Source organism: Lithobates pipiens, unplaced genomic scaffold, assembly GCF_037356315.1.
Source record: "Lithobates pipiens isolate NorthernLeopardFrog02 unplaced genomic scaffold, aLitPip1_a1.2 Scaffold_41, whole genome shotgun sequence".
Taxonomy (NCBI): Eukaryota; Metazoa; Chordata; class Amphibia; order Anura; family Ranidae; genus Lithobates; species Lithobates pipiens.
In genome coordinates this window covers 2,280,421-2,352,509 of record NW_027507861.1, presented here as the reverse complement: position 1 = coordinate 2,352,509, position 72,089 = coordinate 2,280,421, and the positions used below count along the sequence as shown (strand labels likewise).

Below are 72,089 nucleotides of genomic sequence, written 5' to 3'. Positions count from 1 at the left end.
GGGGCATACAATCTCGTGCGCATTAAGAAGGGTGATGAGTGGAAAACAGCGTTTAATACCAGAACAGGCCATTATGAATTCCTGGTAATGCCTTTTGGCCTTTGTAACGCCCCGGCAGTTTTCCTGGAATTTATTAACGATATCCTCCCAGATTTGTTGCAGTTGTGTGTGGTGGTTTATCTCGATGATATTCTCATATTTTCCAAGACCCTGGAGAGCCACCACACAGATGTCTGTCGTGTACTTCAGAAACTAAGAGAGAAAAATCTCTATTATAAACTGGAGAAGTGCGAATTCCATCGTGAACAGGTTACATTCCTGGGCTATGTCATTTCCACTGGTGGTTTTTTCGATGGACCCAGAGAAACTTTCGGCAGTCCTACGTTGGCCTCAACCTGTGGGTATACATCCTCTGCAGCGTTTCCTGGGTTTTGCCAACTACTATCGGAAGTTTATTTGTAACGTCTCATCTCTGGTCAAGCCTCTGACTGATATGACCAGAAAGAACGGTAACACACAGAGTTGGTCTCCGGAGTCCATTAAGGCCTTTGAGACTCTCAAGGCTGCCTTTGTTTCTGCTCCTGTGTTGGCACATCCTGATCCTACGTTGCCTTTTATCCTAGAAGTTGATGCTTCTGAGACTGGAGTTGGCGCTCTTCTGTCTCAACGTCCTAACTCTGAGAGCGCTATGCATCCGTGTGGCTACTTTTCCAAGAAATTGTCACCTGCTGAGTGCAATTATGAGATTGGTGACAGAGAGCTGTTGGCGATCATTTTAGCCCTGAAAGAATGGAGACATCTCTTTGAAGGTATCACTGTGCCTGTTCTTATTCTTACTGACCATAAGAATCTTACATTCTTGTCTGAGGTTTAGCGACTCTCTCCCAGAAGGTCACGATGGGCTCTTTTCTTGTCAAGCTTTAATTACATTGTCTCATTCTTACCCGATACTAAGAATGTAAGGGCTGATGCCTTGTCACGACAATTTTCCTCCACTTCCAAGTCGGAGTTGGTTCCGGTTCCTATGATTCCTCCTGATCGTATCTTGGCTAAGGTTCGCACCAGACTTACTTCTCCTTTGGGTGACAAAATTGTTGCTGCTCTGGTCCATGCTCCTCCTGATAAACCTTGTGACCGCTGCTTTGTCCCAGAGAGTCTCCGTACTGCTGTGCTCCAGACTTACCATTCTCCCAAGGCAGCTGGTCATCCTGGGAAGAATCAACTCATTTGGGCCATTTCACAACAGTTCTGATGGCCTAGTCTATGGGCTGATGTTACTGCCTTCGTAGCTGCCTGTCCCGTGTGTGCTCAGAGTAAGACTCCACAACACCTTCCAGTGGGCCTCCTACAACCCATACCCAATGGAGAGAGGCCCTGGACACACCTGTCTATGGATTTCATTGTGGAATTGCCCAACTCACAAGGCAACACTGTTATCCTTATGGTGGTTGCCGGTTCTCAAAGATGTGTCATTGTATTCCACTTAAGAAGTTGCCCACCTCTAAGGAACTGGCTTCCATTTTTGCTCGGGAGATCTTTTGCTTACATGGGCAACCCAAGGTGATTGTCTCGGATAGGGGCAGTCAGTTTGTCTCCCGGTTCTGGCGAGCCTTTTGTGCAGAGTTGGGAATCCAGCTTGCGTTCTCTTCTGCGTATCACCAGCAGTCTAATGGGGCTGCAGAATGAGCCAATAAGTCCTTGGAGCAATTCCTACGTTGCTATATTTCTGACCATCATAACAACTGGTCAGACCTATTACCTTGGGCAGAGTTTGCTCACAACAGTGCCTTGAATTCTGGTTCCCGATTGTCTCCATTTATGGCGAATTATGGTTTCCAACCTTCCATGTTGCCTGACTCGTTTGTTCCGCAGAGTATTCCTTGGGTACAAGTCCAGGAGGCTTTGCGTCATGCTAATGATAGGTACAGACTCCTTGCTGACCGCAGACGCCTGCCTGTGCCTTCTACCAGGTTGGGGATGGGGTCTGGCTGTCATCTCGCAACCGCCGGCTTCATGGTCCCTCACTGAAGTTTGCTGCTCGGTTTATTGGGCCTTTCCGTATCCTTCGCAGGATTAACCCAGTGGCTTACGCGTTGGACCTTCCTCCTAGTATGTGCATCTCAAATGTGTTTCATGTCTCCTTATTGAAAACGTTGGTCTGTAACCAATTTACCACCTTGGTGCCATGTCCTCATCCTATTAAGGTTGAGAACCATGAGGATTATGAGGTACAATCCATTGTTGACTCCCGCAGGTTCCATGGGAGCATACAGTACATAGTGCATTGGAAGGGGTACGGTCCGGAGGAACGCTCCTGGGTTTCATCCTCTGACGTACATGCCCCTGTCCTCCCCAGCCAGTTCCATAGACGGTTTCCCCTCAAGCCCGGTCGTCTTTTGAGGGAGAGGGGTCATTGAGGAGGGAGTACTGTCAGGGCTGGCTTAGCCCTTCCTTCTCTGGGCTGGCTGCTCAGCTGTCGGCTAATTGTCAGTTCTCTTCTCTCTCCACAGTTACCAGCTGTTCCTGATGATGCTCGTCTGACCTGCCTACTTAAAGCCTTCCAGCTTACTTCACCTCTGCCTTTGCCTTGGTCACATCACTAGAAACCATCTCCTGTGGTTTGTTTAAAGACTGGCTTGCTGACATCCCTTCTGGCTCCTTATCCTGCTTCCAGTTGCTCTACTTTAATCCCTAACTTCTGGCCTGGCTGACTACCTGATCTGTTTACTGGCTGTGCTTGACTACGCTTTTTCTATTTGCCTTTTTATTTTTATTAATAAACAAGTGTGATTTAATTGTACTTCTGTCTAAGTCTGATTCATGATTTCTGACAATGCCCCAGGATGCCTTGCTGCTCCTGCAGTCTTCCAGGAAATTGTCTCTCTTCTTCCTACCTAAAGGAAAACAGGGGGAGGGAGCAAGGCGGGTGTCAGTGTCAGTGAGAGTGAGGGGATGAAAACCCCTGCAGCAGCTTGACAGGCTTTCTCTCTCCCTGAGAGCCTGTCTGTGTGTATCTCAAGGGCAGGAGGTGCGGAGCCGTGGGAGGCTGAGCGGCACCAGTTGCACATATCAGTATGGATGTCACACCACTTCCTTAAACTCAATCTTTCTAAAACTGAGCTTGTAATATTTCCCCTTCCCGATCTTTTCTACGTGACTTTACCATTGATATCAACAGCACAACCATTGGTCCCTCTACACATGCCAGGGTCCTGGGTGTAATCCTAGGCTCCGACCCCTCCTTCGGCCTCAACATCCAATCACTGGCTAAATCTTGCCGTCTTAACCTCCACAACATTTCCAGAATTCAACCCTTCCTGACTAACGACACCACAAAACAACTTATTCACTCCTTGGTTATTTCCTCGACTTGACTACTGCAACTCCCTTCTCACTGACCAATCCTTACTTCAGTCTAATGCTGCTGCTAGACTAACATACCTTACTAACCAATCTGTGACTGCTGCCCCTCTCTGCCAATCACTTCACTGGCTTCCCCTACCCCACCGTATAATATTCAAAATACTAACCACAGCATACAAGGCCATCCACAACATCGCCCCCAGCTCCATCACCAACCTCATCTGCAGATATCGCCCAAATCATCCTCTCTGCTCCTTCCAAGACCTTCTACTCTCTAGCTCCCTTGTTACCTCCAGAACCTCTCCCATCCTCTGGAACTCCCAGCCCCAGTATGTCCAATCAGCCCCCACCCTGTCCACCTTTAGGAGATCCCTGAAAACCCACTTATTCAGGGAGGCCCACCCACCTCTACCTAAGAAGTGAACCCGAGTCACCTCTATCAGATCATAGCCACAGCTATCACCTCTTGTACCACCCCCCCCCCCCCCCCTTTAGATTGTAAGTTCCATGAGCAGGGCTCTCTTATTCTTTCTGTATTGAATTGTATAGTAATTGTACTGTCCCACTTTATATTGTAAAGCACTGCGCTAACTGTTGGCACTATATAAATCCTGTATAATTAATAAATCACATGTGTGAATTAATGGATTGTTTACAGTGCCTTTGAAAAAAGTATTCATACCCCTTGACATTTTCCACATTTCATGAGGTTACAACCAAAAATTGAAATGTTCCACACTCCGCTTGAATGCTTTCGTCATATACCGTTTCCTCCCAGTCTGAATATAGATATCAGATATTCCAGCCGCTCCCAACAACAAACAAGGCAATACTCGTATGGTTGCTGAACATGAACTGTTTATTAGAACAAGAATACAGCCTTATATACAGTTTAAGAGGAGGTTCCCCCCCGCTCATATTACTCTTAGCCCTTGTACACACGGTCGGACATTCCAATGGAAAATGTCCGTTTGGACCGTGTTGTCGGATAATCCAACTGTGTGTGGGCTATATCAGACTGTTTCCATCGGAATATCCGACGGACAAAGTTTTAGAGCTGGGCTATAAAACTTTCCGACAACATGATCCGATCGGACTTTGTCCGATTGTGTGTAGAGAAATCCGATCAGACACGCATGCTCAGATCAAATTCCTAGACCAAAGCTATTGGCTACTAGCCTTAAAGTGGGCCCGTCGTAACGAAATAATGTCATCACGTTACGTACGATCAGATTTTCTGACAACTTTGTCCGACCGTGTGTATGCAACAACAGTTTAGGACAAAATCCATCCGACAAAATCCGACGGATTTTGTTGTCGGAATGTCCGACCGTGTGTACAAGGGCTAACAATACTAACTAATCATTTTCAGACTAGGTGACTCCGAGATATGACCTTTCAGGTCCTAGCCTTGTTGTTTCCTAGCTCCCTACAATACACATTATCATAAATATCAACAAAGAACTCCTTCACACAATAGCAATATAGTTAATTAACACAAACAACAATGGGTGAAAGACTCTAAAAGCCGGTTCACACAGGGGCAACACGACTTCCAGACTTTGGGAGGCAACTTGGATACGACTTGAGTATGAATCACAGCGCAACTTGGGGCGACATCAACATGACTTGGGGGGACTTACAATGCGACTTTAAGTCACCCCCAGGCCAGGCGACTTTGGCCGTGGCTAATCACAGAATAATCAGCTCTTGAGGGGGAACTCCACGCCAAATTTTAAATAAAAAACCTGCATGGGTTCTCCTCCAAGAGCATGCCAGACCCTTAGGTCTGGTATGGATTTTAAGGTGAACCCCCTACGCCAAAAAAAGGGCGTGGGGGTCACCCCAAAATCCATACAGGACCCTTATCGGAGCACACAGCCTGGCCGGTCAGGAAAGGGGTAGGGGACGAGCGAGCGCCCCCCCCCCCCCCCTCCAGAACTGTACCAGGCTGCATGCCCTCAACATGGGGGTGGGTGCTTTGGGGAAGGGGGCGCCCTGCAGCCCTCCACTCCAAAGCACCTTGTCCCCATGTTGATGAGGACAAGGGCCTCTTTCTGACAACCCTGGCCATTGTCGGGGTCTGTGGGAGGGGGGCTTTAAAAAGGGGGCCCCCAGATCCCAGCCCCCCACCCTATGTGAATGAGTATGTGGGACATCGTACCCCTACCCTTTCACCTGGGGAAAAAGTGTCAATAAAAAACACACTAGACAGGTTTTTAAAGTAATTTATTAGGCAGCTCCATTGGTCTTCCGACTTTGGGGGTCTCTTCTGACTCCTCAGCTCTCTTCTCCCGGTCTCTGGTTCTTCTCCCGCTCTCAGGTTCTTCTGCTGGGCTTCTCCGCTATCTTCTTCCAGCTCTTTTACTTGCGGTGGCCGGATCTTCTCCGTCCTTCTTCCCTCTTCTCTCTTCTTCCAATGTTGACACAATGCTCTCTCCCGCTGTAATGCCATGTGCGACGTGTGCAATGACTTATATAAGCATGGGGCGTGGTCACCGGGTGATGTCACATGGTGACCCCACCCCTTATGACGTCAAGGCCCGGGGCATGCTGGGACTGTGACCAGTAAATATGCCATCAATTCAAAAGGGGGACCCGGGCACCTTCTCAGCAGGAGGGCTGGCTGTACTGACTTATTGCAGACACTGATCCTCTTCTCCAATATACACAATCGTTTATAGACAAGCAGGCCTTTATATGTGGCATTTTAAGGAAGAATAAAACATGATGTTAGGGTTAAAATGTGTTAATTTATTATTTTACCAATGTAGCACTGACCTCCGAAGGAGATGCTGGTTTTATTGGGCTTACCGTTACCTTCTTCGCCTCGTCTCCGTCTAGGGGTTCCCGTGGTAGATGACCCAAAGAAATGTAGAAACTGACATTTTATCTTCCTTTTTTGGGTTATTTATTCAAAAGATAAAACAGTCTCTCAACGTAGGGTAGAGGGTTAGGAGGAAAAGTTCAGGTATTTTGGACCTGCAAAATTAGAAAGTCTCTTATTGTAGGAATCCAGAATTAGCTGCTTCACAGCTGGATTCTTACCAGTCCTGGATAGATCTCCTCTCACTAGGCCTAGCAGCCGGTGAGGTGCTAGATAAATGAAAGTCTCTGCCACAGACTTGTATGTAACTGAGGGACTCAGAAAAATTTTAGGGAGATATCATACGGTACCAGTATCTTGCAGCCGATCCGGCGATACCATATGAGTGTAGATCCATTTAGTGTCCTTCACCTGAGCCTCCAGGCTCCTTCAGAGAAACCAGCCTTGTGCATGGCCCTCTCCCAAGAAGTCCTCCCCTGGATGCTTCTCCAGTTGCTGGGCCTCTCCTTAGATGAGATGGCACCGGACCACTTTTGGATGATTAGGCCCCGATATCCATTCAGGCCTGTCCCTGCAGTTGCTTTGCCTCAGGCTATCCAGCCCCAAGACTCGGAATTGCATGGATCCACACCCCAGGCCAGGAGGGCCATGAGGGCTGGTCAGGAGGACCAGGACCAAACAAACAGAAGGTATCTTCTGGACTGGACCGGAACCCCGAAACACGTGATCTCAGTACCTTAAATACCTTCTCCTAGAATGCACAGCAGGATAAACACTCCCACTGGGCTGGTTCCTAGAGAAAGAAGAGTATCCAATGCACCCAGCCAAACTGCATTCACACACTTGCCGGCGGTGACAGTGACACCTGCTGCCAAGGAGAACTCAGTGCAGTTCCAGCTAGACGGATACTGAGACCATAATTTCACATAATTAGCCCTAAAACCCAACTGTGGTTTCAGGAACATTAACTTTGAAAAACACATAGCGTGTGCTCATCAGGAGCCGGCGATACACTAATAAAAAGTAACAATACCTATCCAGATTGTTAATGGTGAATATACCGGCCTTGTCATCCGGCTTGTCAGCACGAATAGAGGAAAAGCGGATAACCGGCACTTCCTGGTTACGATGTGATTAGCTGTGATTGGACACGGCTGATCACATGGTAGAGAGCCTATGTCATAGGAAGTTTACCACGATTGTAAATCCAGTATGTCAGAGCGACACACGGCACCACCGGGTTAAGAACGACCCACAGACTCTGAGTTGTGAGAATATGAAAGTGTAAAATGGAGAGCCACGGGCTCGTTATGTGGAATATGACAATGTAATCTCCTATAGGTCATGATGCCACGGCAGAAATGGGTCATGTATTCCATGTGCAGCTGCCAGATACTTCTGTTTCTCTTGGATGGATGGGATTCTCCTGAGTCATTCTAATTTACATTTATAGAATGACCTCCAAGTAACTTGAATCCAGCTCTATCACTTTTTTGTATTTTTTTATGCAATCTTTCATTTCAGAACTCTTATATCTGTATAAAAAAAATGGAAGGTACGTACACCTAGTGCATCACCAATGACATTTAATAATAGAATTCATAAAAAAGTGGGTACTCACAAACAGCAACTGGATTGTGCCATAAAAACACACAGTAATAGACCATGTGCCATATACCATTACAGGGTAAAACGTGTTTCGGCGGTGCAGCTCTGAGGAAGGGGGTGCGCCCCCTGAAACAGCCCCAGTTGCTGTTTGTGAGTACCCACTTTTTATGAATTTTTTATTAAATGTCATTGGTAACGCACTAGGTGTGCGCGTATTCCATTTTTTTCTCTTTTTAGTGTGACGGAGTGAATTTGCGCAGGGGGCCCATGGCAACCCAGAATCCCTTTGGGTGGTTATGAAAACCTTGATTCAGCTCCCATGCACCTCCTATGTCTAAATCACCCTGTGTCTCTAATAGGGGCACAGGGTGACCGAGAAATCCAGTCTGATCTGCACTAATCGGACTCATTGTACAGCCACACTGGAATGTTGAGTATATATGTATATATATATATTGTATATCAGGGGTCTTCAAACTTTGGTCCTCCAGTTGTTCAGGAACTACAATTCCCATCATGCCTAGTCATGTCTGTGAATGTCAGAGTTTTACAATGCCTCATGGGATGTGGAGTTCCACAACAGCTGGAGGGCCGTAGTTTGAGGACCCTTGTTGTATATTGTCTCATTTTGTTGTGTGCTCTTTGCTGGGTCATTTGGGGTGTGGCAGTATTTCAATGTTCTATTGTGTCTGTCTGCTTGGATAATATGGGATGTGTATGTAGATTAGCTGTGAGATCGGTGGGGGCGAATTCCTCCAACAGCTCTCACTGCTGATTGGACAGTCTACCCCTGCCCGGAATGCAAAGGGGGGATTGTTCTAGAGTATTACCTATGTACATGTGTTTTTCAATAAAACAGTTCATGTTCAGCAACCAAACGAGTATTGCCTTGTTTTGTGGTTGTTGGTGGTTGGAATATCTGATATCTATATTCAGACTGGGAGGAAGCGGTATATGACAAAAGTACTCAAGCGGATTGCGGAACGTTTCGTTACATTTAGTATCTATTGGATCACCCCATCTGAGGAAGGCAACATCCTCCCAGTCCTGAGCTACTGATGTCCCTGTTGCCCTTCAATTTAGAAAACCCCTTAGGCCCCTTTCACACTGGGGCGGGAGCAGCGTCGGCGGTAAAACTGTGCTATTTTTAGCTCCGCTTTACCATCATTTTAGCAGCATTATTCAGCCGCTAGCAGGGCAGTTTTAACCCCCGCTAGAGGCCGAGAAAGGGTTAAAACCTCCTGCAAAGCGCCGCTGAAGCAGCACTTTGCCGGCGGTATAGCCGCGCTGCCCCATTGATTTCAATGGGCAGGAGTGGTGAAGGAGCGGTGTATACACCGCTCCTTCACCGCTCCAAAGATGCTGTTTGCAGGAGTATTTCTAACGTCCTGCAAGCGCACCGCTCCAGCAGCGGCTGTTTCAGGGAGCTTTGCAGGCGCTATTTTTATCGCTGTAGCGCCTGCAAAGCGCCACAGTGTGAAAGGGGCCTTAGCGTTGGAAGTGACTGTCTTTTTTTTTATTATCTTAAATCTGTATATACTGTGTATAACTGTGTCTTTATGTCTTCCATTGAAAGCTGCACAAATATGTGAGACATTTTTATTACCAGAACCCACACGGTGAGGATATCTACTTTAATGAGAGAAGAGAAGTTCCATCCGATCTTATTTTACACCATTGGTATGCTAGTAATGCTTCATTTTTTTGGTCTAGAATAATTTCCATTATAAAAGGCCCAGATTACGTCCCTGAAACATTTATCAATATGAGTGACCCCGTCTACTGGAAAGAAGGCAAAGTAAGGAATCACTGGATTGTTTTCTCTTCATATCATTTGCTGAGGATGTTCATATTTTGGATTCATAAGGAATTTCTTCTTCTTGTTTTAAGATATATTAGTCAATGGAACAGGTACATCAGGTACAACAGGTACATCAACATGAAACATAGACACACACACATATATAAATATATAATATACCGATATATAGATCCAGTGATAATTTTGTATTTAATATATTAATTGACACAACACAAGGTATACAAATTGAAAAAAATAAAGATTTATTTAAAAAATTACATGACAAAAAGAAAACACAGCAAAGATGTGAGAATCTTCTTGAACTTTACTTGACATTAGCACAGATGCACATAAAGTGGAGAGGAGTATTATGTGAAGTGAACAGCAAGTCTGTCATTGTCATCTAAGTACCTATGGGCCGGGCTGTAGCAGCCAGTAGCACACTGTCGGCTGCGGTCTTCTCGCTTCCTTCCAGCTAGCCAGGCGGGCGGCAGCAGCTCCTCACTCCTCTAGGTCACAGCTCCCTGCGCTCCTCAGTCCTCCCACATTGCCCCCTTGGCCGTGAGTGACGTCACGCCGCTGGCAGGGACTAGTCTACGAGACTCCTCCGTGGGGGAGTAACACAACACTTGAAGCCAGCAGAGGGAAGGGAGGATGCAGGAGCGGCGGAGTGCACTCGGCACGGCACACACAATCTGTCAGTGCCGCTGGGCACTGATTGACTGTCTGTAAGGGCGGCGGCCGTGGCAGAACTTTACCTACAGGCTGCGTCCCCTCTCCTATAACAAATGGTACCGCCCAGGGCATGTGTACCTTCTGCCCCTGCCTTGTACCAGCCCTGCTGGTGAGCCTCAAGAACACGGCACACAGCCTGGGAAATCTCTGCAAACCTCCATGTACAATCCGTGCAAAAAAATGGAGGAAGGCTGGTGCCATGGAAGTTGGCTAAAACATTGTTTTATTAATGCAGGTGAACAACAGTCAAAAATGCCAACGTGTTTCTGCCATCAGGATTTAATCAGGATTAAAGCCTGATGGCTGAAATGCATTGGCTTTTTAAACCTGCATGTCAACTTCCATGGCACCAGCCTTTCTCCCTTTTTTATACCGATACTAGCCAATGTACCTGTTCATGAATGGGGTCATTTTTGGAGACAAATACGTTTATGAACTTAGCAAACTATACTACCTTCTAAAATGGTGACCCCGAGTATCATCCTATGTAAGAAAGCAGAAACTTTTTTTTTATATAAGCAACTCTATTGATAACTATCGGGAAACCATAAATACATCCAGCTGAACAAAATCATTATTTTTATTGCAGTACATGGTATAGAAAAGTGTGACAAATTAATGAACACAATATACTGTATATCAAATAAAAGAATTGTATACACAAACAACCAATCACATGGCAGCAACTCAATGCATTTAGGCATCTAAACTTGGTGAAGACGACTTTCTGAAGTTTAAACCGAGCATCAGAATGGGGAAGAAAGGGGATTTAAGTGTCTTTCAATGTGGCATGGTTGTTCGCGCCAGATGGGCTGGCCTGGGTATATCAAAAACTGCTGATCTACTGGGATTTTCACGCACAACCATCTGTTGGGTTTACAGAGAATGGTCCGAAAAAGAGAAAATATCCAATGAATGGCAGTGAACGTGGCATGGTTGTTGGTGCCAGATGGGCTAGTCTGGGTATTTCTGGGATTTTCACACACAACCATCTCTCAGGTTTACATAGAATGGCGGGAAAAAGTGAAAATATCCAGTGAGCATCAGTTGTGTGGAGGAAAATGCCTTGTTGAAGTCAGAGGAGAATGGGCAGACTGGTTGCAGATGATAGAAAGACAACAGTAACTCAAATAACCACTCGCTACACCCAAGGTATGCAGAATACCATCTCCCAACACACAACACATCAATCCTTGAAGCAAGTGGGCTACAGCAGCAGAAGACCACACTGGGTGCCACTCACGTGTTTGAGGAGAGGAGTTTGTGAGGCCCGTGTGGTCTGTTCTGGTTCCAGGACTGGGGTAGCCATCCCACAACATGTTTCGATTAGAGGCCCCTGATAGACCTGCCTGGTCTGGGGTAGGGATCCGTCTGTTCCCGATTCTCGGACCCTGCTGGTGCGAGGCGCAGTAACTGAGGGAGGATTCAAGGTGTCTGGGTGTGCTCTCGGCTTGGAGAGGCACCACAGCTCGTGGAAGTGACCGGGGGAGGACTCTTTGGAGGAGGACCGGCAAGTGGCATCTTGAGAAGTGCCTGGTTATTGAGTTGGGAAGGACATTGACGAATCCACACTTTTCCAGTACCATTGAGGAGGCGGCAAACGTTCCAGGTACTGAGGAAAAAGGTTCCAGCTCACCTTTAGTTACAACTTGCATACGTTCATAGGATTGTTTCAAGTTTTGAGTCAACGTGCTGACTGCCATGATCTCTGGCTAGAGATCTGTTCAGCCTTGAAGTACCCAGCTGCGAGTGGCTACTCTTTGGGTGGAATTAGAGACTTTGCTAGACCTGCAGTTCAAGGTGCCTGAGTTCTTCACCCGTGCCCTCTGTTCCCATGAGAGACTGTGTTATTGGATGTTTCTACTACAAAATAAAACCTTTGTTAAAGGACTTTATCCATGTCAGTGTTCAAGTTTTTGGGTATCAACCTTGGGAACCCCTAGATGTCGAAGAGCAGGCCAAGAGAAGGTATCTGGTGAGCCCAACCAGTCAAGGCTGCCCAGCAAGGGTTGTGGCCGCTACATGTGGGGGCCCGTAGTCCGGGATTTACAGTTACCTCGCAGGGCCTTGGAACAGAGGGTGAAGAATGTTTTTTGAACTGTGCCACAAAAATCAGCGCCATTTTGGAGAGACTTTCACTGAGGTGCGTAAGCATGGGAGGAGCCTGTATCAAAAGCCCGCAAAAGTACACAGGAGCCAGTGCCCAGTGGGAGGAGTCTGAGCTGATCTTTCCCCGCACGAGGCACCGTGTGAGTGGGTGTTGTGGAAGGAAGGAGTGAGTCTCTTTTCCCGGAGCTCGGAGAGAAAAAAAAGGGATGCATCGGCTTCCGCACGTGCAGCCAGCACCAGGTCCCAGGATGTCGACAGCGAGGGGTCCAGCGAGTGTGCAGATGCCTGGCACAGTAATCACAGACAGGGGCATTTGGTTGCTGCCGCAGGGGCAGTTTTTTCTGTGCAACATCGGGGATGTTGAGGCCCTTGGAATGTTGTACGGAAGATGTGATGGGTTTGGTCACAAACCCTCAGCCGTTCCCCAGGTGTCGGAAGTGCGGTGAGTACGTATTCAAAGTTGAACAACTCATTGTGCAACCCCGGGCCTTCCAGTATGACTGGGCCACGGGTATCTCCATTGAGGAGTCCATCGGATATGCCCCGGCGTTGTCTTTCGGGGCTCAGAATGCCAGAAGGGATTCTGCCCCTTCTGAGGTTCCAGAGACTTGTACAGAAGTTGCGGACGTGACCCTGCAGGAGAAAGCAGCTGCTGCAGCACTAGTGCCTAAAGTGAAGGAGTGGCTCAGCAACCCCTGCCACCGCAGAGGCAGGCCTGCCTCCTGCACCCCTAGACTGGATATCTGGAGAAAGTGTTTAAATGACGACCACAGGAAGCTGTGGCTGCTGCTGCGGGAAGCTATTGGCCTGCCGGAGATTCCTCGCCTGGTTCACCAACTGAGACCAGCTCCGATGAGGGAGACGATTGGCATTTTGAACCTAGACTGCCGTGAGTAAAGGATTTAACTTTTTAAAAGCTTTTAGCTTTTGGTTCTAAATGTTGCCTGTGCATAGACACTGCCCGATAGGGATGAGCTTCGTGTTCGAGTCGAACATACGTTCGACCCGAACATCGGCTGTTCGCCCGTTCGGCAAATTCCGAACGTTATGGACCGTTCGCGCCAAATTCGTGTGGCGCTCACGGCCCACAATGCAGTGCGCCATCGCAGTGCATTGCTGGCTCATGATTGGCCAAGCATGCACTGTGACCCCGCATGCTTGGCCAATCACAGCACCGGCAGTGAGAAGAGCCACGATTGGCCACAGGCAGGATGCCTGTGGCCAATCATAGCTCAGGCTGTGTAGTACACGCCCCACACTATATAAGGCCGCAAGAGTAGCGGCCTTGTGTAGTGTGTTGGCGTCTGTAGGGGTTAGTGGGTGTTCTGTGTACCTTCAACACAGTATACACCGATCGTTATCGGCCGATTTTGCGTTCTTGCTCTTCTGTAGTGGTTGTTGTCTGCATGCCCTGAACCCAGTATACACCGCTATATCCACCTATATAGCTAGCTATATTTCTCTTTTTTAAAAAGAGCTTGCAGTCAGTGGTAGGAGATTGTGCGTGCTGTCTGCGTGCTCTGAACCCAGTATACACCGCCATATCCACCTATATTGCTAGCTATCTTGCTCGTTTTAAATAAAGCTTGCAGTCAGTTGTAGGAGATTGTGCGTACTGTCTGCATGCTCTGAACCCAGTATACACCGCTATATCCATCTATATAGCTAACTAGCTTGCTCGTTTTAAATAGAGCTTGCAGTCAGTTGTAGGAGATTGTGCATGCTGTCTGCGTACTCCGAACCCAGTATACACCGCTATATCCACCTATATAGCTAACTATCTTGCTCGTTTTAAATAGAGCTTGCAGTCAGTTGTAGGAGATTGTGCGTACTGTCTGCATGCTCTGAACCCAGTATACACCGCTATATCCATCTTTATAGCTAACTAGCTTGCTTGTTTTAAATAGAGCTTGCAGTCAGTTGTAGGAGATTGTGCATGCTGTCTGCGTGATCTGAACCCAGTATACACCGCTATATCCACCTATATAGCTAACTATCTTGCTCTTTTTAAATAGAGCTTGCAGTCAATTGTAGGAGATTGTGCGTGCTGCCTGCGTGCCCTGAACCCAGTATACACCGTTATATCCACCTACATAGCTCTTCTCTAATTGAGCCATCTGTTATCTGTAGGAGTTAGTGGGTGTTGTGTGCCTCCAGCACAATATACACTACCCAATTGCTGGTTTTCCCACCTCCCTTCAGGCCATTACCATGTCTGGAAGGCCAGCAAGGAGAGGCTGACAGGCGCGAGCCGATAAAAGAGGGCAAGCAGTCTCTGTGTCTAGAGACAACAGTGCTGGTCGTGGTCGCGGTGCATCGTCATCATCAGCACGTGGCCATGAGACACGCTTGTCCTTCTTTTCGGCAGCTGGACATGTTGAACGACTTGGTAGAGTGGATGACCAAGCCCTCTTCATCCTCCTCATCCTCTCTCACCCAGGCTCAGGGTACTAGCAAAGCAGCTGCCAACGCATCGTCTTCCCTCCTCTCAATGTCATCATCAGTGACTCCTTCCCTAGACCCACCACGTCCTCCTGAGGAGTCTCCTGAAATCTTTGAGCACAGTGTTAGGTACATGCTCCAGGAGGATGCCCAGTGTTTTGTAGGCTCTGATGATGATACTCAGCTAGAGGAAGGCAGTAGTGTGAGCGCAGAGAGAAGTGATGCTCAAGAAGGACAGCAATCTGGCAGTCATGTTCCACAAGCTGTTGCATACTGCCAGGTTTTCTCCAGCGATGAAGAGGGAGGGGATGATGAGGTCACTGACTCCACGTGGGTGCCTGGTAGGAGAGAGGAGGAGGAGGCACATGTCCAATGAGGCAGGATGCCCTCCAGGGGCCAGCTTAGGGGCAGCACACCGACTGAATCACTCCGCAGAGCTCCGCCTGTGCAGGGCGCTGCCTCTGCTCATTATTCTAAAAGTTCTTTGGTGTGGGCCTTTTTTGAGACGAGTGCATCAGATCGCACCGCTGCTATTTGCAACATATGTCTCAAGCGTATCTCGCGTGGCCAGAACATCAGCCGCTTGGGCACCACATGCTTGACCAGACATATATTGACCTGCCATGCAGCTCGTTGGCAAGCATACTTCAAAGACCTACACCAAAGAACAAAGAGGACCTCTCCTTGCTCCTCATCAGCTGGGATCGCCAACCCCACTAGACCTTCAGTTCTCTCTGAAACCTGCTCTGAGAGAATTGAAGGTGTAGAATTAGGTGTGTCACAGCCAAGTGCTTCTGGGCACTCTGCTAGCAGTACACCCACGTCCGATTACAGCAGGCAAATGTCCCTGCCCCAGCTGCTGGACCGGCAAAAGAAATTCACTCCCAGCCATCCACATGCCCAGCGGTTGAATGCTAGCTTGGCTAAATTGCTAGCACTTCAACTGCTGCCTTTCAGTTGGTAGACTCGGCCCCCTTCCGTGAGTTTGTACAATGTGCGGTTCCTCAGTGGCAGGTCCCCAAATGCCACTTTTTCTCATGGAAGGCGATTCCGGCTCTCTACCGGCATGTGGAAGGCATTGTCCTTGCCTCGCTGGACAGGGCGGTCAGCGGTAAGGTGCATATTACCGCTGACTCATGGTCCAGCAGGCATGGACAGGGACGTTACCTGTCTTTCACGGCCCATTGGGTCACTCTTCTGGCAGCTGGGAAGGATGCAGGTGCAGTAGTGTTGGAGGTTGTTCTGCCACCACGCCTCCAAAATGCTACTATTGGTTGTGACACACCTCTCTCCTCCACCCCCTCCTCTTCTTCTTCCTCCATGGCCTCTTCCAGTGCTCTGTCCTCAGAACCAGCGGTGCTCCGTAGGCGTTCCAGGGGCTACGCAAGTATGCAGGCAAAACAATGCCATGCCGTGCTTGCGCTGGTTTGTTTTGGGGACAGGAGCCACACTGGGGCGGATGTTTTGTCAGCTCTGCAGGGGCAGGCCGAGAGGTGGTTGACGCCACGCTAGCTTAAGCCAGGAATGGTGGTTTGCGACAATGGCACCAACCTCCTCTCCGCACTCCGACAGGGACAACTGACCCATGTGCCCTGTGTGGCTCACGTCCTTAACCTGGTGGTGCAGCGGTTCTTGGGAAGGTACCCGGGCTTAAAGGATGTCCTGAAGCAGGCCAGGAAAGTCTGTGTGCATTTCCGCCGATCATTTAATGCCTGTGCTCGGCTGGCTGAGCTCCAAAAGGAGTTGAACCTGCCCAAGAACCGCCTTATATGTGACATGCCCACCAGGTGGAACTCAATGTTGGCCATGCTGCAGCGGCTGCACATGCAGCAGAGGGCCATCAATGAGTACCTGTGCGACTACGGCACCAGGACAGGGTCAGGGGAGCTTGGTTTTTTCTCACCACGCCAGTGGGGCATTATCAGGGATGCATGCACTGTCCTGTCACCATTTGAGGAGGCCACAAGGAAGGTGAGCAGTGACAGTGCATGCATCAGTGACACTGTACCTCTTGTCCACCTCTTGGAGCATACGCTGTGTGGAATAATGGACAGGGCACTTGAGGCAAAACAGAGGCAGGAAGAGGAGGACTTCCTTGGCTCTCAAGGCCCCCTTTATCCACACAGTGTTCCTGCTGTCAAAGAAAAAATACCCTCGCGCCACAGTAATTATAGAAAAAAGGAAAGTGTACAAGGTAATTAAAGAAAAATAAAAAGAAATAGGGTTGCAGCAAAACAACGGCAGGGGTCCAAACCCTCCCCTGAGTGAGTAAAAACCAAATGTATAAAGTGATGTTGCGCTCCCTAATTGTATATATTAATAAATATGTAAAGTGCACAATATAGAAGACAGATAAAAAATGAATATTCCTACAATTGCTTTAACATCCAAAGGTGCATTAAATAAAGTGCATTTAAGTGCAAAAGTAAATAAATGATATATCAATCACAAAGTGCACAAATTGCAGTGACAGCAGGATCTACAGCGTGACTAAAACACTCAGTAATAAAATGTCCAAAATGGTGCAACAAAGAAAAAATGGGAATAAAAAAATATAAAAATATATATATATAAAAAAATATTATATAAAATATATTCCACAGTTCATATTAAATCATGCACTAAAAAGAGTCCACTCTGTGTGCAAAGTAACTGATAATCCCGTGGGTGAAACGTTATTCCATAAGTGGTAGCGTGCAAGGTGTCCACACACTGGTAGCAATGGCTACCTTACCTTACTGCTGTAAGGTAACAGCATATATCCTTTTGAGCAGGTGATGAATGTAAACAACAAAAGGTACCCCCCTCTCTAGGTCCTCAGTCACAGGCAGCATATAGATCCATAGAAGAAGAGAAATTGCCAATAGTGAAGTATGTAATGCAATCCGAACTTTATTTTTTTTAAAAGGGCACAGTCCAGGGTACTCACATTTTGGCATAAACCATAAACGCATAGAAAAACTTTACACGAAGTAAGTCACCAAGTGACGACACACGTAGGATTGGACTAGGAGGATAACGGAAGTGACGGTCGTAGTACACACTATCCGCCCATTCGTTTGTTGCTGCTACTTCGTGTAAAGTTTTTCTATGCGTTTATGGTTTATGCCAAAATGTGAGTACCCTGGACTGTGTCCTTTTTAAAAAAATAAAGTTCGGATTGCATTACATACTTCACTATTGGCAATTTCTCTTCTTCTATGGATCTATATGCTGCCTGTGACTGAGGACCTAGAGAGGGGGGTACCTTTTGTTGTTTACATTCATCACCTGCTCAAAAGGATATATGCTGTTACCTTACAGCAGTAAGGTAAGGTAGCCATTGCTACCAGTGTGTGGACACCTTGCACGCTACCACTTATGGAATAACGTTTCACCCACGGGATTATCAGTTACTTTGCACACAGAGTGGACTCTTTTTAGTGCATGATTTAATATGAACTGTGGAATATATTTTATATAATATTTTTTATATATATATATTTTTATATTTTTTTATTCCCATTTTTTCTTTGTTGCACCATTTTGGACATTTTATTACTGAGTGTTTTAGTCACGCTGTAGATCCTGCTGTCACTGCAATTTGTGCACTTTGTGATTGATATATCATTTATTTACTTTTGCACTTAAATGCACTTTATTTAATGCACCTTTGGATGTTAAAGCAATTGTAGGAATATTCATTTTTTATCAGTGTTCCTGCTGTGCCACCCATCACACAGGAAGAGGATGAGGAGGAGGAGGAGGATGATTGTGTCAGCATGGAGGTGGAGGCTGGCACTCAGCATCAGCAGCAGTCTTGTAGGGATGATTTACAGTCCCAAGAAATCCATGGACTTGTACGTGGCTGGGAGGAGGTAGCTGCGGATCATGTTGTCCTTAGTGACACAGAGGACTCCGGACCGAATGCCTCAGCTAACCTAAGCTGCGTGGCCTCCCTGATCCTGCAAAGCCTGCGGAAGGATCCTCGTATTCTTCGGATCAAGGAGAGGGACCATTACTGGCTGGCCACTCTCCTTGATCCACAGTACAAGGGTAAGGTTGCCGACCTTATCTTGCCATCGCAGAGGGAGCAGAGGATGAGACATCTCCAGGAGGCCTTTCAGAAAGGTCTGTGCAACGCATTCCCAGAGACTGCAAGGCTACAAACTCCGGGTTCTGGACAACGTGTTGCTGAGGCATCGCCAGCGTCTGATTTACATGGTGCAGGAATACCTAGGGGCAAGGTCAGACTTGAACACCTTTCCCACCGAAAATCCTCTGGCTTACTGGGTCTTGAGGATGGATCACTGTCCAGAGCTTGCACAGTATGCAATTGAGCTACGGGCCTGTCCTGCATCCAGCGTTCTTTCAGTGCTGCTGGTGGCTTTGTTACCGATCACAGGGTGCGCCTGTCCACCGACTCAGTTGATCGACTGACCTTCATCAAGATGAATCAGTCTTGGATCACCCACAGCTACCAAGCACCTGAAGCTGATGTAACCGAATAATTTTTTTAGAAATATCACATCCCTTCAAGACTGCCTATGCTGATGCTGAGTGACTGTCCTGTTATGTTGATTGTCTATCCTCTTCCTCCTCCGCTGATATGTTGGAAGAACATTTTTGGTTCTGGGTGATGCCACCAGCCCAATTTTTCTGCCCCTGTTTAACAGGGGCGTTTAATTACAAATTTTGATGCAATGCTTTGCAGCAGGGCTCATTCCTGCACTACAACTAGAGTATATGGGAGAGGTTGCAGTGTCGTGGCACCAGCACCAGTGCCTCAGGCCCAATTTTTCTGCCCCTGTTTAACAGGGGCGTTTAATTCCAATTTTTGATGCAATGATTTGTAGCAGGGCTCATTCCTGCCCTACAACTAGAGTATATGGGAGAGGTTGCAGTGTCGTGGCACCAGCACCAGTGCCTAAGGCCCAATTTTTCAGCCCCTGTTTAACAGGGGCATGTAATTACAATTCTTGATATAATATTTCACAGGAGGGCCCCTTCCTCTGCCCACCCAGAGTAACTGTGAGGACTTATAGTGTTGTGGCACCAGCACCACAACCACCAAAGGTCAATTTTTCTACCACTGTTCAACAATGGCATGTAATTACAATTCTTGATATAATTGTTCACAGCAGGGTGCTCCAGCGCCCACCAAGAGTCACTTTGAGGACTTACAATGTTGTGGAAAAACCAACACCTTGTTCCGCCATTTCTGCAGAGCATATAGGGCAGGCCCCTACTTTCAAACATCCAACTTACAAACATCTCCTACTTGCAAACGGAAGGAGACAACAGGAAGTGAGATGAAAAAAGACGGACGGCAAAACAAATTATATAGGGGTGATAACTCTTCCCTATGTTTTCCAAAAAGCTTAAAAATAGATTTTTTGACTGGAGCTACACTTAAAAAATGTACCAGTTGAAAATTACAGATTCTACTTAACACAACAAACCTACACAGTCCCTGTCTTGTTTGCACCACCTGTATACTGCTGTTCTGAGTATATAGGGCCTGGGGGGCCACACGTATTTCCTTTTTTTAATATGGGTACGGGGTTCAACTTAATATCCGTACAAGACCCAAAGGGGCTGGTAATGAGCAGGGAGGGCTACCCATGCCATTTTTCTCAATGATTTTCAACCATATTGCAGTAACCAGATATAACATTAAAACCGCAAGCAGTTTTAAATGACGTTATTTCCGTTAAATGTCATTTTGTGCAGGGACTGTTCTAAACACTGGAAACATGTGGCACTTCACAGGCATACTATAGACACCCCCCAGGCACGATATTTAAAGGAATATTTCACTTTTTTTTTCACTTTAATCGTCATTAAAAACAGTGCTCCCGCCAAAACGTCAATTTTTAAAAACATTTTAGGCATTGACCCATGTCCCCTGGGGCATGAGTCAGGTCCCCAAACCCTTTTTAGGACAGTATCTTGCATATTAGCAGTTAAAATTAGCACTTTTAATTTCGAACGTTCGAGTCCCATAGACTTCAATGGGGTTCTAACGTTCGTACGAATTTGGGGTCCGTTCAAAAGTTCTGGTGCAAACCGAACCGGGGGGGGTGTTCGGCTCATCCCTACTGCCCGAGGACGACAGAGCTGTTAAGCCCCTGAGACTTTATATAAGCTAGGTGGCAACAGAGTATGGACTTAATTTCCCCCTCTCATACTGGGCAAAGTCATGGACATTGAAAAGGAAGTGATATGAGGAAAATGTACAAGGCTAGCCTAAGATCTCGGAGTCATGGCTAGCGATGTTCTTCCGGACAGATTTAAAGGATGCTTGTTACACTGGAGCTACGGTCGGCACATCTACAGTGACAAAGTAATAATATGCCGATTGGATAAAGAGAGCACCATTTACTTCATTAATAGAGTTTATGCTCAAGGGAAAGATCTGACTCTACCTGACCCAAGGTTCTATTGGTGAGCTGTTCCTGGAGTCAAGTCTTTGAGAAGTTTTGCAGAAAGAAGAGGAGAGCTTCCTTGTGTCTTCAAATTTTTTCAGTGTTTCTGCAATCCACAAAGACTCTGAGGTAGTTAGACAGGTAGTCTACGGGAAGATGCATGTCAAGTTCTTCAGGCTTTTGGCCTATGTGTTCATTTGTTAAGGAACTTGCAGTTACAGCAGCTCTGACCACTAGGTGGCGTGAGTCGGCAGAAAAGTAGTAGTAGTAGGCAGTAGTGATGGCCCGAACCTCCGACGGGACGTTTCGCGAACGCGGACCGCGAACGAGGCCGACCGTTCGCGAAACCGAACGTTCACGGCGGGCCCCATTGACTTCAAATGGAGGCGAACGTTTCAAACCTTTAGGTCGAATTTGCAGCTACGAGGTAATTATTAGCAGGGAAAACATAGTCCCACCACATGGCCAATGACATAATACATGTATGAGGTGAATTTGGGATCGATAACTACAAGCATTCTTTTTTTATATGGGAAATTGTTCTGACAATTCAGGACTGTGGAGCGCATGAAGGCAATGGAGGAGAGGGAAGGTCAGGGACCAGGGTAGGCAAAGAAGAGGGTGCAGGAGATGATCACCAGCAGCGTGACATACAGCAATGACACATGCACCGTGATAGAGGCATCTGACAACAGCACCGTGATAGAGGGCACTGACATCAGAAGCGTGACATACAGCACTGACATCAGCGCCGTGATATACAGCACTGACAGCAGCACCGTGATAGAGGGCACTGACATCAGAAGCGTGACATACAGCACTGACATCAGCACCGTGATATACAGCACTGACAGCAGCACCGTAAGCAGCCCCAGGAGTAAGTCAGCACAGCACAGGGATGGTGTGATCCCCTCATAATAAGAACCCCCAGGAGTAAGTCAGCACAGCACAGGGATGGTGTGATCCCCTCATAATAAGCAGGCCCAGGAGAAACTCAGCACAGCACAGGGATTGTGTGATCCCCTTATAATAAGAACCCCCAGGAGGAAGTCAGCACAGCACAGGGATGGTGTGATCCCCTCATAATAAGCAGGCCCAGGAGAAACTCAGCACAGCACAGGGATGGTGTGATCCTCTTATAATAAGAACCCCCAGGAGAAACTCAGCACATCACAGGGATGGTGTGATCCCCTTATAATAAGAACCCCCAGGAGTAAGTCAGCACAGCACAGGGATGGTGTGATCCCCTCATAATAAGCAGGCCCAGGAGTAAGTCAGCACAGCACAGGGATGGTGTGATCCCCTCATAATAAGCAGGCCCAGGAGAAACTCAGCACAGCACAGGGATGGTGTGATCCCCTTATAATAAGAACCCCCAGGAGTACGTCAACACAGCACAGGGATGGTGTGATCCCCTCATAATAAGCAGGCCCAGGAGTAAGTCAGCACAGCACAGGGATGGTGTGATCCCCTCATAATAAGCAGGCCCAGGAGAAACTCAGCACAGCACAGGGATGGTGTGATCCCCTCATAATAAGAACCCCCAGGAGTAAGTCAGCACAGCACAGGGATGGTGTGATCCCCTCATAAACAGCCCCAGTAGAAATATGACACCGCTCAACCTCTTCAAAGAGAAGGGTAGGGGCATATATACACTTTTGTGGACCAAGCAGGTTGTGTGTTAGTGATTAGCAGACTGTACGTCAGTCCCTATACCAATGAAGGACTGCTGCAGTATAGGGCAGCGGTCAGCAGTGGTGCACCTCAACCCTATCTATTGTGGACCGATAGCGGTCCTTACATAACAGCAGACTGTACCGCACTCAACCCTATGTACTGTAGCACCCTAGACCAAGTTACCAGTCCTTATAAGAATTTTTGTGGACCAAGCAGGTTGTGTGTTAGTGATTAGCAGACTGTACATCAGTCCCTATACCAATGAAGGACTGCTGCAGTATAGGGCAGCGGTCAGCAGTGGTGCACCTCAACCCTATCTATTGTGGACCGATAGCGGTCCTTACAGAACAGCAGACTGTACCGCACTCAACCCTATGTACTGTAGCACCCTAGACCAAGTTACCAGTCCTTATAGGAACTTTTGTGGACCAAGCAGGTTGTGTGTTAGTGATTAGCAGACTGTACATCAGTCCCTATACCAATGAAGGACTGCTGCAGTATAGGGCAGCGGTCAGCAGTGGTGCACCTCAATCCTATCTATTGTGGACCGATAGCGGTCCTTACAGAACAGCAGACTGTACTGCACTCAACCCTATGTACTGTAGCACCCTAGACAGACCAAGTTACTAGTCCTGATAAAGAGCTTTGTGGAACAAGTGAGTTGTGAATGATTAGCAGACTGCAGCAGAAGGGCAGCAGTCAAGTATAATATTCTTTCTATATTTGGAAGAAAGAATATTATACGTGTACAAGCCTATTACCATACCACTGATACCAGTCCTGAAAAGAACCTTTGTGGAACTAATAGTAACAGCAAGTCTTTAAACGGACCCTCACTGCCTGACAACACTGCTTCCTTCCTGTCCCTATACAAAGTGGCAAAAAAGAGTAGACTGGAACGATTAGTGGTTACTGGAATAGCTCTTTTGTGGACCTGACAGTAACAGCTAATGATGATGATGATGATGACGACGACTAATCTGGCTGTCCCTGTAGCTTTCCCTTTCTCTAAACTGACAAAAGACACTCAGGCTGCTGCAACAATCAGTAGCACAGCAAACCTATATACACCTAACACCTATACCAGTCCTGAAAAGAACTTTTGTGTACCAAATAGCTAGCGATTTATCTCTCCCTACTCCACACAGCAACCTTTCCCTATAGTGACAGAAGAAAGAATGTAAAATGGCCACCGGATCGGGTGTATTTATAGGTTAGGGGGAATGTCCAAGTGTCCATGTGCTGTCATGTCTCAATTGGCTGTCCTGTACCCCATGATAGATGTGTCATCATAGGTCAAAGTTCTTTTACACATTAAACGCGTAAGTCCGCCGGGGCGAACGACGGCAATAGGCGAGCGAACGAGCGGACCGCGAACGACCGAAATTCGCCGCGAAACGACCGCCGGGCGAACCGTTCGGCCATCACTAGTAGGCAGAGACTTTTCTTTCGCAAGCAATTAGAGCGTGTGAGAGAGATAATTCATGTGCTTATGAAGGAGGAAATTCCGTTGTGTCAATGATGGAATTTCGCTCTTCAAAACCAGAGTGTATAGTGTTCAGTTGTCTTTTGTATTATGATTTCTTTCAGCATGTATCGAGATCGGCTGTCAAGGTCATCAGAGTCTGGGTGGGCTTAGACAGTTAGCTGGGTGGTATGCATACAGTATTGAATATGTCATTGTGATAAATGTTAATGTTTAAACATGTTTTCCCTTCTTTCCCTTCCCCAGCACCCAAAACAAAAACTCGGGCACTACTTCATTTTTTTTGTGAAGGATTTTTACCCTAGTTGTTACCTAGATGATGGGGACATCGTCTAAATGACTGGGGGGATGTATAGCGGATGACATTTTGGACAAAATGTCATACGCATGTAAATTTAGTTTTTGCCTCAGAACATTAGGGGTTCTGAGGGTTAATTACCTAGGCTGGCCTTGATATCAGTCTGGCTGGGCTGTGTTGGAAGTTCTGCCTGGTCATATGAGCAGTGAGGTGCACATGACAGGCCAGAACAAGGCCTGGTGGGACGGTTTCAGTATCAGCCTTCTCTGAACCAATCAGTGGGAGTGCTGGGCCCGCTGAAGAGTCTGGGAAGGGGTACTTAAGATGTGGGGGTCACGTGTTTGAGGAGAGGAGCTTGTGAGGCCCGTGTGGTCTGTTCTGGTTCCAGGACTGTGGTAGCCCCGTGAGGGGTCCCGGTCATGGGATGTTCGACATCCCGCAACATGTTCTGGTTAGATGCCCCTGATAGACCTGCCTGGTCTGGGGTAGGGATTTGTCTGTTCCCGAGTCTCGGACCCCGCTGGTCCGAAGAGAGCAGTAACTGGGGGAGGATTCAAGGTGTCCGGGTGAGCTCTCAGCTTGGAGAGGCACCACAACTCGTGGAAGTGACTGGGGGAGGACTCTTCAGAGGAGGGCCGACAAGTGGCATCCTGGGAAGTGCCTGGTTACTAAGTTGGGAAGGACATTGACAAATTCACTTTTTTACAGTACCATTGAGGAGACGGGAAACATTCCAGGTACTGAGGAAAAAGGTTCCTGCTCACCCTTAGGTACATCTTGTATACGTTCATAGGATTACTTCAAGTTTTGAGTCAACGTGCTGACTGCCATGATCTCTGGCTAGAGATCTGTTCAGCCTTGAAGTACCCAGCTGCGAGTGGCTACTCTCGGGGTGGAATAAGAGACTTTGCTAGACCTGCAGTTCAAGGTGCCCTCTGTTCCCATGAGAGGCTGTGTTATTGGATGTCTCTATTGCAAAACAAAACCTTTGTTAAAGGACTTTATCCGTATCAGTGTTCAAGTCGTTGGGTATCAACCCTGGGAACCCCTAGAAGTGGAAGAGCAGGCCAAGAGAAGGTAACTGGTAAGCCCAACAAGTCAAGGCCACCCAGCAAGGGTTGTGGCCGCTTCAGAAGTTTGGAAAAATGTTGCCTGGTCTGATGAGTCTCGATTTCAGCTGCAACTTTCAGATGATGAGGTCAGAATTTGGTGTATGGATCCATCCTGCCTTGTATCAATGGTTCTGGCTGGAGGTGTAATGGTGTGGGGGATATTTTCTTGGTAGACTTTGGGCCCCTTAGTACCAACTGAGCATGGTTTAAATGGCATGGCCTACCTGAGTTTTGTTGCTCATGTCCATCCCTTTATGACTACAGTGTCCCCATCTTCTGATGGCTCCTTCCAGCAGGATAATGCACCATGTCACAAAGCTCCAATCATCTCACCACTGGACAACGAGGTCACTGTCCTCCAATGGCCTCCACACTCACCACATCTCATCCAATAGAGCACCTTTGGAATGTGGTAGAAAGGGAGATTGGCATCATGGATGTGCAGTTGACAAATCTGCAGCAACGGTATGATGCTATCATGTCGCTATGGAGCAAAATCTCTGAGGAACGTTTTGATTACCTTGTTAAATCTATGCCATGAAGAATGAAGGCAAAAGGGGGTCCAACCCGCTACTAGCAAGGGGGACCTAATAAAGTGTCCGGTGAGTGTATATTACATTTCTTGTATGTTTTAAAGTGACACTTTGGTTCTGTTATAGAATGCATACAATTGTGATCATCATGTTCAAATCTCTAGTGTCCATGGTCCAGAAGAAGTCTTCTTCCTCTAATTGCATAAACTTCTCTCCTCTGAGCTGGAGTATCTGAGATGGAGATATTTCAAAGTAATGGCCAGTGAGATCATCTGATCAACGGATCTCACTAGCATAAACTAGCCGTTAGTGACAGAACGGTCATGTATTGTGGTGACCGAGAACATGTTCTCCTCATCTTGGCTACATAAACCGCTACACACCAGAGATCAGCCGTGATCCCGAAGATCACAACTTTTCTCTGTTACATAAACAGACATCGTAATGACTACCATTTCCCAGACATAGTGGTAGTGGGTTCAGAGAGACTCTTTCCGTTGTGGGGAATGGATTTGTGATTTAGTTTCATATTATTTATTATAGTAGAACATTTCACAAAAAGCACTGAGCATTAAACATCTGCAGAACGGAAAAATAGATTTTGTTTCGATACGTTATTTACATAAATCCATTTAGTTAAATTTGTTTAATTTGTTAATTCATTTTCAGAATTAATTTTGTTTATTTGAATTCTAATCGATTCAAATTTTTCTAATTCCATTCAAAATCAAATCTATTTTATTCTAAAATTAGAATTTTGGAAGATTGTTATATTCTTTCTAATCCATTCTATTCAATTTTTTCTACCCTATTCTTTTCTTTTCTATTATATTATAGATAGCGCTGATATTTTTGCCTACTAATGCAATGTCAATTTTTTACAATGAAAGTCTATGGACAATGCTATAACTTAGCGACCAAATACAGAAAGTGTACTCAGATGACTTTCTTTTTCCAAAGCACTGAACTAAACACAGGGAGTGACTGTTATTTACTTTGGCTATTTGACCTACCTACCCAGAATGCCAGGTGACCTACCCATGGACACCCTCTCTTGCAATGCATGCTAGGTAGGATATAAAAGGACCCCGCACAGCCATCTTAGGTCTCTTCTGGATGCATGGCCTGCCTGTAAGGACCTGTGAGGAGGTCTCCAGAGGGAGCGGCTTACAGCCATTGCGGAGCACAGCTAAAACAGACTTTGTGAATCATTATTTGAGAAACATAGTGACCGGATCGGGAAAGATCTAGAGACACTTATTGAAGCATCAGAGGAACCCGGTTCACCCAGCGGAGCGGTGTAACGGAGCCAGCCGGCAGGAAGCAAGACACAGTGCACCAGACCAGAACTGTGGTACAGAACTTCAGATCCAGTTGGTGAGCGGGCTGCGGCCAACAGTTTATTACGCACTAGCATTCAGTTAGACTCATACACAGTGTTGCTGGGGCCTGTAGTCCCACGGAACAGGATCTCACAGAGACTGACATTAGGCGGGCTTAAGGCCTAATCTTCACTGCATCTTAACACTGTGCTATAGTAGAGAAAACACTAATTGAAGCATCTAAAGAAACAGAACCAGGATCTTTCTTTTCCGTTAATCCTCACTCTTTACTCTTTGTAATAAAAGTTACTACAAACCGGTATAGCTAGCAGAAGAAAAGAAGATTAAAGACTGCGTATTATTGCAAGATCTTGCAGCTAGCTATTAAAGTAGGGGGAGCTCCCTTGTAGTTACACTATATTCATTTGTTGTTCAGATTCATTGTCCTGTCATGTTATGTTGATGTGACAGCACAATTATTGTAACCACCTTATTATCATAACTACAGTAAAATATACTTTTGGTTAAGTATTTTTGTGTGGAGTATTGTTCTTCTCCCAGCCATTGGATACCCAGGTGATAATACAGGTATATTGTCATTGTATTGTGTATTGTGGGGTTGTGTCTCACCACTTCATTCCACACCAACATCGCACCACAGCTGTGTCAAGGGGACTGAGCCAAGTCAGTGGGGGTTCATTAGCAGAGTGCAGGTCCAAATCAATCGAGCAGCTCCTTCGGGGGTCAGTGCTACATATATTATTATCTATTCTGTTCCAAATTAGAATTTCAGAAAATGGTTATATTTGTATATTCTTTCTATTCTTTACTATTCTTTGCTATTGATTATTCAGTTTTATTCTTTTATATAAATGTATTTTCTATTTTATTATTTTCTATTCCATTTTTTTCTATTCTATTATATTCTTTTCTATTTGAATTTATTCTATTCAAAATTAAAATGTCATAAGATGGTTATATTCTTTTTATTGTATTTTGTTCTATTTTATTTTTTTATTCAAGTTTATTCCTTTATTCTTTATTCCAATTTATTCAGTTTTTTTATTTTCTATTTTATTTTGTTCTGTTTTAGTCTATTCTTTTATTTTCTGTTCTATCCCTTTTTTTTCTATTCTATTTATTATTCTTTTATTTTCTATTCTGTTCTGTTTTACTCTATTATTTTGTATTATTTTATTTTCTATTATTTTCTATTTTATTATATTTTTTTCTATTCCTGTATTTTCTATTCTATTTTATTTTCTTTGGAAACTCAAATTTGAAAACTATTTGAATTCAATTTGATTAGAATACTGTTCAAATACAATTAGAAAACTATTTGAATTAGAATTTCGTCAAAAATTTTGATTCATTATTTCGGATTAGTTTAAATGCAATATTATTGTAATTCAGAAATTAAAATACATCTGAATGTCTGAATAATGACAAATTTGTCAGAATTTCAATTCTACTGAGCATACATTGCACAGCTGTGAGTGAAATATCTAGATTAGATGCATGTTCCCTATTCCTTATTTTTATGTTCAGTACAGAGCATCCGGAAAGTATTCACAGCGCTTCACTTTTTCCACATTTTGTTATGTTACAGCCTTATTCCAAAATGTATTAAATTCATTATTTTCCTCAAAATTCTACAAACAATTCTCCATAATGACAATGTGAAAGAAGTTTGTTTGAAATCTTTAAAATGTATTAAAAAAATCCCATGTATATAAATATCACAGACTCCTCCCATGTATATAAGTATCACAGACTCCTCCCATGTATATAAGTATCACAGACTCCTCTCATGTACATAAATATCACAGGCTCCTCCCATGTACATAAGTATCACAGGCTCCTCCCATGTACATAAGTATCACAGGCTCCTCCCATGTACATACGTATCACAGGCTCCTCCCATGTATATAAGTATCACAGACTCCTCCCATGTACATAAATATCACAGGCTCCTCCCATGTACATAAGTATCACAGGCTCCTCCCATGTACAGAAGTATCACAACCTCCTCCCATGTACAGACGAATCACAGCCTTGGCTCAATACTTTGGTGAAGCTCCTTTGGCCCCAATTAAAGCCTCAAGTCTTTTTGAGTATGATGCTACAAGCTTGGCACACCTATTTTTGGGCAGTTTCTCTCATTCTTTTTTGCAGGACCTCTCAAACTCCTTCGGGTTGTATGGGGAGGGTCGGGGCACAGCCATTTTCAGATGTCTCCAGAGATATTCAATTGGGTTAAAGTCTGGGCTCTGGCTGGGCCACTCAAGGACATTCACAGAGCTCTCCCATAGCCACTTCTTTGTTATCTTGGCTGATTGTTTAGGGTCATTGTCCTGTTGGGAGATGAACCTTCACCCCAATCTGAGGTTCAGAACACCCTGGAGTAGGTTTTCATCAAGGATGTCTCTGTACATTGCTGCATTCATCTTTCCCTCAATCCTGACTAGTCTCCCAATCCCTGCTGCTCACAAACATCCCCACAGCATGAGGCTGCCGCCACCATGCTTCACTGTGAGGATGGTATTGGCTAGGTGATGAGCTGTGCCTGGTTTGCTCTAGACATGGCGCTTGCCATTCAGGCCAAAGAGTTCAATATTTGTTTTATAAGACCACAGAATTTTGTTTCTCATGGTCTGAGAGTCATTCAGGTGCCTTTTGGCTGTCATGTCCCTTTTACTGAGGAGTGGCTTCTGTCTGGCCACTCTACCATGCAGGCCTGATTGGTGGAGTGCCGCAGAGATGGTTGTTTTTCTGGAAGGTTCTCCTTTCTCCACAGAGAAATGCTGGAGCTCTGTCACAGTGACCATCAGGTTCTTGGTCATCTCCCTGACTAAGGCTCTTCCTCCCCGATCGCTCAGTTTGGCCAGGCGGCCCGCTCTAGGAAGAGTCCTGGTTGTTCCAAACTTCTTTCATTTATGGATGATGGAGGTGTCAGGCTAGGAGCAGATAACAAGTAACAGTTCAGGTGTGCTGATTATACAAAGAGTTCAAAGCACATACCATGAGCAGGTCTAAGCAGAGCAGGTCAGCTGGGACTTGTAGTACACCGCTGCAGATGAAGGTAGATGATTGCTGGACCTTGTAGTACACTGCTGTAGATGAGGATAGATGATTGCTGGACCTTGTAGTTCACTGCTGTAGATGAGGATAGATGATTGCTGGATCTTGTGGTTCACTGCTGTAGATGAGGATAGAAGATTGCTGGATCTTGTGGTTCACTGCTGTAGATGAGGATAGATGATTGCTGGATCTTGTGGTTCACTGCTGCAGATGAGGGTACTAGTAGAATCAGGAAAAGAGTAGTGTAGGCAAGCTGGGTCATACACAGGTAGATCAGAGTCCAAGCGGTACCGAATCAGAAGCAAGCAAGGAGGGTCAAACAAGCCGGGTCAAACACGAAAGACACAGAGCAAATATCAGCTGGATCAAACACAAGTGAACTCTAACACGAGCACTGACTGAATGCTGATACAGGTGATTTAAACGTGAGCTGGCCAATCACTGTTGTTTCCCAGACACAGGCTGTGTCAGGTGAGTTGTGCTGGGTCCTAAAGGGATTCTAGTACTGACAGTACCCCCCTTTCTCGAGGGGTTGCTCCTGCACCCCCAGGCTTACTTGGATAACGGAGATGGAACTTCTTCTTAAGTCGATCAGCATGAAGATCACAAGCTGGTACCCAAGATCGATCCTCTGGGCTGAACCCTTTCCAATGAACGAGATATTGTAAGGAATTGCGCACTCGTCTGGAATCAAGAATTAATGCCACTTCATAATCTTGACTATCCAACACATCCACAGGTTCTGGTTCATTTACTAGGAGGCTGGAATGAACAGGTTTCAACAATGAAACATGAAAGACGTTTGGAATGCGCATGGATGGGGGAAGTTTTAATCTGTAGGACACAGGATTAACAATCTCCGAAACTTCATAAGGCCCGATGAATTTTGGGCCAAGCTTTTTAGATGGAACATGCAGGGACAGATTCCGAGATGATAGCCACACTTTGTCACCAACTCTATATCCTGGTGCCTTTGAGCGCTTCTTGTCAGCAGTTTTCTTAAAAGCCTGCACAGAGCGAGAAATAGCATGATTTACATCGGACCAGATTTTGGAGAAATGTTCAATAGTGGTGTTGGCATCTGGAACATCGGAGGGCGGAAGATCAAAGGAGCACACACGAGGATGCAACCCGTAAACACAAAAGAAAGGAGAGGTCCCTGTAGATGTGCTGGCACAATTATTAAAGGCAAACTCTGCCCATGGAAGGATGTTGACCCACTCCACCTCATCTTTGGCCATCAGACAACGTACCATCTTCTCTAGAGTCTGATTAGTCCTTTCTGTTTGGCCATTTGTCTCAGGATGATATGCTGAAGAATATGATAATTTAATCCCCAGCTGAGAGCAAAGGGCCTTCCAAAACTGGGCTATAAACTGAGAGCCACGGTCAGAGACAATGTTACCTGGTGCCCCATGGAGCCTGAAAATATGTTTAATGAATAAAGATGCCAGTTCTTTAGCAGATGGAAACTTCGGAAGCGGAACAAAGTGGGCCATCTTACTGAACCTGTCTACCACCACCCAGATCGTGGAACATCCCGGGGACAGAGACAAGTCTGTGATAAAGTCCATAGATAAATGGGTCCAGGGACAGGTAGGTATTGGTAGAGGACAAAGGAGACCGGGGGGCTTAGAGGTACTGCTCTTGCTTCTGGCGCAAACTTCACAGGCCTGGACGAAGGCTAACACATCCTGCCTAAGCGATGGCCACCAGAGGTTGCGAGAGACAATCTCAAAAGTTTGTCTAAACCCTGGATGTGCTGCAGGTTTTTATGCATGTACTTGTTGCAATACCTGCAAACGAAGAGCCAGGGGCCCAAAGAGCATACCAGAGGGAGTGGAGGGAGGGGCTTCAGCCTGTGCTGGTAACAAGACCTCAGAGATGTCAGTCTGGGTAAAAGCCAAAATCCTATCCTCAGAGATAATGGGTTGTGGAGGAAGCAGAGGAGGAGACTGATAAAAAGCTGCGAGACAAGGCATCAGCCTTAATGTTTTTTGGACCTGGTAAATAAGAAATTGTGAAGTCAAATCTGGAGAAGAACAATGACCACCTGGCTTGACGCGAGTTCAGTCTTTTAGCAGAATGGATGTATTCAAGGTTTTTGTGGTCAGTCAGAACTATGAATGGATAGCGAGCTCCCTCCAGCCAATGTCTCCACTCCTCTAAAGCTAGCTTTATGGCCAAAAGTTCTCTGTTGCCTATATCATAATTGCGTTCTGCTGGGGAATATTTACGGGACAAGAAGGCACAAGGGTGGATGGCAGCACTTACAGGATCTTTTTGTAACAAAAGCGCCCCCACCCCTACTTCAGATGCATCTACCTCTACAATAAAAGGTAGCTCAGGAACAGGATGGCGTAGAATTGGTGCAGAGGTAAAGGCTTTCTTTAACTGAGTGAAGGCTGCCTGGGCTTCAGTAGTCCATTTAACCACTTTCAGACCAGACCAATTTGCTGGTCAAAGACCAGACCACTTTTTGCGATTCGGCACTGCGTCGCTTTAACTGACAATTGCGCGGTCGTGCGACGTGGCTTCCAAACAAAATTTACGTCCTTTTTTTCCCACAAATAGAGCTTTCTTTTGGTGGTATTTGATCACCCCTGCGGTTTTTATTTTTTGCGCTATAAACAAAAATAGAGCGACAATTTTGAAAAAAACTCATTATTTTTTACTTTTTGTTATAATAAATATCCCCCAAAAATATATAAAAAAACATTTTTTTCCCTCAATTTAGGCCGATACGTATTCTTCTACATATTTTTGGTAAAAAAAATCGCAATAAGCGATTATTGATTGGTTTGCGCAAAAGTTATAGCGTTTACAAAATAGGGATAGTTTTATAGCATTTTTATTAATAATTTTTTATTATTTTTTTTTTTACTAGTAATGGCGGCGATCTGCGATTTTTATTGTGACTGCGACATTGTCGGGGACCCATCGGACATTTTTGACACATTTTGGGACCATTGTCATTTATACAGTAATCACTGCTATATAAATGCAGTGATTCCTGTGTAAATGACACTGGCAGTGAAAGGGTTAACCAGTGGGTGGCAGTGTAGGGGTTAAGTGTTTCTAGGGGTGTGTTACTAACTGAGGGGGGGTTGGGCTTTCATTTAGTGTACACTGATCTCTGCTCCAATCACATGGAGCAGAGATCAGCGTCACTAGTTGCTAGGCAGAATGGGAAAATGTTGTTTATACAGCATTTCCTCCATTCGGCCGTCCCGTGAGACGATCGCGGGGATGCTCGCGGCGATCGAGTCCGCGGGTCCCGCGACCGGACTCACGGGGGTCCCGACCAGCGCGGGAGCGCGCCGCCGGCGGCGCGCTCCCGATGGCACGGCGGCAACGAATATTGGACGTACATGTACGCCAATATGCCTGCCCGTGCCATTCTGTCGACGTATATCGTCGTGCGCTGGTTGGGAAGTGGTTAAATGTACTAGGAGTCTTCCTGGTGAGAGAGGTGATGGGATGTGCAATGGTGGCAACGTTCTTAATGCATTTTCGATAGAAATTTGCAAAGCCCAGGAAGCGTTGAACTGCCTTCGGGTCTGAAGGTGGTGCCCAGTCTAAAATGGCTTGAACCTTGGCTGGGTCCATGGTGAGGCCTGTGTCAGAAATGAGGTAACCCAGGAAAGGTACTTGTTTAACATGGAAAAACATTTTTCAGGCTTTACAAAAGGGGAGTGAGTCTTTAGTCAGGCTAATACCGAGCAGACATGCTTCTGATGCGTTTCACGATTGGGAGAGTATATCAAAATATCGTCTAAATAAACAAGCATGAAGCGACCTATCATGTCACTGAAAATGTCATTCATGAAGTTCTGAAAGACGGCTGGTGCATTCCTGAGGCCGAAAGGCATGACAAGACATTCGTAATGACCATCCTTGGTGTTAAAGGCCGTCTTCCATTCATCGCCTGCACGGATTCGCACCAGATTATAGGCTCCCCTTAAATCCAGTAGGATTAGGAGACCCCACTATATTAATTAACTACATTCTAGCACCTATCTAGGCGGGTGCTACATATAATAAACACCCCAAATAAATGAATACCCCAAAATACTGACCCCTGATTGCAGAGGTAGACAACCTTAAAGAGGTGGAGATCTACCTGAACAACACGGGAGAAGTCAAAGATCACCAGGCAGTGTCGTCCAGTGTCTCCTCCTCACACCTGATTCAAACCTCTAATTGCCGTGCTACTGTATCACAATTGTGTGCATATCGCTTCCTTACCACCTGTCAGACACACTCAAATCACTTTTGGTGGGTGCTACCGCCTGCCAATGGCAACCTATTTAAGTAAACAGGGCCACTCCGCAAGCACCATGTAACTGCATGCTTGTGTGGGGTCCAAGGGGTTAAAGCGGGTGGTGAGAAAGCAACACAACGCTGCCTGCTTTAACCCTTTGTTTGCTGTTTTGCACAAGGTAGTAGGACCTTTACAGAGCAGCCTCATTCACTTAAATGGGTCATGCTTGGCAGGTGCTACACCCACCATAGCAGGGCTTATAACGCTTGCTACGGCTGTGATATGTGTACACTTCTGTCAAATTCAAGCGAAAGGGGGCGCGGTTTAGATGTTAAAAACACATCTTAGCTTTAAGGTTTTACCACCCCCCCAAACTACAAATGTAAATTAACCCTTAGTGTTCTGAGCCCCTATAAGGCTGCTTTCACACTGATGTGCTGCAGTTAACCTGCACCATGGGTACAGCGCAGTGCATCTGCAACTTTCCAGGGTTTGCTGCACTTTGCCATAGACTTCTTTTATATCCTGCAGGTGTGGGACACTTTCTGAAAGTGTATAAAAACCTCCTGCATTCAGAAATGCACCACACACTCAAGATTTAATAGAAGTCTATGGATAAGTGAAGTAAACCCGCAGGATATAATAGAAGTCTATGGCTAAGTGCAGCAAACCCCCAGGAAAGCTTCAGGTACACTGCACACCCACGGTGTGGGTAAACCGCAGCACATCACTGTGAAAGCAGCCCTATACTAAAATGCTTGGTGTATTGCTTCACATTGACCTGAAGATCTCTTCTTTCTGCTGCTGGCACCACTCTGGAGACCACTAGCCGGGATTAGAGGTGGAGTGCAGTCGGTGTCACTTGGCATGGGACAGGAGCCGACACTACAGAGGAGACATCGGATTATGCGGCTCTTGGTCCTTACTGCACCTCCAACTTTATAAGGAGTCCCTTAGTGCTCTGAAATGGCGGGTCAGCAAACCCAAACCCCGATCCACCAGTCACTTGTCCGCAATCTACAGGTTGCTGAAGCCCCCCGCCTGATTGGATAACCAACCTGAAGAATTCTACTTGACCCCATGGTGAAGGCAAAGCCAAACCTCATTTGTAACACTTTTGAAAAGCCTCATGAAATATGATGGATCTTTAAAATATAATAATAATAATAATAATAATAATAATATCTGATTTCAGGTTCCGGTATCTCGATGTTCGGATCCCTGTATTCCCGGCACCAGAAAAAAGTTTGGATCTTCAATTTATAAATGTTGCTATGAGTGTGTCTCATGTCCAGAAGGAGAGATCTCCAGCATTTCTGGTAAGGTTTGTATTTGTCTTTATGAAGTACTGTACATCTCTGTCATCCCCGTGTTTTATCCTTTTATAGAGCGATTCCGGCACTCCTCTCCTACATGGAAAAAATCATCTAATTACTCAAAACTCCCAAACATTTTATGTTTTTTTAAATTTTTTTAAGAAGGATAGAAATGTCAAAATAGCAAAAGCAGGTCATGCAGGGAGAGGAGGGAGAACATTGCAAAAAGAAAAAAAAAGGGGGGGGGGAGGAGAGGGAAGGGGTCAGGGTGGGAGAAGGTCAAGTGGGAACCGCCACTGATGCCCCTCGGAAGGGCCATTCCCCACCCCATCCCTCCGGCCGCTAAGAGCCCACAGTTAGGAGCAGAATTCATGTGTCTTCAATTATGATACATATTTATGAAAGCGTTCAGAGGTCGTGAAGTGGATCCAACACGACCAGGTGACTGAGAATTTGTGTGTTCTTTCCTGTGAAATGTGGATCATTTCCTCCATTTCTTTTATTTTGGTTATTCTCCTAGCGTTCTCCAGCATTCACCATATGCATAGCCAATGACTTATAGTATTTTTTTCTTTGACAAAGACGTGTGATGCAGGAGAAATTGTGCGGGGGTGTAATCCAAGGTATATGTGGTGACATGTGAAATAATTTCGCTAACCTCTCTCCAAATGAGTTGAAGGCGCTCGCAGGCCCAACAGACATGGAGCATAGTTCCTTCTTGTCTTCCGCACCTCCAACAGGTGTTGGGGATGGAAGGGGAAAATGTATGGAGCCTTGAGGGGGTCCTGTACCATCTTGTGGCAATTTTGTAACTATTTTCCTGGATGGCTACATTTAGAGAGCACTTGTGAGCATATTCATAGATGGTTTCCCACATTTCCATGGTGAGGGGCGTTTGAAAATCTCTGTCCCACACCGTCTGTGAGTAAGCTTGAGGGAGGGTCGATGAGGATGAGAGAAGAGCATAGAGGGTGGATATTAGGTGCCTTTGCATTGTTTTTTGGTGACAAATGGATTCGAAGGGAGTGAGTTGTCTGGTCCAACAGGACTGGTGTGAGTTGGTCGAGATAAAATTACGAATTTGCCTACATGACCAAAAGGAGAAAGAAGCAGTTTTAGAGATATTTACCAGGTTCTCGAAGGTAAGAGGGGTTCTTTTCAAGAAAAAGTGGATAGCTAGGACATCATCTTGTGGCCACTCGTGGAGCAAAAAGGAGCGAGAGTCCCCCGGGGGAAAAGCTGGGTTCTCTCTTAGAGAAGTTAAAGGACCTGGCACTGAGGTAGACAACCCGGACCCCATCGATCCACGAAAGGCCAAAAGAGAAGGATAGATTAGAGGATGGGTGACGGTCGCCTGTGGCCAGTTTTGCGATCTAACCAGGGCAGTATATGTAAAGAGCCTGGTACAAGAGATTTTTCCAGTGACACCCAGGTCTTTCTGGTGGTGTGTACGTTCCAGTCCACTATCCTAGTGAGAGGACATGCCAGGTAATATTTATATAGGTCTGGCAGGCCTATGCCTCCCTCCTTTTTCAGAAGCGTAAGACGAGAGTACTTTATGCGAGGTGGGGAGTTTTTCCAGATAAAAGCATAGCAGGCTTTGCGATAGGTAGAGAAAAAAGCTGGGGTGAGGTGGATGGGGATAGTTTGCATAAGGTAAAGTAGTCTCCGAAGAATGATAATTTTAATCAGTGCAGAACGACCAAACCAGGGAACATTCAAGCCCATCCACTCCTTGAAATGAGTCTGAATTCTGGAAAGGGCTATGTGAAAGTTAGACATATAGAGGTCTGACAGCCGGTCGGTGATTCGGATTCCCAAGTACGTTATCACCTCCCTCTCCCATCGGAAAGGGAAAGCCTCTTGACAATGAAGAACCTCCCGAGTAGGAAGCGATACATTCAGAGCCTGGGATTTTGAGTAATGGATCTTGAGATTGGCCAAACTACCAAAGAGCTCAAGATCTTTCAATAAATTGGGCAATGACATGTGGGGGGATTTCAGGGACAACAAGATGTCGTCTGCAAAGGCAGCGACCTTAAATTCTCTCCCCCCACTGTCAGACCCCCAATGTCGGAGTTGGCTTTAATTCTGTTGAGAAGGGGCTCCAGAGTTAAAATATAAATTAGGGGGGACAAAGGACAGCCCTGACGTGTGCCATTACTGATGGAGAAGGCATCCGATAGGCAGCCGTTAACCCTCACTTTAGCTGAGGGGTTTGAGTATAAGGTCAGCATGTGTGAGAGCATGTGGGGTGCCAGACCTATTGCCCCTAGCACTTCCCGAAAATAATCCCAGGCCACTCTATCGAATGCCTTCTCTGCATCAAGAGAGAGGAAAAATCCATGTGTCTTGGAGGATGTGAGCCAGTGGTGGAGGTTCTGGGTACGAATGATATTGTCCCTGGCCTCCCTACCAGGGACAAAACCCACCTGATCTAAGGAAATAAGCTCGGGAATCAAAGGGAGCAGTCGGTTGGCCAAGATTTTCGCATAGATTTTAATATCCACATTTAAGAGGGAGATAGGCCTTTAGTTTGAAACTTGGGTAGGGTCCTTGCCAGGGCAGGACTTAGGGTGGTGGGGGCCCCTGGACTTGAGTCACTTTTGGCCCTACCTTCTATACATTACTTTAAATAGAACAAAATGATACATAACTGCCAATAACCAATCAGAAAGCCTCAAGATAAGAGAAAAGGAGAGATTGCAAAAGGAACAATTCTATATAGTCCTTAAATAGTCCCAAATATCATGTATAAGAACAGTCATTAGTGCTTGATGGCTGCAACCTGGAGAGCGAGGCACAGCTCTATAAAACAGAAATAGAAAAGGATAAGGTGTGCCAGACTGAGTGCAGTATTAAAGAACTTCTGTTTAATTGGACAAGACAAAACAGCCAAATGGCTACTCACAAAAGTAGAAAACATATAAGCGTATAAGTGGGGGATACTGTACTGGTATTCGTCTTGGGTTCACGATGTAAGCGATCGTTCTCAGAGGCACCGCAGGAGGATGATGAGCGGTGGTGATGGTAACTCTTCTCCACACTCTGCATGTCTCCAGGGCAGTGTAGGCGCTGCACGCCATGCAGTATCGATGGCATCCGTGAACCGGAAGACAGTGGCCAAAAGTGCATTCCAAGGTGGAACGCAAAACACCACGGACCACAAGTGACATTGTGGCCAATGAGATGACGTGTTTCACAGCATCAGCTGTTTCATCCGATCTAGCTGACCATTCACAAGGTCAGATTATATATATATATATATATATATATATATATATATATATATATATATATATATATATATATACACACACACATACATACATACATACATACACACACACACACACACACACACACACACACACACACACACACACACGCTTAAGGGAAGTGGCCAGATGTGCGGAAACAACCATATACACAGGAAACAATGTAATAATTAAAAACGAACCAGGAGATTAATAAAAGCAATAAAAATTGATAAAGTGCTAATGAAATTGTAAGGAATATGAAGATATTTAAAACGTAAAAGGGTGGGGCCCATGGGCTTGAGCCCAGTCAAGCCCAATGGTAAGTCCTGCCCTGATCCTTGCCTTCCTTCGGGAATTACAGCTACATGTGCCATAAACACACCTTCAATTTCTAGCTCCAGTTCTCCTAAAGTAAGGGGGGTCTCCATGTCCTGGGCTTGTTGGGGGAATTTTGGATTTGGAGAGTATTGTGAGAGAAATTCTTTAATGCGATCTGTGCGTGTGGCCGACGGAGTTAAGCCCGGGTGAGTTTGTTGCACATTATTTAAATTAGAGTAAAAGTTCTCAAATTCTTTAGCTATATCATCGTTCCTGGACAAGAGTGTTCCGTGAGCGCTTCGCAAGTGGTGAATTGTAGATGAAGATTTGGAAGCTTGGATTGTGCGAGCCAAAAGGCACCCGCTTTTGTTCCCATGCTCGTAGAAGACTCTTTGACCGAGGATATAGCGTCTCCTAGTTTGTTTGCCTAATTCCTCCAAGAGGAGAGAACGGGAATGTAACAAATCTTGTAGTGTGGACTGCGCGTGCGACTGTTTGTGGGATATTTCATTTTCCTGATCAGGGAGGAAATGGTTTCTTGGTGGATCCTCTTAGCTTTCCCTGCTACTGTGATAAGGTCACAGCGAATTACACATTTATGCACTTCCCACAGGGTCACAGTGTAGATGTCAGGGGTAGTATTTTCCTCGAAATACAGATGCAGACATGTTTTCAAATAGTCTAAGGTCGCTGGGTCAATAAGTAGAGAGGGGTTAAATCTCCAGGTTTTAGTTCTGGTGCAGGACTCGGGGTAGGTAAGGGTGATGGGGTGATGGTCGGAAAGGAACATTGGTTCTATAGTTGTTTGATTGAGGAGGGGTAAGTCTGATTGGGAAAGAAAGAAATAGTCTATTCTTGAATATTTACCATGTGGTGCTGAGTAAAAAGTATAGTCCCTCTCAGAGGGGAACATAGTGCGCCAGGCGTCGTGAAGTGTTAAGTTTTGTAACTGCAGTTTAATTTGCCTTACGGGCTTGGTATGGCAAGGAGGAGGTTCCCGAAGAGGAGTCTAAAACCGGGTTCAGGGGAACATTGAAATCTCCTCCCAGTAGAACCAGGCCTGATTGAAAAGAGGAGATAAGGTCGCAAATATTCCTAAAAAAAGGGAACCTGGCATTCATTGGGGGAGTATATGTTGGCGAGTGTAACAGGTCTTGAGGCATATGTGCCTTTGATAAAAACAAACCTGACTTCTGGATTGACAAGGGAGTCAGTCTGGTGGAAGTTGGCATGTCTAGAGATTAAGATAGAGACACCCTTTGTTTTAGCTTCTGTTTTAGTGGCGTAAACTACTGTACGGTAGATGTGATTAGATAGTTTAGGGACCACGTCAGAGCGGAGATGAGTTTCCTGAAGGAAAATGAAGTGGGCTTTATGTTTGGTCAGGGAGGTTAAGATTTGAGACCTCTTTTCGGGGAGATTAAGGCCCTTCACGTTCAACGACACACACCTCAAGGACAGGAGTGGAGTGGGCGCCACGTTCTTTCTCATGGCTATTATGGAGCGATTAAGCAGGAAAAAACCTCGGATAGTTTGGTAGATCGATGGGTGTGGAACTCGGTCAGCCGGGGAGGAGAATCAGTGAGGGGGGAAGTGGCCCCTCCTCAGCTCCAGAAGAAGGAGTAGGGGGGAGAGACAAGGTAGGAGGGGTCAAAGGCTTGTGGGAGGGACAGGGACGGGAAAGGAAAAAAAAAGAAAAGGGGAGGGGGGGGAGGAGGAGGGGAGATAGAAGAAAATGTGTGAAAAGAGTTAAGGGAAGGAGGGTATGGGGTCTAGGGATGTACCAGAGGTGGAGATAGAGATATTATTCCACCTATAGAAGGGGGAGCTGGTGTGTCAGCGAGGGCCCAAATGGGACCGCTGAGTGGGGACAGAAGCGAAAAAAAAAAAAAACGTACAACATATAACAAGTGACTTCAACTTTAAATCATTAAACAAGAAGAATAGTGCCTCAAAGACTTATGGAAGCTTTCGGTAACTTTGATAGTCTAAGGGTAACCCTCTGCCTGCAGGTTCCATATTAAGCTAGACTTGAAATACTCCATAACTGATTGGAGTCTGCTCCAGGATGTACAGTGCCTGAAGAGAAAAAAAAAGAAAAAAAAGGGGGGGAGGAAGAAGAAGAGGGGGGGAGAAAGGGGAGGAAGGGGAGGGGGCAGGAGTTGGAAAAGGGGATGGGGAAAAGGATGGAGCGGGGGGGGCAGCAAGGGGGGGGTGTACAGAAGGAAGGGGAGAGGGAGAGAAAGAGAGGCAAAAACTCTTATCTATAGGATTATATGCACTGCAACAGATCCAGGACACCCATTCCCATCAGTGCAGGTCTACAATTGATCAGTAATGCTGGACTATACCTCCATAATCACCATCACCCTTATTGAACTGAGTGGGAGGGGACGTACTTGGTGTATCCAAGAGTCTGAAGTGCTAAAAAAGATCAAAGGAAAGGACCTCGATGACCAACCCTGAGATAGAGCAGATCAAAATAGTTACAGGTGAGTATGAAGGGCAATTACCGATTCTCAGAGGACACTACTTCCTGTAGAAAGTAAATTACCTGGCAGCATTAGTTATAGGAGATGTGCCAATACCTAGTGAAGTATTTAAGGTGCTCTAGACATTACGTAAGCTTTCCTTCAGTGTGATCATTGTACATGTGCAATATTAGGAGTCTAGGGTACATGGTCAGGTCTGTCTGCCGCCCCCCCCCCCCCCAACTGATGGAGCATTGAAGACAATAGAACACAAAGAAAACTTCTCCTCTCCCAAAACAGCTGAAATGTAAAGACTGATCAGATCCATTACAGAAACTGTATTACCAAAAGTATTGGGACACCTGATTCTGATGTGTTTAACCCCTTCAATACCAAACACTTTCACCTCCTTCCTGTCCAGGCCAATTTTCAGCTTTCAGCACTCTCACACTTTGAATGACAATCACTCAGACACATTTTGCTTTGTTTCGGTTATAAAATGTTGCAAATAAATGATTCTTCTTCATATATTTAGGGCAATGTATTCTGTCCCATTTCTCTGGTGAAAATTCCCCAAATCGGTGTATATTATCTGTGTGAAAGTTATAGAGTCTACAGACTATGGGATATATTGTATATGTGAGAATCGATCAATCCTGATGTAGTGATGGCCAATCTCATTTCCTGAGGCCCTAAAATGCACTGATTGAAGCTCTGACCCCGATGTTCATTGTGTTTGTATTGTTCTTCCTGCAGACAGTGAAAACTGCATGAAATGTCCTGATGAAGAATGGCCAAATGAGAAGAAGGATCGGTGTGTTCCAAGACTGGTGGAATTTCTCTCCTACACTGATGACACCATTGTTGTAGTATTTTCGGCTGTCTCCATCCTCTGTTGTCTTCTGACTGGTTTAATATTGAGGATATTTATACATTACCAGGACACCCCCATTGTTAAAGCTAATAACCGGAACCTGAGCTATCTTCTCCTGGTCTCCATCATGCTGAGCTTCCTCTGTGTCTTCTTGTTCCTCGGCCATCCAGTAGATGTGACCTGCATGCTCCGTGTCTCCTCTTTTGGTGTCATCTTCTCAGTTGCCGTCTCTTCTCTTCTTGCCAAAAGTATCATGGTGTGTATTGCTTTTAAAGCCACCAAACCTGGGAGCCCCTGGAGGAAATGGATGGGAGCCAAACTACCGACTTTTATCATTTGTGTCTTATCACTGGTTCAAGTCTTAATCTGTGTCACTTGGTTGTCTATTTCTCCTCCCTTCCAGGATCGGGACACTTACTCTTATCGGGGGAAGGTCATCATTCAGTGTAATGAGGGTTCAGTTATCGGCTTCTACTCTGTCCTGGGATATATGGGGCTTCTGGCCGCTGTGAGTTTCATTATCGCTTTTTTAGCCAGGACATTACCGGACAGCTTTAATGAAGCCAAGTACATCACCTTCAGCATGCTGGTGTTCTGCAGTGTCTGGATCGCCATGATCCCGGCCTATCTGAGCACCAGAGGGAAATACATGGTGGCTGTGGAGGTTTTTGCTCTAATAGCCTCAAGTTCTGGACTTCTTGGTTGTATATTTTTCCCCAAATGTTACATAATTCTGTTCAGACCTGACCTGAATACAAAAACATGTATCCACTAATAAGTATGGAGCAACGCTGGGTTACCAGCAGCTATAGCATTATCTCTATTATTGGTAATTGTAGTATTTTGCTAATGCATTACATTATTAAATCTGAACATTTCATACTTACCTCTTAGGTGGACGGTGGGTTTAATTTTTGTTCTGCACACTGCTGGGATCAGACATGTTGGGTTTGTTGGAATCCTCGTCTCTTGCGGGTTGTAGTGGTTCCTCCCACCAGCTGTTATATCATTAGGGAATAGTGTGGTCACTTAGTGAGGAGGAACCACAGAGACCAGAGGGGGACAAAGTATCCAAAACACCATAAAGTGTCAGATACCCGAGATACCCATCACCCATCGCTCTTCAAGAGACGGAAGTGTCACCCACCGCCTTCCAGAAAGATAAATAACGATGTAATTTTAGTTGTGGGATCAAATATCTATGTAGATGTGTGACAGATCTCGGATACCCCTGCTGAGCACCTCCGCCAGACCTGTGTCTCCTGTCCTCCAAACATACCCACAGCCTGCAGATTTGCCATAACCAGCCCTTAATCCCTCAATCATGAGACAAGCCACAGAGGTGTTGAGGGTTAAACATGCAGAGCATAAACTCTTTATTAAGTTTCAAAAATACACTTTAAACACAGTTAGCAACACTCCCCTTAGCCTTGTCATAGAGGGGGTAGGGGACAAGGAAGAACCAATGGAAACTCAACACTTGTATATTCAAACAACTACAGTTGAAACACATAAAGGGATTATGACAAGCAGGCAGCCCCTCCTTACACATCCCCTGCTTAGATGTATCTCCAGACCTTCTGTCTACATGCCATGACCCAACACAAAGGGATGCAGCATTACATTACTTTATCTCAATGCCATTTTGTCCCAAAGTCTCATAGCCCCATGTTTTGGGAATACCGCCATCTTGTATATGTCTTTATTAGCTAAAAGTACATTGTTTGTGGAATAAAAGTATATATTTAGTCCAGCCGGGCCAATAGGTTTAGGTAGCCAGGAACGACTCCACAAGCCCAGCCACAGATACTGCATTCACCCGGTTTCCCGATGAACTGGCGACTCTGGACTCAAATGTCTGGAGGTGGCATCTTCTCCAGGTGGTAGGTGATGGCAAATAGCCCTCCAAATCTCATATTCTCTGCTGGGCCATAGTCTGTGGGTAGGAGGTGAAATGGATATTTTATAGATAGGCAACGCCTATCCTCATATTGATTAGTGGTTCCAAATTAATAATAACTACTGCAGTAGGGAACAGACACAAAAGATACGCTCAACATCTTTCCAAATAACCGTTCTCCTTTATTATGACGCATTTGAAGGTTTTTATACACATGATTACATAGGTATCACATTAATATTACAATTGTACATTTATGATAACAAGGGGCGTAACATAGGCAGGCTAATTCTAATCAGGACTCGAAAGAATGCAAAACATGTACTGAAAACATTATTAGTGCCGTGTGCACAGTGAGGGCATTGTTCAATACATATAAAATAGAATGCAATTATACACAGAACCTACAAATTTCCATTACAGAGGCGAGCCCAGAGCCCCCTCCAAAACACACAGTGACAGTGGGTTCTGTCACATTTCTTCCATTTTAAAAAAACAGACTAACCAAGTCGCTGACCCTCAACTGGCCTGGTCCTGCGTTAGTCACAAATTCCCACCTCGGGCAAACAGGAAAAGGAAAAGTATGACTCTGGCGAGCAAAACCGCACATGCGCTGTTCTGTGAATAAAAGCAGCCACTGCAGAGTGGAACCAGCTGTCCGCACTCCCCTGATCCGGGGGCTGGTTGCAGGTATTGGGGGGAGCTGAATAATCCTCTGCCCCAATGCCAGCGCTTCAGCTGGTAGGGAGCTTAGGCTGGTAGTGCTAAACCACTGGGGAGGAAAAGGTACTTTATTTTCTCCTAGTGTAGTTACTAGCTGCTATCTCCCGGACTCTCCATCTCTTTTTCTGATGCTGCGCAGAGACCAACAGCGCTCTGCACTGTAACCAGCGCTTCTGCTGAGGGGACATATACAAAAGGTAGAGTTCAGCCGCTGGAGAGGGTATTATCCTCTCCCGGTTCTGTGACCAGCCACCGGGGCGACTTCTGACAGGGGCTGTCTTCCAAACCCTCCAAAAGCATACTGAGGGCTGGGCAGGGGCCAGCGGCACTCTGCCCCACAGCCAGCGCTTCTGCTGAGGGGATAAACACTGGGGTAGTGTTCAAGTGCTGGGGAGGGGGGATTGCTTTCTCCATTTCTGGTAGGGATATCTGCTGCTGGGGAAACAGCTCACTGAGATCATCTCTCGGATTCCCTGGATCTAACTCTGAGGGTGGGCAGAGGCCAGCGGCGCTCTGCTCCATCGCCAGCGCTTCTGCTGGGAAGGTGAACACTGGGGTAGTGTGCAATTGCTGGGGAGGTAAAATGGCTTTCTCCACTCACGGTGGGAATATCCGCTGCTGGGTAAACAGCTCCCAAAGATCATCTCTCGGACTCTCCGGATCCAATTCTGATGCTGTGCAGAGGTCAGCGGCGTTCTGCTCCGTCGCCAGTGCTTCTGCTGGGGATATAAACACTGGGGTAGGGTCCAAGTGCCTGGGAGGGAGAATTGCTTTATCCACTCCCGGGGGGAATATCTGCTACTGGGGAAACAGCTCACTGAGGTCATCCCTCGGACTCCCTGGATCTAACTCTGATGGTGGTGGGCAGAGGCCAGCGGCGCTCTGCCTTGTAGCCATTGCGTTTGCTGGGGCACCAGATGCAATACTCTGGACTTGCTGCTGATCAGCTGATCAGCATCTGCCAGCCTTCCAACACCTGTCTCAACTCCCCCTTCCGAGACTTTTATGTTATTGTCACATTGCCTGGGGAACCTCTGATGCGTTCCGGAATTCTAGCACTGCAAGTGCCCTCTGTATCATCGCCGCTTCTTCCATTGCGGTTAGGATGGGAAAACGTAGGGGCACCCCTGGCCCCATTTGCTCCACATCTTCGCAAGTGTCCGCTATTTCTCCCGGGCAGTCCCAGGCAATGGGAGCCATGCCAGGCTGCTGATCACCGTCAAACAGCTGCTTGTTTGCAATCTCGAGCTCCCATTCCTGCTCAACCTGGAACTCCAATTCCTCCAGGTTACAAGCCTCTTCTGGGAGGTCCAGCACCTCATCTCTGAAGTCCAGGATGTCTTCCAGCCATCACTCCTCAACGCTCCCAAAGTCTGGGTCTCTGTACATTTTTTGATGGAGCAGCCCCACGTCGCCGTAGCCATCGCCTTCTGTCGGGCTGCCATCTGCTGTACCAGGCCACAGTTGAGCCGCGAACCACCGGAGGGCTCTGTAGCTGACGTCCAGCCTCATCTCCTCCCGGACCAATCTTCCAAGCTCCGTCTTCCACTCATCTCGTGGTTGTTCCCTTAGGAACACCTTTCGCGTATGATACTGCGTCTAGTACATCTCTGTGGAGGAGGGAAGGATTTTCCCCTGATGGTGCCGCTCATGGCTTAGCATCTCTTGCCAGAGTTGCCGGTGGATCACATCCTCCCAACTGAGCATAGTGTTCTCTGTCGCTGGTCCCCGATGTTTCTTCCGCATGCCTTGCAGCCTCCTCCCGAACTCCACTCTCATGCTGGCTGGTCCCCGTATCGCTCCTCGGCGGCTGCCCGGACCTTGAATCCCGGTGGTGATTTGGATGTTCCGGACTGCAGGAGACATCCCACTTCTGCCACCACTGTGATGGATCTTGGATACCCCTGCTGAGCATCTCCGCCAGACCCGTGTCTCCTGTCCTCCAAACGCACCCGCAGCCTGCATATTCGCCATAACCAGCCCTTAACCCCTCAATCACGAGACAAGCCACACAGGTGTTGAGGGTTAAATATGCAGAGCATAAACTCTTTATTAAGCTTCAAAAATACACTTTAAACACAGTTAGCGACACTCCCCTTAGCCTTGTCATAGAGGGGGTAGGGGACAAGGAAGAACCAATGGAAACTCAACACTTGTATATTCATACAACTACAGTTGAAACACATTAAGGGATTATGATAAGCAGGCAGCCCCTCCTTACACACCCCCTGCTGAGATGTGTCTCCAGACCTTCTGTCTATATACCATGACCCAACACAATTAAACAAAGCAACAGGGGGGGATGGGGGAGAAGGGATGCAGCATTACATTACATTATCTCAATGCCATTTCGTCCCAAAATCTCATAGCCCCATGTTTTGGGAATACCGCCATCTTGTATATGTCTTTATCAGCTAAAAGTACATTGTTTGTGGAATAAAAGTATATATTTAGCCCAGCCGGACCAATAGGTTTAGGTAGCCAGAAACTACTCCACAAGCCCAGCCATAGATACCGCATTCACCCGGTTCCGATGAACTGGCGGCTCTGGACACAAATGTCTGGAGGTGGCATCTTCTCCATGTGGTGGGAGATGGCAAATAGCCCTCCAAATCTCATATTCTCTGCTGGGCCATAGTCTGTGGGTAGGAGGCGAGCCCACAGCCCCCTCCAAAACACACAGTGGGTGGCACAGTGGTGTAGTGGTTAGCACTCTCAGCTAGCAGTAAAAAGGGTCGCTGGTTCAAATCCCAACCACGACACTAACTGCATGGAGTTTGAATGTTCTCTCTGTGCCTGCGTGGGTTTCCTCCGGGTACTCTGGTTTCCTTCCACACTCCTAAGACATGTAGGTAGGTTAATTGGCTTCTGTCCAAAATTGTCCCTAGTATATGAATGGGGACCTTGGATTGTAGGCTCCTTGAGGGTAGGGACCAATGTGAGTGTGCAATGTACAGGCATAGGGGTAGACACTCGCTCAGGTTGAACTGGATGGACTGGTGTCTTTATTCAACCTTACTAACTATGAAACTATGAAACAATGAACACAGTGACAGTGGGTCCTGTCACAAGATGTATGGTCAGAAAGGGGGTAAATCCTTCTGGGGCTGAAGTGGTTAAAGAACTTTTATCTTATAGGATCTAATCAGGGTTTTTTTCTCAGAGAATAGGTGGAGGAACTCTCGTCTCCCAAGTTACCCCTTGTCTCCGCCTCCTACCCACCTCCAAGCACCATCCCTTGTCTCCACCCCCTACCCACCCTCCAAGCACCATTCCTTGTTTCCACCTCCTACCCACCTCCAAGCACCATCCCTTGTCTCTACCCCTACCCACCTCCAAGCACCATTCCTTGTCTCCACGTCCTACCCACCTCCAAGCACCATTCCTTGTCTCCACGTCCTACCCACCTCCAAGCACCATTCCTTGTCTCCACGTCCTACCCACCTCCAAGCACCATTCCTTGTCTCCACTTCCTACCCACCTCCAAGCACCATTCTTTGTCTCCACCCCTACCCACCTCTAAGCACCATCCCTTGTCTCTACCCCTACCCACCTCCAAGCACCATTCCTTGTCTCCACCTCCTACCCACCTCCAAGAACCATCCCTTGTCTCCACCCCTAGCCACCTCCAAGCACCATTCCTTGTCTCTACCTCCTACCCACCTCCAAGCACCAATCCTTGTCTCTACCCCTACCCACCTCCAAGCACCATCCCTTGTCTCTACCCCTACCCACCTCCAAGCACCATCCCTTGTCTCCACCCCTAGCCACCTCCAAGCACCATCCCTTGTCTCTACCTCCTACCCACCTCCAAGCACCATCCCTTGTCTCTACCCCCTACCCACCTCCAAGCACCATCCCTTGTCGCTACCCCCTACCCACCTCCAAGCACCATTCCTTGTCTCCACCCCTACCCACCTCCAAGCACCACTCCTTGTCTCTACCCCTACCCACCTCCAAGCACCATTCCTTGTCTCTACCCCTACCCACCTCCAAGCACCATTCCTTGTCTCCACCCCTACCCACCTCCAAGCACCATTCCTTGTCTCTACCCCTACCCACCTCCAAGCACCATCCCTTGTCTCTACCCCCTACCCACCTCCAAGCACCATCCCTTGTCGCTACCCCCTACCCACCTCCAAGCACCATTCCTTGTCTCCACCCCTACCCACCTCCAAGCACCACTCCTTGTCTCTACCCCTACCCACCTCCAAGCACCATTCCTTGTCTCTACCCCTACCCACCTCCAAGCACCATTCCTTGTCTCCACCCCTACCCACCTCCAAGCACCAATCCTTGTCTCTACCCCCTACCCACCTCCAAGCACCATTCCTTGTCTCTACCCCCTACCCACCTCCAAGCACCATTCCTTGTCTCTACCCTCTACCCACCTCCAAGCCCCATTCCTTGTCTCCACCCCCTACCCACCTCCAAGCCCCATTCCTTGTTTACACCCCCACCCACCCCCAAGCACCATTCCTTGTCTCCACCCCTGCCCACCTCCAAGCACCATTCCTTGTCTCTACCCCTACCCACCTTCAAGCACCATTCCTTGTCTCCACCTCCTACCCACCTCCAAGCACCATCCCTTGTCTCCACCCCTACCCACCTCCAAGCACCATCCCTTGTCTCTAACCCCCCCCCACCTCCAATCACCATTCCTTATCTCCACCCCTACCCACCTCCAAGCACCATTCCTTGTCTCTATCCCCTACCCACCTCCAAGCACCATCCCTTGTCTCCACCCCCTACCCACCTCCAAGCACCATCCCTTGTCTCCACCCCTACCCACCTCCAAGCACCGTTCCTCGTCTCCACCCCTACCCACCTCCAAGCACCATCCCTTGTCTCCACCCCTACCCACCTCCAAGCACCATCCCTTGTCTCTACCCCCTCCCCACCTCCAATCACCATTCCTTATCTCCACCCCTACCCACCTCCAAGCACCATTCCTTGTCTCTATCCCCTACCCACCTCCAAGCACCATCCCATGTCTCCACCCACTACTCACCTCCAAGCACCATTCCTTGTCTCCACCCCTATCCAATTTTCTTTCTTTTTTTTTAAGCCACAAGCTGTGCACGGCCCAGTGCCCAGTTTCAATGGAGGTGCGAAGGAGAGAAGGGGGGAGTGAGGCTCCATGCGGCCACATCACCCAGACTGTGGAACAGGTAAGCATCTGTTTATTAAAAGTCAGCAGCTAAACTTTTTGTAGCTGCTGACTTTTAATAAACAGAAAAAGCCCAGAACTCAGCTTTAATAACATAACACAATGAGAGCAAAAAAGGAATTCCTTTCTGCTGTCATCGTGTTATGTTATTAACAATCAGCAATGAATGATCTGACCACTTGCTAGCCGTCTCAGGCCGATATAGGTTGGCAGAAGGGCTTTGCTGGGCAAAACCCTGTATGGGTATGTTGTACCCTTTAAGAGCCGCTGGCGGGTGACCCGCGATCGCAGGCATGAGACCCAGCACAGAGATGTGTGTGTGTGTGTGTTGTAATATTGGGGGTTGTTTAACTCAAGTGTAGCACCCGCTAGCGAGACCAATCCACACCGGAAACTCAATTTCAGGGCTTTTTGATCCACTTTTATAAAAAAAAAAGATAAGAAAATGTCCATCAATAATTCCCACGCAGGGGTTTCAAATACCAAGCCACCTGGCTTTATGGCCAGCAGTACTGCCGTTTGGGCTTTACCCTTCAGCCCTCTTGGCCATATAACAGAGATCACGGACTGTACCTCTTTTACTCTTCCTCACTGCTCATCCCACAGCTTTGGGCCCTCTGACTACCCCATGCAGACATGCATGCTTCTCCCTTGCTTGCCTGGACTCCTTGGGAGGGTGGAGCCCAGAACCATGGTCAGGTGTCTACAAATAGACCAACACACACCTGACCAGTCAGTGTGCTGGGGAATACCAAAATCTGGACCCAGGACTGGGGATTTCATCCCACCCGGATCACTACGAAATCCCCGGGCTCCAGATCCCAAAACAGAATTTAGTAAATAATGAGGAAACTGAAAAGTCAGTTTCCTCCTAACGTTGCATGCTCACTGGAGCCCCTCAACCCGCCTGGTTGAAAATACTGGGTCCATACACTGGTGGGGTACCACACTACCACATACCCCCCCCGTTTCGACCCGGATGGAGAAACACCTGCACCCACCATAGCAGTTGGGACACCTCTGTGCTGGCCATCAGCTACGTAGGCCAGACCCTTTTTTTGGGTGTGCTTCCAGGCACGCCCTACCCTGGATTGCAACGGGGTCCTACAGTTCTGTATCCTCAGCCTACCCCCTCTGTCCTTGGGGTTCCTGAGCTCACATTTATTTTCTGGTGGCCCACCGCCTTTCCTGCTACTTCCTTTCAACTCAGTTTCCAGATTCCGTAGGGAACCTGCTTCAGACACTACATCTGATGAGGAACTACCTTTTCCCTCACTGGTACCTGTTTTCCCCATCACAAAAGGTCTCTTGGGTTTACCAACTCCTTTGCCTTTACCCTTGACCACCAACTCCCCAGAGCTCAACATCTGTGTATCACGCTCATTTTCCAAGAAATTATTCATGTTCATATCAAGGCCATTATTTACACGAACATTGAGGAATACACCACCATTTCTCCAATTACCAATACTGTCAGTTCTTTCTTGCTCGGGATTTGTTAGGGCCAGGCCCAAGGAGGGACAACACACAGGTGAGCAGCTATCCCCTATGGGATCTTCACAAGGCTTCACTTCACCTGTTGTCCAAATCTCTGAGGGCAATTGTCCTAACAACGCATGACCTATTTTCACCAGTACTAAGCTTTACCATCTCACCCTTTTCCATGTCACGATTTTTGTTCCTCTCCATTCTATATTTGAGAGCGTCTCCGGGTACCCAAACTTGTACCTCTCTGCAGGTGATAGACAGAATCTCTGCTTTTGCCGTGTCCATATCTGGCCCTTCCTTCTTATGAGGTCTAGCGAGTGAGGCAGTATCCACACCATTTACTATACCCTGCTCAGCCTCACCTCGGACTGCACCAGCAGACATGTCTATCACCGAACCAGGCGGAGAGACCTCTGATGTCTCCAGCAGCCCCCTGGAGCGCCTTCCGTACTGAACCGTATCCGGAAGCACTCTCACAGGGAACTGTGACATCACTTTCCAGACTATTAAGCACCATACCACCCAGTTCCACTGGTGATTAATGTTACCCAGCACCGCTTGCATTACCTGGCTCCACCCTTTGGTACCATGCAGCATTACCACATCTGACTGTAACAGAGGCACCCAGGTATATAAGGAATGTGCTTTCATCAGTCCAAGCAGTTCCACTAGCATATCTGTAAATTCTACACACTCCACATCAATATGCAAAACATTTTTGGGGACCTTTCCCTTATCAGAGACATAGAGGGGCTCATTCACTTCAGCGTGAGGGGCCACAACATTTAAGGGGGCCTCCACCTCACTGGAGGTATCCATCACCACCTGATGCTCCTCTGGAACACTGTTAGATGCAGGTCTCCCATTCATCCCCTCTAACTCACCAATAAGCCTCTGCAAGTCAAAATTGATTACCGTGTCACCTTGACACTTGACATTTAGTGGCTGGGTTGTGAGCACCACATCTGCCATGCATGCGCCCTGATCTGGTCCTTCCGACTGGAGGGAAACATCCCTTGCAGTGACCAACGCATCCTCAACCATCGGTCGCTCTGCAATCTCCCTGTCTGGCATAGCAGTTGTTGTATTCACACCCCTGTCGCCCAACATAGCCTTGTCTAACATGGCTAGCAATTGTTTGGCCCAACAGTCCCAATCCATTGTGCTTCCATTATGAGGGCTCAGCAGCACCTCATCGTCTGCTTTAGGAGGCACCTGGGATTCTGCAGCACAATCAGTACCTTTGTCAGTTCTATATAAATCACATTTTGACAACATGCTTTTACTCTTTGCTAATGCTTCAAACAAGGCAGGCTGCAATACACCATCACCACCTTGCTTCTGGGGTGCTAACACACTCAGCTGTGTACCTTCAGCTTTGTCCAGTGGACTTAACCCTTTACCATCAGCATTCATAGACATAGCAGTGTTATAAGCTTTAACAGGCTGTTTTTGGTCAGTACACTCAGCACCCCGTGTACCGCTCAGCACACCACCCTTCCTCTCCAAAGGCATTATTTTGGACATTAGGGCGGCTTCACAGTTGTCCTGAGAAACCACGTGCCTCACCACTGCGGGCTCCTGATAGGTTTCCCTGGGCATCTCTGTAGCACCAGTCACTAGGGAACCTGGCACACAAACTGTATTGGTCACCCCTAAGTTACCACTTCCAGCACTCTGGTGGATTACACCAGGCACACACAGAGTCCAGTCTTTTTGAGTTCTTAACCTTGCTGCAGGTTGAGCTTCAACCTTTGTCCAGGGCTGGACTGGGACAGAAATTTGGCCCTAGACTTCATCCAGACCCGCCCACTTAAATTTTGAGCACAGATTTTTTTTCCCATCAGCACCCCCTTACATCAGAGTGTCCCATCACCAGCCCCCTTACATCAGAGTGTCCCATCACCAGCCCCCTTACATCAGAGTGTCCCATCACCAGCCCCCTTACATCAGAGTGTCCCATCACCAGCCCCCTTACATCAGAGTGTCCCATCACCAGCCCCCTTACATCAGAGTGTCCCATCACCAGCCTCCTTACATCAGAGTGTCCCATCACCAGCCCCCTTACATCAGAGTGTCCCATCGGCAGCCCCCTTACAACAGAGTGTCCCATCACCAGCCCCCTTACATCAGAGTGTCCCATCACCAGCCCCCTTACATCAGAGTGTCCCATCACCAGCCCCCTTACATCAGAGTGTCCCATCACCAGCCTCCTTACATCAGAGTGTCCCATCACCAGCCCCCTTACATCAGAGTGTCCCATCACCAGCCCCCTTACAACAGAGTGTCCCATCGGCAGCCCCCTTACATCAGAGTGTCCCATCACCAGCCCCTTACATCAGAGTGTGCCATCACCAGCCCCTTTAAATCAGAGAGTCCCATCACCAGCCCCCTTACATCAGAGAGTCCCATCACCAGCCCCCTTACAACAGAGTGTCCCATCACCAGCCCCCTTACAACAGAGTATCCCATCAGCAGCCCCCTTACATCAGAGTGTCCCATCAGCAGCCCCCTTACATCAGAGTGTCGCATCAGCAGCCCCCTTACAACAGAGTGTCCCATCACCAGCCCCCTTACAACAGAGTGTCCCATCACCAGCCCCCTTACAACAGAGTGTCCCATCACCAGCCCCCTTACATCAGAGTGTCCCATCAGCAGCCCCCTTACAACAGAGTGTCCCATCACCAGCCCCCTTACAACAGAGTGTTCCATCAGCAGCCCCCTTACAACAGAGTGTCCCATCAGCAGCCCCCTTACATCAGAGTGTCCCATCAGCAGCCCCCTTACATCAGAGTGTCCCATCACCAGCCCCCTTACATCAGAGTGTCCCATCACCAGCCCCCTTACATCAGAATGTCCCATCACCAGCCCCCTTACATCAGAGTGTCCCATCACCAGCCCCCTTACATCAGAGTGTCCCATCAGCAGCCCCCTTACATCAGAATGTCCCATCAGCAGCCCCCTTACATCAGAATGTCCCATCAGCAGCCCCCTTACATCAGAGTGTCCCATCAGCAGCCCCCTTACATCAGAGTGTCCCATCACCAGCCCCCTTACATCAGAATGTCCCATCACCAGCCCCCTTACATCAGAATGTCCCATCAGCAGCCCCCTTACATCAGAGTGTCCCATCACCAGCCCCCTTACATCAGAATGTCCCATCACCAGCCCCCTTACATCAGAATGTCCCATCAGCAGCCCCCTTACATCAGAGTGTCCCATCACCAGCCCCCTTACATCAGAGTGTCCCATCACCAGCCCCCTTACATCAGAATGTCCCATCACCAGCCCCCTTACATCAGAATGTCCCATCAGCAGCCCCCTTATATCAGAGTGTCCCATCAGCAGCCCCCTTACATCAGAGTGTCCCATCACCAGCCCCCTTACATCAGAGTGTCCCATCAGCACCCCCTTACATCAGAATGTCCCATCACCAGCCCCCTTACATCAGAGTGTCCCATCACCAGCCCCCTTACATCAGAGTGGCCCACTGAGCCATCGGCCCACCAGGAAACGCCCGGTAGTCCCGATGGCCAGTACATGCCTGCCTGTGTCTCCCCACTACTCAGGGTAGCACACTGCAGAAAGTCAATTTTTACACCTTCTGCTGATCTCCCAGCCGGATATACTCCCACTTCACTGGAATCAGTCCCATAAACTGCAACAGTCTTACCATAACCTGTAGCAGGTAACTCGGTCTTCATTTGAGTACGTTGTCTCTCCTTTATCACACTTTCACCGGGCAACTCTCCCTGGTTGCCATGGAACGAAACTGCAGCAGCCACTTCTGACTCCTTAGCACCCCCTGCAAACACAACAGGTACATCCTCACTGTTGCCAGAGGTGACTGAAAACACGTTTGCACAAAAATCTGGGCTTGCGGACAAAGACTTCTGCCCAGTAACCACATCTCCAGGCATGTTCCATAACCTGGGACAAGAAAAAATTCCATGTTCCAGTTGACCACATTCCAGGCATGGTACATTTCTGCACATATCTTTAGTGGGACGCCGCTCCACATCTCCACTGTAGCTCCTCCTTCCAGTTAACACCCATTTCTTGTTGCTAAGGGAGATGGCACTCTTCCAGCTGTACTTTGACTCTCCCAAATGCAGCGATTTTGCACTCCTTGATGCATTGTTGTTTTCACCTTGCCACAATCCTCTGCAGGCAATACTTTTCTCATATGGTGGTCTGCAGCCTTGAAATGACCACTGTTGCTACGGGGAACCACATACCTCTTAAACTTCCGTTCAGCATGCTGATCACTCCTGGCACACAAATCAGGCTTCCCAAACATTGTTGTAGACTTTTGTCTGGCCATGTCACTTTGTATTGGAGAGAGAGACAATGGGCACAACATGACCCGACTCACCGCACCGCAAACAGCGCTCTTGCTTCAGAGCCTTAATAGGGCTTCCCCAATTGCATCCTCTTTCAAACTTAGGCTTCCGCACATTCATAGCTGGCCTGCTTGCACCAGCGTTGTCAGGGGCAACAACATGCACGTCCCCTTTAACTGGGGTTGGTGTAGCAAAAAAACGTCTGCAATACTCTCCAGCAGGCTCAAACCCTTGCTTCATCTTCGCAGTCTCTCCACCAGACTTTTGCGCCGTCCAGCAAAAAAATGTAACACTGTCACTTTAAAGCAAGTTGCTTTTCTCTTCGTGCAAGCTCTTCTCACCTGCACACCAGTGGCGGAATTATAGGGGTCGCCAAAATCGCCATGGCAACCGGGCCCCTTGCTGCATGGGGTCCTTGAGGGCCCCCTGTACTCTTCGATAGGAGGGGAGGCTGAGAGGAGCTCCCCGATCATCAGCCGAACTGAAATCAGCACTGTGCGGGAGCTCCTCACATTAGCCTAAGTAAAAGCACAGTGTGTGCTCTTTGTCCTCTAGAGTGCAGTACCCGGCAGGAAAAGCAAAAGTAAATGTCTGGCGTTTTTTTTTTTTTATAAGACTACTGTATTTGTCTTTATATGTATGTGTGTGAGCATGCATGTATGTGTGTGTGTGTGAGCATGCATGTATGTGTGTGTGTGTGTGAGCATGCATGTATGTGTGTGTGAGCATGCATGTATGTGTGTGTGCGTGTGAGCATGCATGTATGTGTGTGTGTGCGTGTGAGCATGCATGCATGTGTGTGTGAGCATACTTGTATGTGTGTGTGAGCATGCATGTATGTGTGTGTGCATGTGAGCATGCATGTATGTGTGTGTGAGCATGCTTGTATGTGTGTGTGTGCGTGTGAGCATGCTGGTATGTGTGTGTGCGTGTGAGCATGCATATATGTGTGTGTGAGCATGCTTGTAAGTGTGTGTGCGTGTGAGCATGCATATATGTGTGTGTGAGCATGCTTGTAAGTGTGTGTGCGTGTGAGCATGCATATATGTGTGTGTGAGCATGCTTGTATGTGTGTGTGTGCGTGTGAGCATGCTGGTATGTGTGTGTGCGTGTGAGCATGCATATATGTGTGTGTGAGCATGCTTGTAAGTGTGTGTGCGTGTGAGCATGCATATATGTGTGTGTGAGCATGCTTGTAAGTGTGTGTGCGTGTGAGCATGCATATATGTGTGTGTGAGCATGCTTGTATGTGTGTGTGAGCATGCATGTATGTGTGTGTGTGTGTGCGTGTGAACATGCATGCATGTGTGTGTGAGCATGCTTGTATGTGTGTGTGAGCATGCATGTATGTGTGTGTGCATGTGAGCATGCATGTATGTGTGTGTGAGCATGCTTGTATGTGTGTGTGTGTGCGAGTGAGAATGCTGGTATGTGTGTGTGCGTGTGAGCATGCATATATGTGTGTGTGAGCATGCTTGTATGTGTGTGTGAGCATGCTTGTATGTGTGTGTGTATGTGTGCGTGCGTGTGAGCATGCATGTATGTGTGTGTGAGCATGCATCTACGTGTGCGTGAGCATGCTTGTATGTGTGCGTGCGTGTGAGCATGCATGTATGTGTGTGTGAGCATGCATGTATGTGTGTGTGAGCATGCTTGTATGTGTGCGTGTGAGCATGCATGTATGTGTGTGTGAGCATGCATGCATGTTAGGGTTGCCACCTGTATGGGAATGACACGGACAGTCCGGGTTTTGACTGTGTGTTTCTCTCCTTCTGAAATCCGGACACAGCAGCATAGGTCCCAGTGAGTGTGGGAAGTGGGTGTTCATACCTCCAGCCCACCAGCAGCATAGCCTCCCCCTCCTGTAGTTACTGTACTCCGTCCTGTGTCCCGGCAGCAGCATAGCCCAACCCCCCCTGTCGCTGGATAGTGATACACACTCTCCAACATCACCTGCCCCTCCCTACGGCTCCTGTCCTGTGTGGCTTCACTGGTGAGCATTCCCCTCCATCCACCTGTCTGAAATGCGTTCTCTCTCGCCAGCAGCACACTCCCCTGAGCCCCCTCCTTCCCCTGCTTCAGTAGGGCTAATGATTTTTGGCAGTTTCACTGCCACTGGTGAATGGTGACAGTGGTGAGTCGGACCTGGTCCGGTCCCTCTCACCCTCGCTGAATCCTGAATGCTGCAGCTCACTGTGTGCTCTCTTCCCCCAGCACCAAGCCAGCCCCCCTCATCTGCCAGCCCCCCTCCTCTGCCAGCCCCCCTTCTCAGCCAGCCCCCCTCCTCTGCCAGCCCCCCTCCTCTGCCAGCCCCACTCATCTGTCAGCCCCCTCCTCTGTCAGCCCCCTCCTCTGCCAGCCCCCCTCATCTGCCAGCCCCACTCATCTGCCAGCCCCCCTTATCTGTCAGCCCCCCTCATCCCCCCTCCTCTGTCAGCCACACTCTTCTCTGTCACCCCCCCTCCTCTGTCAGCTACCCCCAAACACCATGCACCTCCCCCCTTCCTCCCCTGCTCCAATGGGGCTAATGTCCTGCAGCCAGGTCACACTGCACTGTCTGTGTGCTCTCTCTCCCTCCCAGTCACCGATGCCACCAGAGACAGTGAATGGAGGGCCACTGGACTGGTATCCTAGCAACCAGGGATGCTTTTTCAGGAGAAAACATGGTATTACAGACTCCGCCCCCTAACAGGTTCACACACACACATCTTTGCAGTGGCTCCTGGAAGGTAAGGGTTTTTTTTTGTCTCTCTGTAAGGGAGATCTCTATGGGGGGGGGGGGGGCACAGGCACTGTCTGATATATAATCTGTTACTTTCCACTGCTCTATATCTGCTCTACTGACACCATCCACTGCTCTACTGACACCGTCCACTGCTCCACTGCTCTACTGACACAGTCCACTGCTCTACTGACACCGTCCACTGCCCTACTGACACCGTCCACTGCTCCACTGCTCTACTAACACCGTCCACTGCTCCACTGCTCTACTGACACCGTCCACTGCTCCACTGCTCTACTGACACCTTCCACTGCTCTACTGACACCGTCCACTGCTCCACTGCTCTACTGACACCATCCACTGCTCTACTGCTCTACTGACACCGTCCACTGCTCCACTGCTCTACTGACACCGTCCACTGCTCTACTGAAAACGGTCCGCTGCTCTTCCACTACCCTACTGACACCGTCCACTGCCCTACTGACACCTTCCACTGCCCTACTGAAAACTGTCCACTGCTCTACTGACACCGTCCACTGCCCTACTGACACCTTCCACTGCCCTACTGAAAACTGTCCACTGCTCTACTGACACCGTCCACTGCCCTACAGACACCTTCCCCTGCTCTACTGACACCGCCCACAGCCCTACTGACACCTTCCACTGCTCTACTGACACCTTCCACTGCTCTACTGACACCACCCACAGCCCTACTGACACCTTCCACTGCTCTACTGACACCGTCCACTGCCCTACTGACACGTCCACTGCTCTACTGACACCATCCACTGCTCTACTGACACCATCCACTGCCCTACTAAGATCATCCACTGCCCTACGGACACCGTCCTCTGCCCTACTGACACCATCCACTGCCCTACTGACACCTTCCACTGCTTTACTGACACTGTCCACTGCCCTACTGACACCGTCCACTGCCCTACTGACACCTTCCACTGCTCTACTGACACCGTCCACTGCCCTACTGACACTGTCCTCTGCCCTACTGACACCGTCCACTGCCTTACTGACACCGTCCACTGCTCTACTGACACTGTCCACTCTTAATGCAATTTGGCCACAGCCACTGTTCACCGTAGCACACCTCATTACTACTCTCTTTGGGTAACCCAAAAGGTGTCCCAGGTATTTTAAAACCCTATAGCGCGTACTACAAAAAATTTGCTGTGCGCCGTGAAAGTGTTCGGGTTTGGCTTGAAGAAAAGGTGGCAACCCTAATGTATGTGTGTGTGAGCATGCTTGTATGTGTGTGTGTGAGCATGCGTGTGTGTGTGTGTGTGTGTGTGTGAGCATGCTTTTATGTGTGCGTGTGAGCATGCCTGTATGTGTGTATGTGTGTGTGTGTGAGCATGCTTGTATGTATGTGTTTGTGTGTGTGTGTGTGTGAGCATGCATGTATGTGTGTGAGCATGCTTGTATGTGTGTGTGTGTGTGAGCATACGTGTGTGTGTATGTATGTGTGAGCATGCTTGTATGTATGTGTGTGAGCATGCTTGTATGTGTGTGTGTGAGCATGCTTGTATGTATGTGTGTGTGTGTGTGTGTGTGTGTGTGAGCATGCTTGTATGTGTGTGTGTGTGTGTGTGTGTGTGTGAGCATGCTTGCTTGTGTGTGTGTGTATGCATGTGTGTGTGTGCATGTATATGAGTGTACATGTATGTATGTATGTGAATGTGCATGTGTTTATCAGTGGCGATGCATCCAAAAGGGTGCACAGGTACCGCCCCCTCTCTCCAGCCACCCCCTCTATGACCAAAGGATAGATTCATGCATAGCATAGCATGAATCTATCCATTGGGAACTGTGTCAAATGCTTTTGCAAAATCCAGATACACCACGTCTACGGGTCTTCCTTTACCTAGATACACCCCGCCTACAGGCCTTGCTTTATCCAGATACACCACGTCTATGGGCCTTCCTTTATCCAGATACACCACGTCTACGGGCCTTCCTTTATCCAGATACACCACATCTACGGGCCTTCCTTTATCCAGATACACCACATCTACGGGCCTTCCTTTATATAGATACACCACGTCAACGGGCCTTCCTTTATCCAGATACACCACGTCTACGGGCCTTCCTTTATCCAGATACACCACATCTACGGGTCTTCCTTTATCTAGATACACCACGTCTACGGGCCTTCCTTTATCCAGATACACCACGTCTACGGCCCTTCCTTTATGCAGATACACCCCGTCTACGGGCCTTCCTTTATCCAGATACACCACGTCTACGGGCCCTCCTTTATCTAGATACACCACGTCTACGGGCCTTCCTTTATCCAGATACACCATGTCTACGGGCCTTCCTTTATCTAGATACACCCCGTCTACGGGCCTTCCTTTATCTAGATACACCACGTCTACGGGCCTTCCTTTATCCAGATACACCACGTCTACGGGCCTTCCTTTATCCAGATACACCACGTCTACGGGCCTTCCTTTATCCAGATACACCACGTCTACGGGCCTTCCTTTATACAGATACACCACGTCTACGGGCCTTCCTTTATCTAGATACACCACGTCTACAGGCCTTCCTTTATCTAGATACACCACGTCTACTGGCCTTCCTTTATCTAGTGTGGCAGCAGGCAGGTAAAGTCACCTGGTTGTATCCAGGATGGGAAATATGTGTGCCCTAGATTCAGGCTTTATGCAGACTTGTACAACTAGAGGGGAAGAGTTAATGAGCCCAGCTGAAGTAAGTGGGCTCATTAAGATCTCTACAAAAAACCCCAGCATGCTTAGGGAGATGCTCCATCCTGGAACCAGTTTTGTGTTGTATAGACTGGGGAGTGTGACACCTGTTCTGTGCGGTGAGTTAACGCCTGTGTGGCAAACCTCTACAACAGAGACAGGGACTGGTGCAGCACAAGGCTGCACTCAGTTGTTAGACAGGGAATCTAAGTGTGTAATTAGAGGTCAAGCTGACCAGGATTTATTTTCATGTTTTATTTTTGTTTGGCTGTTATATGTTTCACTGCATGTAGCATAAATAAACCACATCTTTTGTTTTTTTGCACCTACAACGATGTCTGCTGTGCCTGATTTTGTGTTGTGAACCCATCCAGGGGGTCACACACACCCACTGCCGAGCTAACTCCTCACAGTTGGTGGAGAATTTTGGCAGTTTTTTTTATTTTTTTGTTAAGGCCAGCATGGAGGAGATACTGAGACAGCTGGCTCTAGCAAATACAAATCAGCAGCAAACAAATGCAGGTTTACAAAAGAGCCTTGCAGCCCAGCAGCAGACAAATGCAACTTTGCAGCAGAGTCTGGAAGCTCAGCAGAAGGCTCACCAGCAGAGTCTGGAAGCTCAGCAACAAGTCCAGCAGCAATCTGAAGCCCGCTTTATAGACCTGTTGCAGAAGCAAGAGCAGAGTTTTCAACAGCAAATAGAGACATTAATACAGCAACGTCCGCAGACCAATGAAGCAAGTGGTTACAATAATACCGCATCCTTTGGTGTGAGCCGTTTACTGACAAAAATGACTGCAGGGGATGATCCGGAGGTGTTTTTGACCAGATTTGAAAGGACTGCTGAAAGGGAAAAGTGGCCTAAGGAGCAATGGGCTGGACTGGTGGCCCCTCTGTTAACTGGGGAATCACAGAAAGCTTATTATGACCTAGAGCCTGACCAAGCAAAAGACTATGTGGTGCTAAAAACAGAAATATTGGCACGGCTGGGTGTTACCCTGGCCGTCCGGGCTCAGCGTGTGCATAATTGGACTTTTCAGGTTGGAAACCACCCAGGTCTCAAATGTATGATCTCATTCACCTGAGCAGGAAGTGGCTGCAGCCAGAGATTTTGACCGCACCAAACATTGTGGAACGTGTTGTTATGGATCGTTTCCTGAGAGCTCTTCCTACTGCCATCCAAAAATGGGTAAGCCATGGAGATCCAGAAAATGCAGATAAACTTGTGGATCTGGTTGAGAGGTACTTGGCTACAGAGAACCTGACCACCTCTTCCAGTGACTCTTCCACCCTAAGACCAGATCATTCCCAGTGGCGGGTAAGATGACTCCAAGTGGGTGAGGGTGGAGAGAGTGAGAGAGTGGGAGTTCTACCTAAGGTCTGGCGGGAGCAGCCCAGGAAGCCCAGGCTGCAAGAGGCAGCGAAAAAGATTATTTGCTACCGCTGCCGGCAAGAGGGACATATTGCAGCCAATTGCCCTGCTGTGGATGAGCCTATGCAATGTGACTTTATAAGGGAGAGACGTCAGCCGCTGTTTGCGACAGTTGCATGCACTGCCATTCGGGGACCTGAGAAGCATTTATTTAAAATGTGTATTAATGGTAGAAATGTTGATGTGTTGCTGGATTCAGGTAGCCTGCTAACATTGATAAAAGCTGAATTAGTTACTACAAAGTTCTCTGGGAAGAACAAGGTGGCTGTTATTTGTGTGCATGGGGACACCCGAGAGTATCCTGTAACTTCAGTGTTTTTTGAGACTCCCAAAGGTAACCTCTCTCATCAGGTGAGGTTAGTGTCTCACTTACCACATGATGCTATTGTGGGAAGGGATTTTCCAAAGTTCTGGGAACTCTGGGATTGTCCTGAGCCCCCCACTGGTGCCCCTATAAACCAGGAAGATGACCAGAATTCCTCTGGGAGTGGTGAGGACTCTCCTGAATTTCCCTTGTCGGTATTGGCGGGGGAAACTCGAGAAACTGGGGAGGAGCCAACATCCTCAGATGAAAACATGCCGTCTGTGGAGTTTTCGGATCTTGAGGTTCACAGGGAAAATTTTGCCACAGAACAGTTAAAAGACCCCACCCTAATAAAGGCACGGGAAAATGTGGTGAAAATAGATGGCGAGTTAGTGAACCCAGATAAGACTTGCACTTATTCTTACTTCACTATGGAAAGGGACCTGCTGTATCGAGTGGCTCAAAGGGCAGAAGAAACCATTGAGCAACTTGTAGTGCCCAAACCTTACAGGAAGTTGGTGTTAGAATTGGCTCATGGGCACATTCTGGGAGGTCATCTGGGGACAGAGAAAACCAGAGAGAGGATATTGCAGAGATTCTATTGGTCTGGGGTCATGAAGGAAATAGAAAATTATTGTTCCTCCTGCCCTGTGTGTCAGAAGTCGGCACCTATGCCACATTTCCGTAACCCGCTGGTACCTCTTCCTATCATTGAGGTCCCCTTTGAAAGGATCGCAATGGATTTGGTAGGTCCGATAATGAAGTCCGCCAGGGGGCATCGGTACATTTTGGTTATATTGGACTATGCCACCCGTTATCCGGAAGCAATTCCTCTTCGAAATACCTCGGCCAAAACCATAGCCAAAGAGCTATCTCTTGTTTTTAGCCACGTGGGTATTTGTAAGGAACTGCTTACGGACCAAGGTACACCCTTTATGTCCCGGGTTATGAAAGAATTATGCAAGCTGTACAAAGTGACGCAATTGCGTACATCTGTGTATCACCCCCAAACAGATGGGTTGGTTGAAAGATTCAACAAAACCCTAAAACAAATGTTATAGAAGGTGGTGGATAGAGATGGAAAGAATTGGGACTGTCTAATACCCTATCTGATGTTTGCCATTAGGGAGGTACCCCAATCCTCTATGGGTTTCTCACCCTTCGAGTTGCTCTATGGGAGACACCCAAGAGGGCTGCTGGATATCGCCAAGGAAACTTGGGAAAATGAGAGTTCTCCTCACAGGAGTGTGATTGAGCATGTCGCCCTGATGCAAGATAGAATTGCACAGGTAATGCCAATCGTAAAGGAACATTTGACCCAAGCGCAGTTAGCACAGCAGAGAGTGTACAACCGTGGGGCCAAGACCCGTACTTTTTCCCCGGGGGATAGGGTCTTGGTGCTAGTCCCTAGGGTTGAAAGCAAATTTCTGGCCAAATGGCAAGGTCCATACGAAGTAATTGAAAAAATTAGCGAGCTGAACTACAGGGTTAGACAGCCAGGAAGGAGAAAGCCGGAGCAGATCTATCACGTCAATCTGCTGAAAGCCTGGAGGGATAGGGAATCCCTAGTCGCAGAGACTTTGTCACAAGCACAGCCTGATTGCTTAGTTCCTAAGGTTGGAATAGCAGACACCTTATCGAAACCCCAACAACAGGAGGTTAAAGAGTTTGTACTTCGTAACAAAGAGATTTTCTCTGAGCTGCCGGGACAAACATCTGGCGTAGAGCATGACATTATCACCCCGCCAGGAGAAAGGGTAAAACTAAAACCTTATAGAATACCAGAGGCCCGACGGGAGGCAATACGTGGGGAGGTTCAAAGGATGCTGGAATTGGGTGTGACAGAGGAGTCCCAGAGTGACTGGTCCAGTCCTATCGTACTAGTGCCCAAACCTGATGGGAGCTGGCGGTTTTGTAACGATTTTCGACAATTGAATAAAGTTACAAAATTTGACACCTACCCCATGCTGCGTATAGATGAGTTGATTGACCGGCTGGGAACAGCCCGATATATGACAACTCTTGATCTCACCAAAGGGTATTGGCAAATTCCCCTGGCTGAGTCGGCCAAGGAGAAAACTGCGTTTGTAACCCCAGATGGGGCATTCCAATATAAGAGAATGCCGTTTGGGTTACAGAATGAACCGGCAACATTCCAGCGGAAAATGGATAAGATTCCGAGGCCCATCAGAAATATGCTGCAGCTTACCTGGATGATGTGATTGTCCATAGCACAAACTGGGTCTCACATTTGCCAAAAGTACAAGCAGTCCTAGACTCTATCCGGGAAGCTGGGTTTACGGCCAATCCATAGAAGTGTACCATTGGACAGGAGGAGGCCAAATATCTTGGGTACACTATTGGGAGGGGGGTGATAAAACCCCAAGTCCAAATCGAGGCCATACAGAGTTGGCCACATCCCAACAGCAAGAAACAGGTACGAGCCTTTCTGGGAATCGCTGGCTTTTATCGACGATTCATTCCCCATTTTGCTTCTCAGGCTGTGCCCCTCACCAACCTGACAAAAGGGAAAGAGTCGGTCATGGTTAAATGGTCCCCAGAGGCTGAAGAAGCATTTCAGTCCTTAAAAACAGCCTTATGTAGCCAGCCAGTGTTGTACTCACCAGACTTCTCTAAGGACTTCGTTGTACAAACTGATGCATCAGACGTTGGGTTAGGAGCAGTGTTATTCCAGGTCTGGAACGGGGAAGAGCACCCAGTCATTTACCTCATCAGGAAGTTGAAGTCCCATGAGGTAAATTACACCACGATTGAGAAGGAATGTTTAGCAGTGAAATGGGCTCTAGATTCCCTTCGGTACTATCTGCTAGGTAGGCACTTTGACCTGGTGACTGATCATGCTCCTTTAAAGTGGATGGCTCAAAACAAGGAGACCAATAGAAGGGTAAATAGGTGGTTCCTGGCCCTACAGGAATTTAACTTTACAGTTAAGCATCGCCCTGGTGTTAAAATGGGGAATGTGGATGCTTTATCTTGGATACATGCGTGTCTGACTGCTTGTGTTACAACCCCAAGGTTGAAACAAGAGGGGGGTATGTGGCAGCAGGCAGGTAAAGTCACCTGGTTGTATCCAGGAAGGGAAATATGTGTGCCCTAGATTCAGGCTTTATGCAGACTTGTACAACTAGAGGGGAAGAGTTAATGAGCCCAGCTGAAGTAAGTGGGCTCATTAAGACCTCTACAAAAAACCCCAGCATGCTTAGGGAGATGCTCCATCCTGGAACCAGTTTTGTGTTGTATAGACTGGGGAGTGTGACACCCGTTCTGTGCGGTGAGTTAACGCCTGTGTGGCAAACCTCTACAACAGAGACAGGGACTGGTGCAGCACAAGGCTGCACTCAGTTGTTAGACAGGGAATCTAAGTGTGTAATTAGAGGTCAAGCTGACCAGGATTTATTTTCATGTTTTATTTTTGTTTGGCTGTTATATGTTTCACTGCATGTAGCATAAATAAACCGCATCTTTTGTTTTTTGCACCTACAACGCTGTCTGCTGTGCCTGATTTTGTGTTGTGAACCCATCCAGGGGGTCACACACACCCGCTGCCGAGCTAACCCCTCACAATATATATACACAATCTCCAACCTATATATAGATATCCACTGCATTCCAGTCTAGCCAAGCCTATATCTCACTGCTGGCCATTGCTGGTGTACGTTTTGAAAAACGCCCTTTCAGGCAGGCAAGTGATTTGGTGATCTGCAGTGCATTAAATATATACAGTCTCCAACATATACATACCCACTGCATTCTAATATAGCCAAGCCTATATCCGACTGCAGGTAGTTCCTGGTGTATGTTTCCAAATACACTTTCAGGCAGGCAAGTTATTCAGTGATCTGCAGTGCATAAAATATATATTCTGTCTCCTACAGATATATCCACTGCATTCTAGTCTAGCCAAGCCTATACCAGACTGCAAGGCATTCCTGGTGTAATTTTTCTAGTAAAAATTAAGGTGGTGTTTTGCTAATCCAATTTTGCAGCATGTCTGAAGGGCCACCAAGGAAAGGCAGGCACTCACAGGCCACTAAAAGAGGGCAAGCGGGGCATGCTTGTCCTTTTTTTGACAGCTGGCCATGTGGAGTCACAACATGCAGAAGAGTTGGTACAGTGGATCACAAAGCTGTCCTCATCCTCCTCATCCTCTGTCCCCCAGGCTAAGACAAGTTTGGCTGCCAATGCAGCAGCCAAGGCAGCCTATTCCATCAGCTCAGTGGCATCAGTCACCACCATCATGTCACGAGGAGTCCCCCAAACTGTTTGACCACAGTGTCAGGTACATGTTGCAGGAGGATGCGCAGAGTTTTGAAGGCTTGGATGATGGTACCCAGGTTGAGGAGGGAGTGCCCAAGAAGGACAAGAAACTGGCAGTCATGTTCCCCCAGCTGCAGCATACTGCCAGGTTTGCTCCAGTGGTGAGGACGGAGGGGATGATGAGGTCACTGACTCTATGTGGGTGCATGATATAAGAGAGGAGGAGGCGGCACATCTCCAACGAGGCAGGATGCCCTCCAGGGGCCAGCTTAAGGACAGCCAACCAACTATATCACACAGCAGAGCTCAGCAGGTACAGGGCGCTGCTGATTCCACATGTTTTTTCAAAAGTTCATTGGTGTGGGCCTTTTTTGAGATGTGTGTAGCAGATCGCACCGTTGCTGTTTGCAACATATGTCTGAAGCGTATCAAGTGTGGCCAAAACAGCAGCCGCTTGGGCACCACATGCTTGACCAGACATATGTCAAGCTCCCATGTATTCCATTGGCAACAGTACTTAAAAGACCCACACCAAAAAACAAGGCAGATGTCTCCTTGCTCCTCATCAGCTGGGATCTCCAATTCCACTATACCTTCAGTCCTCTTAGAGACTTGCACTGAGAGAAATTAAGGTGTAGAATTAGGTGTCTCAAGCAATTGCAGGCTATCTGCTTTTCCCCTACCCCAGTTGCTAAACTGTCAAAAGAAATTTGGTCCCAGCCATCCACATGTTCAGAGGCTGAATGCTAGTTTGGCTAAATTGCTAGCACTCCAACTGCTGCCTTTTCAGCTGGTAGAATCTAGTAGACTCTGCCCTGTTCCAGAATTTGTGGAAGGTGCATATTACCACTGACTCATGGTCCAGCAGGCATAGACAGGGACGTTACCTTTCTTTCACAGATCACTGGGTAACCCTGCTGGCAGCTGGGAAGGATGCAGGGCAGGGTGCAGTAATGTTGGAGCTTGTTCCACCACCATGCCTCCAAAATGCTGGTAGTGGTGATTCTGCCAAACCTCTCTCCTCCATTCTCTCCTTTTCTTCTTCCTCTATGGCCTCTTCCTGTCTAGATTTTTCCTCTGAAACTAGCTGTGCTACGTAGGCGTTCTAGGGGCTACGCAAGCACTCAGGCAAAAAGATGCCACGCGGTGCTTGAGTTGGTCTGCTTAGGGGACAGGAGCCACACTGGGACAGAGATTCTGGCAGCTCTGCAAGGGCAGGCTCATGTTTGGCTCATGTCCTTAATTTGGTGGTGCAGCAGTTCTTGTGCAGGTACCTGGGCTTACAGGATCTCCTGAGGTAGGCCAGGAAAGTCTGTGGGAATTTCCACCGGTCATATAATGCCAATGCTCGGCTGGCTTAACTTTAAAAAGAATACAACCTGCCCAAGAACCGCCTCATCTGTGACATGCCCACCAGGTGGAACTCAACATTGGCAATGCTGTAGTGGCTGCACACACAGCAGAGGGCCATCAATGAGTACCTGTGCGAGTATGGCACCAGGATAGGGTCAGGGGAGCTTGGCTTCTTTTCGCCACGCCAGTGTCTAATGATCAAGGATGCATGCACTGTCCTGTCACCATTTGAGGAGGCCATGAGGATGGTGAGCAGTGACAGTGCATGCATCAGTGATACTTTCCCTCTTGTCTTCCTGTTGGAGCACATGTTGTGTGGAATAATGGATGGGGCACTTGAGGCAGAACAGAGGAATAGGAGGACTTCCTTACCTCTCCAGGCCCCCTTTATCCAGACAGTATTCCTGCAGGCCCACCTATCACACAGGAAGAGGAATAGGAGGATTTGGTCAGCATGGAAGTGGAGCCTGACACTCAGCATCAGCAGCAGTCTTCAAGGGATAATTTTCAGTCCCCAGAAACCCATGGACTTGTATGTGGCAGTGAGGAGGTGACTGTGGATCATGTCGTCCTTAGTGACCCAGAGGACTCCGGACCAAATGCCTCAGCAAACCTACACTGCATGGCCTCCCTGATCCTGCAAAGCCTGCAAAAGTACCCTCAGATTGGTGGTATCAAGGAGAGGGATCAGTACTGGCTGGCAACCCTTCTTGATCCACGTTACAAAGGTAAGGTTGTGGAGTTTATCTAGCCTTTACAGAGCAAGCAGAGGATAAAACATCTTCGGGAGGCCTTGCAGAAAGGTTTGTGCAATGCATTTTCAGAGCCTGGGAGGTTGCAATTTCCTGGTCCTTCAGGACAACATGTTGCTGAGGCTTCGGTCAGTCACAGAAGCAACGGTGGAAAAGGTGGCCATCTGACTGATGCGTTCAGACAATTTTTTAGTCCGCAGCCCCAAGGTCTGATCGGTTCCAGCAACCATCACCAGCGTTTGATTTACATGGTGCAGGAATACCTTGGGGCAAGATCAGACTTGGAGACCTTTCCAACCATCATTCCATTGGGTTACTGGGTCTTGAGGATGGATCACTGGCCAGAGCTTGCACAGTATGCAATTGAGCTACTGTCCTGTCCTGCATCCAGTGTTCTATCTAAACACACATTCTGGGCTTTTTAACCGATCACAGAGTGCGCCTGTCCACAGACCCAGTTGATCGGCTTACCTTCATAAAAATGAATCAGGCTTGGATCACCAGCTACCATGCACCTGATGCTGATGTAACAGATTCATTTTTTATGAATGTGAGATCCCTTGAAGACTGCCTATGCTGATGCTAAGTGACTATCCTGTTATGCTGAGTGACTATCCTATTCCTCTTCAATGTTCATGCTGATAGCTTCTAAGAACATTTTTGGTTCTGGACACCAGTGCCTAAAGCCCAATTTTCTGCCTCTGTTTAACAGGGGCATGTAATTACAATTTTTATCTATAATTTTTTGCAGCAGGGCTCGTTCCTGCACTCAACTAGAGTATCTGTGAGGGGTTGCAGTTTTGTGGCACCAGCACCAGTGCCTAAAGCACAATTGTTCTGTTTCTGTTTAACAGGGGCATGTGATTACAATTCTTGATATAATATTTCACAACAGGGACCATTCCAGCACCCACCAAGAGTAACTGTGAGGGCTTACAGTGTTCTGATACCACCAACACCTAAGGCACAAATGTATGCAGAGTATATAGGGCAGGCCGTATAGTATATACAAGTGGTCCCCTACTTTCAAACATCTGAATGAGAATTTACCGCAAATTTACCACGATTGTGTTTAAAAATTTGCCTTGTGAATTCTTCATGTGTCCTTGCGAATTTAGTGTGACTGTCATGCGAATTACAAAATACATTGCGAATTGGGAATGGAAGTGGGAGTGAAATGCGATTATATGACTGTCCAATAGTGTCAAGTAATTATGCTGACATAAAAAAGAGCTGTGTCACTTCCTGTTCTCTTCCTGGTGTTTGTGTAGTGTGTGGAGAAGAGTGGAGAAGAGCGTTTGTGTAGTGTGTCAGCATGTATCAGCAATCATTACCTTTACTTATGGCAGCAGTAATATCTGCTACTGCTGCTGTCATGTTAAAGAAAAAAGCCAGGTTGAGGAGGAGGATGATGCTGACACGTCAAAGATTCTGGGTTCACCCTGTTTTTTTAACTACACCCTGTCTGTGAGCAGGTGAGTAAAATTCCTTCTACAACCCTACCTACCTCCCCACTGTTTCTCTCCCCCGCTATACCTAACCAAAACCCAAACCCTAACCAGTATCCTAACCCTAACCTGAATCCTAACCCTAA

The 72,089-nt window shown here is 47.4% G+C and overlaps 1 protein-coding gene across 1 annotated transcript; it reads left to right on the top strand.

Moving 5' to 3' along the window:
* Nucleotides 1-21,129: 21,129 nt before the first annotated feature.
* LOC143956758 (vomeronasal type-2 receptor 26-like) lies at nucleotides 21,130-44,127 on the top strand. Its single transcript, XM_077466943.1, has 3 exons — nucleotides 21,130-21,210; nucleotides 36,261-36,384; nucleotides 43,187-44,127. Exons 1-3 carry the CDS (start codon nucleotides 21,130-21,132, stop codon nucleotides 44,077-44,079), a joined length of 1,098 nt encoding a protein of 365 aa, XP_077323069.1. The 3' UTR covers nucleotides 44,080-44,127.
* The last annotated feature ends 27,962 nt before the right edge of the window (nucleotides 44,128-72,089 follow it).

Coding starts and splice junctions, on each gene's coding strand:
- LOC143956758 (XM_077466943.1), top strand. CDS start 21,130: ATGGCTAGCGATGTTCTTCCGGACAGATTTAAAGGATGCTTGTTACAC. Junction 21,211..36,260: donor GGCACATCTACAGTGACAAA/GTAATAATATGC, acceptor ATCTGATTTCAG/GTTCCGGTATCTCGATGTTC. Junction 36,385..43,186: donor AGAGATCTCCAGCATTTCTG/GTAAGGTTTGTA, acceptor TTCTTCCTGCAG/ACAGTGAAAACTGCATGAAA.